At 39.0% G+C, this 72089-nt stretch overlaps 2 protein-coding genes across 2 annotated transcripts; both read left to right on the top strand.

Annotated features, from left to right (window-relative positions):
* The first annotated feature begins 30839 nt into the window (after positions 1-30839).
* On the top strand, positions 30840-41036 carry ptx3.S (pentraxin 3 S homeolog). Its single transcript, XM_018265737.2, has 3 exons — positions 30840-31173; positions 31458-31961; positions 39494-41036. Exons 1-3 carry the CDS (start codon positions 31035-31037, stop codon positions 40102-40104), a joined length of 1254 nt encoding a protein of 417 aa, XP_018121226.1. The 5' UTR covers positions 30840-31034; the 3' UTR covers positions 40105-41036.
* Positions 41037-55369: 14333 nt separating this feature from the next.
* slc66a1l.S (solute carrier family 66 member 1 like S homeolog) lies at positions 55370-68885 on the top strand. Its single transcript, XM_018265735.2, has 7 exons — positions 55370-55672; positions 56185-56314; positions 58727-58814; positions 60917-61041; positions 62848-62943; positions 64140-64325; positions 65896-68885. The coding sequence occupies exons 1-7, from the start codon at positions 55515-55517 to the stop codon at positions 65998-66000; spliced, it is 888 nt and encodes a 295-aa protein (XP_018121224.1). The 5' UTR covers positions 55370-55514; the 3' UTR covers positions 66001-68885.
* The last annotated feature ends 3204 nt before the right edge of the window (positions 68886-72089 follow it).

Below are 72089 nucleotides of genomic sequence, written 5' to 3'. Positions count from 1 at the left end.
CTTGAAAGCAGAAAGGTTGGGAGAAAGTCGGACAGACCGTGGGAGGGAGTTCCAGAGGAGGGGTGCAGCCCTTGCAAAGTCTTGAATGCGAGCATGTGAGGAGGTAATGAGAGAAGAGTTGTGTAGCAGGTCAGGAGTAGTGTAGTAAGCGGTTGGGTGAGTATATAGAGATGAGTTCAGAGATGTAGGGTGGGGCAGAGTTATGAAGTGCTTTGAAAGTGAGTGTCATTAATTTGAATTTGATTCTGAAAGGTAACGGAAGCCAGTGCAGGGATTGACAGAATGGCGAGGCAGAGGAGGAGTGGTTGCTGAGGTGTATGAGCCTCGCAGCAGTGTTCATTATGGACTGGAGAGGTGTCTCTGGAGGGGGAGGCCAATTAAAAGAGAGTTACAGTAGTCTAGACGCGATATGATGAGAGAGTGAATAAGAATTTTGGCAGCATCTTGGGTGATAAATGATCGTATTTTGGATATGTTCCTTAGGTGGAAGTGATATGATTTAATAAGTGACTGGATATGAGAAGTGAATGACAGGGCAGAATCTAGGATAACCCCAAGGCACCAGGCCTGGGGAGAGGGGGTGATAGTGGAATTGTTAACTGTGATGGATACTTCCGGGATGTTACTGGTGTTAGTTGGAGGAAAGAGAACCATTTCAGTTTTAGAGAGGTTTAATTTAAGGTAGCGTTGTGACATCCAGGTAGAGATAGCGGACAGGCAGGAGGAGATGCAAGTTAGGAGTTCTGGGTTGAGATCAGGAGATGAGAGATAGATCTGAGTATCGTCAGCATAGAGGTGGTAGTGGAAACCATATGATTTTATTAATTTGCCGAGGGAGGAAGGAGGTAGGGGAGAGGATGGTAATCCATTGTAGGAGACACTGAAGGAACGATTGGTAAGAAGAGAACCAGGACAGGGCTGTGTCACGAAGGCCAAGCGACTGGAGGGACTGGAGGAGGAGAGGGTGATCTACAGTGTCAAATGCGGCTGAGAGATCAAGCAGTATTAGTAGTGAGAAATGATTGTTGGCTTTAGCGGTTAAAAGGTCATTAGTTAGTCGAGTCAGGGCAGTTTCTGTGGAGTGTTGTGGCTTAAAACCAGATTGTAGGGGGTCCAGCAGGTTATTGTCAGAGAGGAATGAGGTTAGTCAGTTGTAGACTAGGCGCTCAAGTAGTTTAGAGATGAAAGGTAGCAGAGAGATAGGTCGGAGGTTGTCAAGATTGGAAGGATCAAGAGAGGGTTTTTTCAGAATGGGCGTGACCAGAGCATGTTTTAGTTGAGAAGGAAACAGTCCAGTTGAGAGCGAAAGATTAAATAGGTGAGTTAAGGCTTTGATTAGACAAGGATTGGTATTACGGAGAAGTTTTGAGGGAATTGGATCAAGCGGGCAGGTGGTAAGGTGAGAAGAGGCCAAAAGCTTTGAGACTTCCTCATCAGTGACAGGGGTGAAGGAGCACAGGAGAGATTGGGGAGTGTGGAGGGAGGGTGGTGGAGGTCTAGGGGGTTGAGTAGTGTAATGTCCTTTCTGAAAGTGTCGATTTTGTTTTTGAAGCACTCAGCAATATCTTGAGCAGAGACAGATGTGCATGGAGGGGGTGGAGAAGGAGAAAGGAGAGTGTTAAAGGTGGAGAAAAGTTGTGCTGGTTTTTTAGAAAGGGAGGTAATGAGTGAAGTAAAGTATGTTTGGTTGGCTTGGAAGAGGCTGGTGTTAAAGGAGCGCAGGGCAGATTTGTAGCTCCAAAAGTCTGATTCTGAACTGGATTTGCGCCAGCGATGCTCAAGTGCACGTGAATGTCTTTGGAGCGCTTTTGTATGAGCAGTATGCCAAGGTTGAAGTGGTTTGGGTCTAGAACGTTTAGTTTTTATAGGAGTAAGCTCATTTAGGGCAGTGGTGAGAGTACTATAGTAGACAGAGGTAGCCACATTAGGACATGAGATGGCTGAGATATTAGAGTGAAGAGAGTCAAAGGAAGAAGAGAGATGTGACACGTCTACAGCTTGCAAGTCACGGTAAGTACGTGTTTGGGGAATAGCAGGGGGTGAGGAGGGAGTTAGTGAGAGTTGAAACGTGAGCATATTGTGATCAGAGAGGGGAAATGGTGCGTTAGTAAAATTGGTGGTTGAACAGAGTCTGGTAAATATGAGATCCAGAGCATTACCATTGGAGTGAGAGGGGGAGTCTGAGCACAAAGATAAGCCTAGGGAGGAGGTTAGTGAAAGAAGTTTAGAGACAGAAGAGTTGTTAATGTTGTTAACGGGTATATTAAAGTCACCTAATATGATGGATGGGATGTTAGATGAAAGAAAGTAAGGAAGCCAGGCACCAAAGTTGTTCAGAAATTGTGCAGTTGGTCCTGGTGGCCGATATATAACTGCAATGCAGAGTGAAACAGGAGAAAAGAATCTAATGCAGTGAGCCTCATATGAGGAAAATGATAAAGAGGGAACAAGTGGAAGAACTTTAAAAGTACAGCGGGGAGAGAGAAGCAAGCCTACCCCACCTCCAGGTCTGTTACCAGGTCTGGGAGAATGAGTAAGATGTAGGCCCCCATAGGGCAGGGCAGCAGGTGAGGCAGTGTCGGTAGGAGAAAGCCAGGTTTCAGTAAGTGCGAGTAGGTTAAAGGAATTTGCAATGAAATGCTTGTGTATAGCGGTGAGTTTGTTGCAGACAGATCTGGCATTCCACAGAGCACAGGAAAGATTAACTGGGTTTTTGGGTATAGGAGTAAGTGTTCTGTACTGATTGAATTTGCTCCGGAGAGAAGGAGCTCGTGGTCGTGATATAACTGGGATGGGGTAAGGGCCAGGGTTTGGGGAAATGTCCCCAGCTGCCATTAATAGAAAGGAAAGAAAGACTAAGTGAGAGTGGGATTTATAAGTCCTTAGTTTGTATGAAAAAGAGGAGTTTTGTGGAATAGCTAAACAGAGTACTTTACAAACTTCATGCGTGGAGAGGGAAGGAGAGGAGAGTAGAGAGGCTGAGTTTGTATAGAACTGGGATTTGCCGGAGGAGGTAGTGAAAAATGTTTTATGAAGCATGAGAGTGAAAGGAGGAGAAATGCAGGATAAAGCATGTTTGGAGTAAGAAGTGACAACAAATCTGTTTTCTTCTTATCCCAGATGGTTCACCATTGATTGCAGGGGAATCCGGTTCCTTTTGCCTTGTCAATGTCTTGTCCAACTGCCTAGTTTAACTGTGTTTCTGAGCACTTGTGAAATATTAGCACTTAAAGGGATACTGTCATGGGAAAAAAATGTTTTTCAAAATGAATCAGTTAATAGTGCTGCTCCAGCAGAATTCTGCACTGAAATCCATTTCTCAAAAGAGCAAGCAGATTTTTTTATATTAAATTTTGAAATCTGACATGGGGCTAGACATATTGTCAATTTCCCAGCTGCCCCAAGTCATGTGACTTGTGCTCTGATAAACTTCAATCACTCTTTCCTGTTCCTTCGCATGGCAGTGGGCAACCAATGGGATTCATTCCCGTCACGTGACCTAAATTAGCAAGCAATCAATAAATTTGGCTCCCCACCCCAAGCATCCATCTCATTTCCTGTCACGCGAGCTCACCCGATGTGCCAGCAGGGTCTCTGGGCTCTACCTGCTGAAGCTCCAGGTCCAGGTACTTTTGTCTGTGTGAGGCCTGTGAGGGTCCAAGGAGGACCATGGCCATGCGTGCCTATCACCACAGTCAGTCACAAAACCTTTGGGTGTGTGCAATAAGTTGGTGTTTGCATCCAAACAGAAAGTGTGGGGCTCTCCTCACTGTGCACTCTGCCGGATAGCGTTCAGTGAAAAATGAGGACTGCAGGTGTATGATACAGAGATCTGAAGGACACGAGTTATCTGGCAGATGGGCCATTTCCTATGATGCCCAGAGTGAGTTGGTTCATTTGTCTCCCCGGAATTGAAAATGGGAGAAGAGGGTGAGTAGGAATAGCAATTCAGAACAGAGCACCTGTGGCTGGATCATCATGTTGATTAGGACTCATTCAAGTTGAGGACTGAAACAGGTAAGGTGTTCAACTACATATATATTTATTTACGTCATGTAAGTAAAACAATTCACCAACAAAGGATTGTGACAGCCTTATCACCGCTAGTGGATTGGATCCACATCCTTGTGGAAAGTTTTTTAACCTAGCCTCTGTGTTATAGGTTCACTGCTTGAAGCATAAGCTGTTTTAACTATGCTGCCCCTTTAAGGGAAAGGCAAAGGGCCTGGTGCACTAATTGCCTCTGGCATGCTAACGACCTTTCGAGAGTGCTGCAGGTGTATGAGCTGATGTAGCAAATTGTCTGTCGGCTATACCAGCAAAGGATCTTCATACAATTACAACTGTTGTGGGTAAGGTTATTCAACCAAATCCCTGGAATATACACAGTATTGTTGCTTTCTCAGCACAGTGTTTCACAAACACTATGGCTACTAAACCACTTACCTTGAAAAGGTTAGTAGGAAATTGTGGGTAAATTACCACCAGAATCTCCAAATGAAGCAGTGAGTATATCAGAAATCTTTATTTCAATCCTCCGGAATCAAGACGGTGGTACTTACCTGCAGTTTTTCCTTGTGTGTAAAATGGTTGTTTATTTCTGAATGGCAATTTAGCATATAAATTCTAACGGCATTTATGGTTATTATTACTATATGTCTACAGGTATCAGTGCTATCGTGATATAGCCATACTGTGTGTGTGTTATAATCACACCCTTGCACTTAACCAGGATTTTGTACCACAATATCCGCATTAAGCAGTATCATAATACAGCATATCATACTAAGTGCATGCCTAACTTTGTTTTGCTACCATACGACAGCATCTGCATTTAACCTGTGCTACCATTCAGCATATGGATAAAGTACACTTCTGCACAGGTGGGTATACTAAATGTTCAACTATAGCTCCCTATACCACCATGGTGTAATGACTGCATTCAAACGGTATTAGCAGAATAGCCACTCGGCATTGGATTAAATGCACTTCTGCAGCACCTTGTTATTATTATTATTATTATTATTATTATTATATTACAACTTGTGTAACAATATGCTATCAGTACTGAGCAAAGCTATCATTGTATAGCCATTCAGTGTGTTGTGTTGAGCATGTGGATATAGTTCTCTATACTACATATCGTAATGTTTGCATTTAACCAGTAATAGCAATATAGCCATTCAGCATATGGAGTATTCATTATTACCATTTTACAACGTATGTAATAATTGCTATCGGTATTGATCAAAGCTATCATTGTATAGCCTTTCAGAATGATGTACTAAGTGCTCACCTACAGTTCTCTATACTATCATATCAGAATGTCTGCATTTATCCAGTAATGGCAGGATTAGTCATTGGTATTTCGATTGGAGTAGACCCTCGCACACCCGTTATGCAGTATAGATTAGCTCGGTGCTCAATGGATGGAGGATACGGTAACCTCCCAGTAACTGGAACAAAAAAACACACCAGCACACGAGACTTGTATCTGCAGGGCAAGCCCTTGCAAAAGTTTTTACTGCGGTGGTGCTTAGTCATTGAGCATGCGGAGGCCATAGGCTGTCCTACAGGTGCAATTCTGCAGTTCATACAACTGTGTCTGCAAACATCAGTTTTATCATGATATAACCATTCAGTGGGGTTCTAATTACACCCTTGCATCATACTAAGGGTACCCTTGATTTCATTTGTTGCCTTACTACGACATCTGCATGTAACCTGCCCATCATAATGTAGCCATTCAATTAGGTGCCAAATTTTTTGTACTATGCAATTCAATATATTAACATATTGCAATCTTTACAGTTGACAGCATTTAAACATATGAATACAAAGGGCAATCCTGAAGTGCAACATGTTTACCACATTGCAATTTCTGCAGACATGAGCACTATTACAATAGATACGTAAATGTTTCTGCAGTCCATTGATATGGCCTTACAGCTGTGTAAGTACTATCATGATGGATATTCTACATTTTATGGTTCATGCACCATTTTAACATGGTGATTCAGGGCTTCATATTCCCTTCAAATACCTCTCCAGGTTAATCCAGCTATTGTCACATCACAACTTCTGAAGTCATTATGATATACCATTCATTACATTGCTGAAGCTCTTCATGGCGGTTCGATAAATTGTACTGGGATTGTGGCCTTTTTCCATGATTCTATCCTACAGTGTACTCTGTAGGTTATCTCAACTATGCTCAATAGCAAAGTATACCAACACTAATTGTACTGCACTCATGGGTGCAGGTCTCGGCAGGTTATATATATATTAATTCCAAAATATATGAATACTGGATAGATAATGCTGTGTCTTATTATAATGATACAATTAATTATACAACCCAGTTGTACATGGCTAGCCTAAAGTGACATATAGCTTCGTAACGTATAGATTACAGAGCACCTTTGCTGTACTTTTACTAATGTGTTTAGATATTGGGTTATTAATGTATTTATAATCCCTATAATATGACTTCTCGCCATGCAAGGTTTTGGGTGCATATTCGCAGCTAGTGGTATCTTGTCCATTACGCAGTATTATTTTATACAGCACTGCAGTTCACCACCATTATATCATGACCTTGTAAAGTACAAGGCTTATGCATTCAGGAAACTTTGAAATTATAGTCCATACTATGAACCAACCTTGTTGCACAGTTGGTAAAGCGCTGGTCGTTCCCCCGAGGAGTCCAGGGTTCAGATCCCAGTGTGGATACTTTCCCTGACTTTTTGAGTGTTGTCATTTTAGGTATAGGGTTTGCAAATATCCTATTACTCCTCTACAGTTATTAATTACTCCCATGATGCAGCTCATTATTATATTATAACGGTATTGCATCTGCAGTTAACCATTTCAAATGTGTACTTAGAAATCTGTTTGTAACGTGGTATTCAAATGATTGCAATTCTTCATTGGTGTTTCAATTCCTAGGCTATCCTACATTCTATTATCTTTACCAGCATTCAACTGGTACTGGCCAGGGAGTATCATTGATCCCACATGATAGCAATGCAGCTTTTAAATGCAGGCATGCAAAAAATGGTGAGTATGGGGAGTTTAAGCGATTAGCAGGAGACTCTGAGACGCAGACAGTTATTCATTTAGCAAAAATGTTCCTTCCCGTTAATATGTATAAAAATACACAATGCAGTAGGATACAATGATAGTGGGACATATGGTGTCAGGCTAATTAAATTGAGGGTGGTTCACCTAATAGTTAGATATGCATTCTGGAGCATTACAGCAGTATCTTTTCCACAAGTACCAGGTCCATGCTATGCTTGGTCTCCTTCCACGTGGAATGTCTACCATATATTCAGCACTTTATCTTAATTTTCTGTTATGGTATTTATCACCATACGGCCCTCCTAAAGTGGCTATAAGCTTTCTATGCTATTTTTGATACAATATGTATGGCTACAGCTTTCCTAAGTGAGACCGTTCAAATGTACATGATATACAACATGAAACAAGAAATCTTCATCAGCTATAGTCTGGCTTTCAGTAAGTTAATAATGAGGGTTTTGTCTCAAATTATTGCTGTTCCACAATATTCTCCATTATAATACTGTGTGTATTTTATTTTACAGCTCACCATCAGAGCGGCGAAGTCTTGATACTAATTGGCAAACTAATAATATAAACGATATATCCATTTGCGATGTCATTCTCTTGCAATAACTTTAAATAGTCGGTATGGTACTATTGCGGTATTTCTTGGTAATGCCTACTATTGAGACGTTTGTATATTAATACATTATTATACATTAGGGATAATGAATTACTATTATTAGATTAATTACGGTAATCAAAGGATCATACTACATAATCCTGCCATAGGTCTACCTGGATTTATCCGGTACATATTGGGCTTCTGCATGAACTTGTTAGTATATTGAACTAATAATCTATCTTTATAACAGGTTTAACCAGGGTTCACCTCTCAAAAACTAAGTATATAAATGTATTATCCATAAAACGGAGCCCTATAGTACTACAAATATAAGTGGAGTGGTGAGTATGCTACAAGATGGAGTAACATTCTAAGGTATCCTCATATCATGCAACTGTATTGCCATGTCCCTTTTCAATGTTTAATCTCTCAATGGGAAAACCTATTAATGCTTCTGCAACTGCATGGTGGTCTATTCTATTGAATATTGTTGAATGTGATTGCCTTCGGTCAATATATTATTGAGTTGCAGTCGCAGCTATCCACAGTACCAAAGTTGATCTTTGAAATAAATACTCTAGTTGGAGGGTGCAGTGGCCTGTATATCAGTTAGCTCTCTTGGTTATACCCTCCCTATATATGATGCTTTTGTACATCCCATTGGTTGCCCACTGCCATGCGAAGGAACAGGAAAAGTGAAAATCCTATCATACTTACCGAGATTTTCCTTTCCTGGACTGTAGCATGGCAGTGGGCATGGCTTCCCGACCCTAGTGGGGAGAGCTCTCTGTTTTAAGTCAATGAGATGGATGCTTGGGGGTGGGGAGCCAAATTTATTGATTGCTTGCTAATTTAGGTCACGTGACGGGAATGAATCCCATTGGTTGCCCACTGCCATGCTACAGTCCAGGAAAGGAAAATCTCGGTAAGTATGATAGGATTTTCACTTTTACTGCTGTACTGCAAGTTGGAGTGATGTTTCCCCCCCCAGCAGCCAAACAAAAGAACAGGTAACCAGATAACAGCTCCCTAACACAAGATAACAGCAGCCTGGTAGATCTAAGAACAACACTCAATAGTAAAAACCGATGTCTCACTGAGACACATTCAGTTACATTAAGAAGGAAAAACAGCAGCCTGCCAGAAGGCATGTCTCTCCTAAAGTGAAGGCACAAGTCACATGACCTGGGGCAGCTGGGAAATTGACAAAATGTCAAGCCCCATGTCAGATTTCAAAATTGAATATAAAAAAATCTGTTTGCTCTTTTGAGAAATGGATTTCAGTGCAAAATTCTGCTGGAGTAGCACTATTAACTGATGTGTTTTGAAAAAAAAAACATGTTTTCCCATGACAGGATCCCTTTAAGAAATGTTAGCACGAGTGCCATTCCCAATACTGGGTCTGAATTTATATGTAGCTGATTGGGAAAACCAGAGCCTAATTAATCAATTAATCAATTAAATAACTAGCAAAGGGCTGAGTTTTACAGACACCAGAACCAGGTTTGGGGCTATAAAAAATATATCTTGTTTATGGAGGAGTGGACACAGATGTGTTTGAGATATTTATCAAAGAAATAAAGTAGAATAGGCCTGACAGACAAAAGTTATTGGGGTTAACAAATACAAGTAGGGATATAGCAGAATTACAAGAATAAACAGTTGCAGAATTACCAGAATAAGCAGTTGCAGTATATGGATATAGCAGAATTACCAGAATAAGCAGTTGCAGTATATGGATATAGCAGAATTACCAGAATAAGCAGTTGCAGTATATGGATATAGCAGAATTACCAGAATAAGCAGTTGCAGTATATGGATATAGCAGAATTACCAGAATAAGCAGTTGCAGTATATGGATATAGCAGAATTACCAGAATAAGCAGTTGCAGTACATAGCAGAATTACCAGAATAAGCAGTTGCAGTATATGGATATAGCAGAATTACCTGTAGGAATGAGAAGAGATAGGAGTTACTGTAGTTCCATGGAACTGCCTTGTTTAACTGTCATTTCTGAGCACTTGTGAAATATTAGCACTCGTGCCATGCCCCAGACACAAGTGCCATCCCCAATACTGGGTCTGAATTTATATGTAGCTGATTGGGAAAACCAGAGCCTAATTAATCAATTAATCAATTAAATAGCTAGCAAAGGGCAGAGTTTTACAGACACCAGAACCAGGTTTGGGGCTATAAAAATATCTCTTGTTCACGGAGGAGTGGACACAGATGTGTGCTTGAGATATTTATCAAAGAACTAAAGTAGAATAGGCCTGACAGACAAAAGTTATTGGGGTTAACAAATACAAGTATGGATATAGCAGAATTACCAGAATAAACAGTTGCAGTATATGGATATAGCAGAATTACCAGAATAAGCAGTTGCAGTTTATGGATATAGCAGAATTAACAGAATAAGCAGTTGCAGTTTATGGATATAGCAGAATTAACAGAATAAGCAGTTGCAGTTTATGGATATAGCAGAATTACCAGAATAACAGTTGCAGTATATGGATATAGCAGAATTACCTGTAGGAATGAGAAGAGATAGGAGTTAGTTCCATGGAACTGCCGTGTTTAACTGTCATTTCTGAGCACTTGTGAAATATTAGCACTTAAGAAATGTTAGCACTCGTGCCATGCCCAGACACGAGATCTCATCTTCTTCTTATTATAATACAGATACAGTAGAACCCCATTTTACATTTTTCAGGGGACCAGGAAAAAATGATGTAAAATCCGGGAAATTGTAAAATCAGGGAAATGTGTTAAAGTAACTTTTTCTTCAAGTACTGAAAGGATATAAGCACAGAAGTCCGTTTTACTTTGAGATACAATATTTACTGTGTTCATAACAAGGGTTATGAGAGATCACTCTGATTTATGTTTTCTTTCACTAGGCAAAAGTTTATTGTGGGGTTTTGAAACTTTAAAGTAGACTAGGGCTGAAAAAAGTATACATACATTCCTGGAACCATGTCATGTAACATTGGCCCAGATTCAATTTTGTAAGAAAAATATATCTCCTAATTCAATTCAGGATTTTCTCATAAATTAAGAAGTTAAAAAGTTACTCTTGTTGAATGGAATCTGCCCAGTATTGTCTCATGTAGGCCTGTCTAAGGCATCAGCTCCATTGTATAAAATTTATTGGACAGGGTCTCACCATATCTTAAAAGTTCTATTACCTTAATAATAAAACCTCAACTCACTAACAACATTTATCAGAAATTCTAGCTTACAATGGAATAGGGTAGAAAGACTTAACTGCTTAATAGGCAGTGCCAGCAAAAATATATATTGTAGATGAAGTACCCTGTATACACAAAATACTGCAATCAATTAAGCTGTCATGTATGTTGTTTATGGAATGAATGCATGTTTTGTGTCCTAATATTTTCACCTATTATGCATTATTTGTCCAGTCTCAAGTTGTGTTTAACAAATCAAACAAAGAGAACCCTATGCTTGTTTGCATGTCTCCTGAACAAGGAATCAAAGTCTTTAACATCCTTTTACAGTACAGCAGTCTCCCTGGAATAAATTGTTTGTATATCAGTTAGATGGAGTGATAGTTTGCTTACTGCCCAGAAACATTGCCAGCAGTTTAGTGATGCAAGGAATTGAAACAGTTTGATGAATTAAAGGAAGGACCAGTATACTAAGTTCAGACCCAACAGACCAAAACAAGCCTTATTCAGCCTCTGAAGAAAAGGATTAAAAACGTGTGTGTTCCAACAACTGAAAGATGTTTTTACATTACAATTTAATATTTCCAGACATGGAAAATTATTTACCATCTATCATTTACTTAAGCTGGGTCTAAGGCTGTCCATAAAACATGACATTCTGTAGGTTATGGCAGTATACATTAAACAGGCACGTACAATATCGAATAGTGTAATCTCCCAGATCACTGTGTCTACATCTCATTCATTCAGTAGAAACACAAATGCTTATGGTCCGTATCTTACTCTAAACTTCACCTCTTTTCACTCATCTTATCTCTTTCACAGATACAATTTTAACACACTGTAAGGCACAGCGCAGAGCTGAATTACAGATCTATGGGGGAATGTAATATGTTTAGTTGGCGTAAAAAAGGTTCGCAAACCCCTTTGCTAATGTTAGTGACCATGTTTGCGTTATGACTTCCTTGCAAAATTTGCGACCAAATTGCTTTTGCAATCGTTCGAGGTGTATGTAATAAAATTTCCCAATCGCAAACCATTTTTTGTGACAAAATATTTAACGAAACTCCTGAGCAGGTGCTAAAGGTTCGCAATGGGCGATTAAGATTTGCAAGGCAATAAAAACCTAATGAAGACTATTACATTGTAACAGGCAAATTTTTATTCAGAAATGTTTTACATTTCCCCCATGTGTACTATAATCCATAGCATCCTATCAGACTTTTCCCCCATTTTTAATGTGCAGTAGACCTTTCAAAGCTAATTGTTGATTGGTTGCTAATGGTAACTGTATATATACAATTTAGCTCCTCTACTGTATATGCAAGTACTGCAATGTGGAACATAGTGGCACTTTATAAATATGTGTTAATAATACAAATCCCCTAAAGGTATAATATACAAAATGCATAATATATAACTCCAATAAAGAGGTTTGAAAATAAGTAGTTGGTTACTGTTTTATTTCAAAGAAATATTTCACAGTACAACATTAAATAGTGCAAATGCTACAGGGATGCTCGCAATTACTATATCCCCCTGGACGAAAAGGAAACATATGATGAGACCATAATGCGCTCAATGTCCCTTTGAGACATAGATATTAATATGTAGGATGATGTTTTTTGTTTTTAAGAATACACAAATACCTCTTTCTGATCTTGAAAGAATAAATCTTGGTAGCCATGGAAGGTAAACTAATATGCAATGCTTACTGGATACTTACCTGTGGTGGCCTTGAGACATCAGTGCCAGAAAGTAGGCAATAATGTAAAACAATGAGGTTTTCTTGTGGTAGAAGACAGACACAACCTGAGGACATTATTGAATGCCTGTAAGGAAAAGCAATTACATTTTCCTTTATGTACTTACTATGTGTTTAGAGGTGTTTGTAGTGAGAGATGTGCTTGTGCACCAGGGTGCATAACTGTGTGGAGCGCTTGTAAGTAAGGGTTAACCTATTATATTGTATTATATCACAAATCCATTTTTATTCATTTCATATATTTTATCTTGATATCAAAAGATGAGTTAAGTCTCTTTATGGGGTTCTGCCCCTCTCATATGGACATATTTTACAGTTTATTGGAAAAAAAGAGCACCTAGGACTGAAAAAACAAAAGTCATGCAAATGTTTTATTGGTTGCTAGACCTTCTGCTACTTTGTAGCCCCAATAGACTACTTCTTAACAAGGTTAACTTTAAAAGGTAATTTGTAATTAGGAAATGTTCCAAAGTCTTAAATAGAAGTGGCCAGAAATACACATAAAGATGGACAATAATTAATAGAGATATAACTGCCTTAGATTTTGCTTCTGAATTCTGCATTTTCAGAGGACAGACTGAGTGCAAACACAGTGTATTGATATTGACCTAATAATCAGTGCATTATATAGGCCAATTTTAGTCATCCCATAAATATAGCACGCACATGCTAATGTATAGCAAATAATCAGGTAATTGCTAAGGCTAACAAAGTGGAACTAAGAAGCAACACAAAGGTGTTGCTTAACTTAGATGATCTTGTCAGCTAAGTTTTGTAATGAGTAGAAGGCTGGCATTAGCCTTTCTGACTACACAGAGGGCTATTAACCTGGTCATATTTCAGGTGGCATTCGGGCAATAAACAAAGCAGACTTTGCAGAACAAAACATCTGCTTTGTTTATTGGCAGAATGTCACCAGTGTTCCTGTTATATGCCTTACATGTTTAATTTAACAAGTTTTGAAATTTAATTTCCTATGCTTATGGGAAAATAACAAGGTAACATGTCTGCATTCCAAAGAATCAAATAGCTGGCTAGTCGCCTTCACCCCCTTTTAGGTCTTTCCAGATTCTGAGAACCTCCATTCCCAGCTGTTCAACATCAGAATTTTTGTTTGCAATAAATACGACCAAGTTTGGAAATGATCCCAAGTGTCTGGTACTTTGTTTATTTGTTCAGATTATGCAACAGAACAAAAAATTTTCATAAGAATTTTTACAGTTCATTACTTTCACCTATCAGACCTCGCAGTGAGATGCTTCAAATCTTTTGACTCCTCGACAACATCCGTCCTAAGTACTTACTGTTATAGAATAAGCTACAGGCAGGCCTTATAAGTCCTGTTATACACTAAGGAAAAAATTCAATTCCAATGCTCCGCGCCAATTTTTCACAGCCCATTGCCAGCAAAGTTTTAAATCAGAGAAGTTGTAAAGCAAAAACTGCATAAAAAGGTTCTAAATTAAGTAGAAAGCTGTGTTCATATTAAAAACTGAATACACAATGGGGTAAATTTATCAAAGAGTGAAGTTCCGCCACTAGAGTGAAATTCCGCAGTTCTCCATTCATTTCTATGGGATTTTGAAAGGCGTATTTATCAATGGGTGAAAGTGAAATTTCACCCTTTGATAAATAAGCCTTTAAAAACCCCATAGAAATGAATGGAGAGCTGCGGAATTTCACTCTAATGGCGGAACTTCACTATTAACTTCACTCTTTGATAAATATACCCCAATGAGTATGTTATAATACTTACCTGTCTTTGCTCTCTCACTTCAATAGAGTTTGCGCTAAGCAAAACCTTTTCCTTGGGCCACAAAGCTTTTGAAATTTATCATTAGGGATACACTGAATTCAGGATTTAGCGAATCCAACAATTTTTAGGAAGATTTGAACTTGGCTGAATCCAAGAGACTGGCTGAATAAAGTCTGAACTCTACAAAGTGTGCCGTGATGGGTTTGGATTTGGTTCGGTCAGGCTCTTGGATATGGTCGAATTTATATCCTGCAGAAAAAGTCTAGGAGTCAAGACGCATTCCAAACAAATCCTGGATACAGTGCATCCCTAAGTACAAAAACCTGAAATCATAAAAATGTTGAATACACATACATCGCTAGATAAATACATTTTCAGGAAACTGCAATTATAAAATAATTAATAGTTGGCTTAAACAATGCAGAGTGTTCTTTCTTTTGCGATGCTCAAATCAGTTGCACTTCCATTACTTTTCAGTAAACAATACTAATACAGGATCATAGCAATACTGCCTCCCAGTGGTAGAGTTCTGCCTGTGTGATAATCACAGGAACATATTGCCTTCTTACTAAGGATTTTGTAGTATAAGGACAATTTTAGTTGTAAAGTACTATTTATTCCATTGCAGAGTTTCATAGCAACCAAATAGTGAGGTATGGGCAACCTGACACACTTCATATTTTGTTGAAATACAACTCCAAGCATATAACTACATATTTTAGCTGTAGAAGGGATTTTTAGATAAAATGCAATAAAACAGTGGCTGGTTTTAGTTAACTAGTGTTACTACATAGCCATTTAAGTTTTAAGGTTAGTTTAAGAAGCAGCATTATTACACTATATTGTACATGTATAGCTCTTTAATACACTAAGGGGAACATTTACTAAGCTCGAGTGAAGTATTAGAATGAAAAAAACTTTGAATTTCGAAGTTTTTTTTTGGCTACTTCGACCTTCGACTACGACTTCGAATCGAACGATTCGAACTAAAAATCGTTCAACTATTCGACTATTCGATAGTCGAAGTACTGTCTCTTTAAAAAAAACTTTGATTAACTTCTTCGCCACCTAAAACCTCATGAGCACCAATGTTAGTGTAAGGAAATCTGTTTTACCTGGGATTGGGGGTGCTGTAAATCGGCCGCGGGGACGCCCGCCACGCCGGCCGCGGGGACGCCCGCCTCGTGGTTCCACCATCTTGCCTCCTTAGGACGCGCGCGCCCGCGTCTCGTTTCCTTTATTGACGCGGACGCGCGCGCGTCGATCCTGACGCGTGTGTGCGCCGATTTTGGCGCGAAAACCTTGGCGTCCAAACAGGGTATAAATAGGCCACTTCCACTCCCAGCAAACTGCCCGTGATAGAACTTGTTTCTGGTGCTCTGTTCTGAAGCCTTGTGCTATTTTGTCTGTTTGAATCTGATTATCCGTGTTTGACCCAGCCTGTACCTTGACCATCCCGAATTCTGTATCCTGACCAGTGCCTGATATCCGACTACTCTTCTGCTTGTACCCTTCCTGCTTGATACCCGGTTTTGACCTTTGCCTGCCTGACGACCCTTGCTTTCTGCCTGCCACGACCCAGCCTGTCTGACGATCCTTCTGCCTTATCCTTGTCTGTTACCGTGATCCTCGGTCCCAAAGACTCTAGCTACCAGCCGTGCCCCATTGCCTGCCAGAACACTTGCTTGAACCTCTCGTAAGACCAGGTGGCACCCGATTAGGCTGAGGGCTCCTCCCGAAGCTCAAAGGTGGTCACACCACTGGTGAAGCTTAGCTCAGACCCAGGATTCGAGCACTTGTTCTGGTGTTGGGTGCCGGCCGTGACATTATCACGGGCCATGGAGGACGACGATCACACCGAAGCTGCTGCCGCTGCTCCACTTCCATCTTCTTCCGAGCTGTTGCTAACTACTCTGCTGCAACGCATGGAGGAGCAGGAGCAAAAGCAGAACTATTTGCTCCAGGGGTTTCATAACCTAACACGCCAGCTGGACCCCTCGCAGCAGCCAGCCAGTTCTGTTCCTACTCCTTCTGTGGGTTCCCTGTCCGATAGGGGTGCTGTATTCAGACCTCAGGAACCCAAGATTGCATTTCCTGCCAAGTTTGGTGGGGACAGAACCCAGTTTTTTGTTTTTCAAGAGGCCTGTAAGCTGTACCTCAGCTTTTTCCCCCACTCATTTCCCTCTGACGAGGAAAAGGTCAGGTTCGTAATGACCCTATTAGTGGGTGACCCCAAGTCTGGGCACTTAGATTGCCAGCCACTGACCCTGCCCGTTTCTCTTTAGATATTTTCTTCCGCTCTATGGCCATTATTTACGATGACCCGGATCGCGCCTCTTCGGCCGATTCCGCTATTCGCAAACTACGCCAGGGTAAACGGGAGGTGGAGATTTACTGCACAGAGTTTCGTAGGTGGGCGGTGGAGACTGGCTGGAACGATGCAGCTCTAAGGAGCCAGTTCCGCATCGGTCTAGCCAAATCTGTCAAAGACAGCCTGGTCAATTACCCCCTATCTACCAGTCTGGATGACCTAATGTCTCTGGTTATCCAGGTAGATAGGAGACAGAGGGAAAATCGGGAGGAACAGGGTACTTCTTCTTTGTATAAGCATAATTTTAGTGCTAAGTTGTCAAACCCCTCTGTGTCTCAACCTCAGGAGGAGCCTATGCAGCTGGGCATTTTTCACCTTACTCCTGAGGAAAAGGCACGGAGGCGGTCTCTTGGGTTGTGTTTGTATTGTGGGGAGAAGGGTCACTTCCTCAATCAGTGTTCCAAGAGGCCGGGAAACGCCCTAGCCTAAATGGAGAAGGGGAGCTCCATTTGGGTGCAGGCGTTTCCTCTCCCCAATCTGCCTCCAAGGTCCTATTATCTGTTAAATTAACCTGGCCTACGGGCACTGTTAAATTGTCAGCCTTCATTGATTCTGGGGCGGAGGGTAATTTCTTGGACGCAGCATTCGCTGCTAAAAATAAAATTCCTTTGGTTGCCCTCAATCCTCCTTTGAGAATTTTGGCTGTCGAAAAAAGACCCTTGGGATCAGGGGTGGTTTCCCAAAAGACCACAAATCTTTCTATGTGTGCTAATAATCTACACTGTGAGGAGATAGCTCTATACCTCATTGAGGGAGCTTCCTCTCCTCTTATTCTTGGTTTACCATGGCTCCAGAGGCATAACCCTCTGATAGACTGGGTTTCTAAGGGGGTGACTCAATGGGGTACAGGATGTAGTGGGGTTTGTTTACCCTCTGTAGTAGCCACTACTTCTCTTGAGGGGTTACCCCACAGCATATTCTGTTTTTTCTGATGTTTTCTCTAAAAAAGCAGCTGAGACCTTACCTCCGCATCGGCAGTATGACTGCCCTATTGATTTAGTTCCTGGGTCAATTCCTCCACGTGGTAGAACCTACCCTCTTTCATTGCCCGAAGCCCAGGCAATGAAAGAGTATATACAAGAAAATATTGACAGGGGCTTCATTAGGCCCTCTTGTTCCCCTGCGGGGGCAGGGTTCTTTTTGTGGGTAAGAAAGACGGAGGTTTACGCCCCTGTATTGATTATAGGGGGCTTAATAAAATCACTGTAAAAAATCGCTACCCCTTACCATTAATCTCCGAACTATTTGACCAGGTCAAGGATGCTAAGATCTACTCCAAGCTTGATTTGAGGGGTGCCTATAACCTCATTCGGATCAGGGAGGGGGATGAGTGGAAAACGGCTTTTAATACTAGGGATGGCCACTACGAGTACCTTGTTATGCCGTTTGGTCTATGTAACACCCCAGCAGTGTTTCAGGAGTTTGTCAATGACATCTTTCGGGACCTGCTGGGGATATACGTAGTGGTCTACCTAGATGACATCCTCATCTTCTCTGCCAATCTGTCTGATCATCGTCTTCATGTTTGTGAGGTATTGCGTAGGCTTAGAGCTAATAACCTGTATGCCAAATTGGAGAAGTGTACTTTTGAGGTTGCTTCCGTACAGTTCTTGGGATTTAATATTTCTTCCAAGGGTCTCGAAATGGATCCAGACAAGGTAAGGGCTGTCCTGGAGTGGACCCAACCTTATTCTTTACGTGCAACCCAAAAGGTTCCTAGGTTTTGCCAACTATTATAGGCAATTCATTAAAGATTTTTCACTTATTGTGGCTCCTATCACAAATCTTACTAAGAAAGGTGCTGACCCCAGTATGTGGCCTCCGGAAGCTATCCAAGCTTTCGAGTTCCTCAAAAGGGAGTTTAGTTCTGCCCCAATCCTCCGCCATCCTGATACAACACTACCTTTTATAGTCGAGGTAGATGCTTCTGAGGTGGGAGCAGGGGCAATTCTCTCTCAAAGGCACCCGATAACTAATAAGTTACACCCCTGTGCATTTTTCTCTAGAAAATTTCTTCCTGCAGAGGCAAATTATGACATAGGGAATAGAGAACTGTTAGCTGTCAAGTGGGCCTTTGAAGAATGGCGGCATCTACTAGAAGGTGCTAAACACCAGGTTACGGTCTACACTGACCATAAAAATCTGTTGTATATTGAGTCAGCAAAGCGTCTAAATCCCAGACAGGCAAGGTGGGCTTTATTCTTTTCTAGATTTAACTTTACCTTGACGTTTAGGCCTGGTACAAAGAACGTCAAGGCAGATGCTCTTTCCAGAAGCTTTGACTCAATATATTCTGAAACTGATGACTGTTGTACAATTATTCCGGGTGAAGTCATTGTGGCTACTTTGGAATCTGACCTCTCTTCTTTGTTATCCCCTGTTCAGACAGACGCTCCCTCTAACACTCCTGTTGGGAGATTTTTTGTTCCTGAAGACCTTAGAGAACAGGTTCTAAGAGAGGTTCATGATTCCAAGATGGCAGGACATCCTGGTGTAAGTAAAACTATTTCATTACTTACTCGAAGTGCTTGGTGGCCGACCTGTAAACAAGATGTTAAATCTTTTGTGGATTCTTGTCCCTGTCTGCCAACGCTCCAAGACTTCTAGAAATTTGTCCCAAGGGTTACTGATTCCCCTCCCTATTCCTGAAAGACCATGGACCCATCTTTCTATGGATTTTATTGTGGAGTTGCCTGTGTCCCAGGGGAAGACAGTAATTTGGGTGGTGGTGGATAGATTCAGTAAGATGGGTCATTTTATTGCTATTCCTCACCTCCCATCTGCCAAAACTTTGTCCGAACTTTTTATTCAACATATATTTAAGTTGCATGGTTTTCCCAGTAATATTGTTTCAGACAGAGGTGTTCAATTTATCTCTAAGTTCTGGCGCGCATTTTGCTCGTTAGTGGGGATCGATCTTTCTTTTTCAACCGCCTATCACCCACAAACCAATGGGCAAACCGAAAGAGTGAACCAGTCTTTAGAGCAATTTTTAAGATGTTTTGTGTCCGAAAATCAATCTTCCTGGGCAGAACTATTACCCTGGGCAGAATTTGCCTACAATAACGCTACCCACTCCTCCACTGGGGAGTCTCCGTTTTTTATTGTTAATGGGTTACACCCAAAAGCCTTTTCCTTCTCTAATTCTGTTCTTCTGTCCCTTCCGCTAATTCCTCTGTCGAACAATTTTCCATGATTTGGTCACAGGTACATGATTCTTTGTCTACTGCTACTTCTGCTCAGAAAAGGGCTGCTGATAAAAGTCGTAGAGAAGCACCCCAGTATAAAGTGGGAGACTTGGTGTGGCTCTCTACCAAAAACATCAAGTTAAAGGTTCCTTCCCTTAAACTGGGTCCCCGTTTCATTGGTCCTTACCCCATCACTACTGTTATCAACCCTTCGTCTGTTCGCCTTAAGTTGCCTGTTAATTTCAAGATTTCTGATTCTTTTCATGTTTCTTTGCTTAAACCTGCCGCTAATACTCGCCTTACTTCTGTTCCCCCTCCAGTGCAAGTTGACGGTCAGCCTGAATTTGAGATCCAGGAGTTCCTTGATTCCCGAATGGTACGTAACAAACTCCAGTACCTCACTAGGTGGAAGGGATTCGGTCCTGAGGAGAACTCCTGGGTCTCAGTTGATGACATCAAGGCTGATCGTCTTAGGAAGCAGTTCCATTTAAAGTTTCCTGGGAAGCCTGGGGGTCCGGTGTCCCCCCCTAGAGAGGGGGGTAATGTAAGGAAATCTGTTTTACCTGGGATTGGGGGTGCTGTAAATCGGCCGCGGGGACGCCCGCCACTCCGGCCGCGGGGACGCCCGCCTCGTGGTTCCACCATCTTGCCTCCTTAGGACGCGCGCGCCCGCGTCTCGTTTCCTTTATTGACGCGGACGCGCGCGCGTCGATCCTGACGCGTGTGTGCGCCGATTTTGTCGCGAAAACCTTGGCGTCCAAATAGGGTATAAATAGGCCACTTCCACTCCCAGCAAACTGCCCGTGATAGAACTTGTTTCTGGTGCTCTGTTCTGAAGCCTTGTGCTATTTTGTCTGTTTGAATCTGATTATCCGTGTTTGACCCAGCCTGTACCTTGACCATCCCGAATTCTGTATCCTGACCAGTGCCTGATATCCGACTACTCTTCTGCTTGTACCCTTCCTGCTTGATACCCGGTTTTGACCTTTGCCTGCCTGACGACCCTTGCTTTCTGCCTGCCACGACCCAGCCTGTCTGACGATCCTTCTGCCTTATCCTTGTCTGTTACCGTGATCCTCGGTCCCAAAGACTCTAGCTACCAGCCGTGCCCCATTGCCTGCCAGAACACTTGCTTGAACCTCTCGTAAGACCAGGTGGCACCCGATTAGGCTGAGGGCTCCTCCCGAAGCTCAAAGGTGGTCACACCACTGGTGAAGCTTAGCTCAGACCCAGGATTCGAGCACTTGTTCTGGTGTTGGGTGCCGGCCGTGACAGTTAGCCTATGGGGACCTTCCCCATAAGCTTTCTAAGCAATTTCTGATCAAAGGAAAATCGTTCGATCAATGAATTAAAATCCTTCAAATCGTTCAATTTGAAGGATTTAATTTAAACGATTTTTCCTTTGATCGTTCGATTGAAGTAAATGCGGTAAATCCTTCAACTCCGATATTCGAAGTTGAAGGATTTTACTTTGATTGTCGAATATCGAGGGTTAATTAATCCTCGATATTCGACCCTTATTAAATGTGCCCCTAATACTGTCCAAAATGATAAAACAAAAATACTATAAAACACTGAAAAAAATTGTGATTTTAGTATATATAGTGGCACATAAAGATTGCTATAACCATTAAAAGGTTTTCATCCCATAAAGCTGTTTATTGGCTACAAAATGAGTCAAGGCAGATCAAACCAGTGTCCTGTATCTTCCTGTGTATAGAGACAAAAAATAGTTCAATAACATATCTGTCTGTGGCAAAAGTAAGTGAGTCAGTATTCACCTACTTTCGATCAGACTTTTACCGCATTCAACATCAATTTTTACCTCATTCACCGGCAAATTTTACCCCATTCCTCCATGGCTTCAGCTCATGGATGTTGGTGGGTTTCCTCACGTGAACCACTCGCTTTAGGTCTTCCCACAACATTTCAATTGGATTAAGGTCAGGACTTTGACTTGGCCATTCCAAAACATTCACCTTATTCTTCTTTAAACACTCTTTGGTAGAATGTGTGTTTAGGATAGTTCTCTGCATGAACCACTGTCGCTTGAGATTTAGTTCACCAACAGATTCTTGATATTTTCTTTTAGAACTTTCTGGTATAGTTCAGAATTAATTTTTCCCTCAATGATGGCAAGCTGTCTAGGCTCAGATGCAGCAAAACAGTACCAAACCAGAACACTCCCACCACCATATTTCACTGATGGAATAAGGTGCTTATGCTGGAACGCAGTGTTTTTCTTTCTCCAAATGTAAAACTTCTCATGTAAGCCAAAAAGTTCTAATTTGGCTTCATCCATCCACAAAACATTCTTCCAGTATCCTCCTGGTTTGCCCACATGATCTTTAGCAAACTGTAGATGGGCAGCAATATTTTTTGGGAGAAAGCAGTGGCTTTTCTCCTTGCTACCCTGCCATATACACCATTGCTGTTCAGTGTTCACCTAATGGTGGACTCAAGAACATCAACATTTGCCAATGTGAGACAGGCCTTCAGTTGTTTAGACGTTACCCTGGGTTCCTTTGTTCCTTTTTGCCGCCCCTGTATACTTATCTGCCGCTGCCGCCTGAGGCGAGCGCCTCAGGTCGCCTCATTGGTGGAGCGCACCTGACACCACCATTATGCTAGCTCTCAATTTATATTTAGATAAATGCCAAAATACCACACATTTAGCAAATTGTATTTTCAAAAAGAAAACATGTTAAATGATCCATGAATAGTACAAAAAAACGAGATTTTAAATTGGGCGTGGCATTGAAAAAAGTGAGTGTGATCAAGATCTGCTGCACCACATTTAGCATGGGGACTGGACCTGGAGTTAATTTAATCTACTCCTGGCCCCCGATTAACTATGTGACACAACTAGGCATTTACACTGATTAAAGGGACTGGGCAGAAAAGAAGCATAAGAAAATCTGTTGCAGGGTTATTGTTGGTAAACCTTCTTGTGTATCATCCTAATCAGTGATCAATGCAAAAATGTTAGAGGCACTTTAATCTATAACAGGTATTACAGTTCATGTGTACAACAGGACATTTTTTTTGCCAATGATCTTTGGCTTCATCAATTTTGGTTTTCATAGAACATTATTATATCCCAACTCAGCCTTGCTTTCTTTGGGTTACACAACTACTGTCATGACATGCACAAGCAATTATTGACTAAAAAATGCAGATCTCCTGAAGTTTAATGTCTATTTTAGGGGTAAGATGGAAAATAGACACTATGGGGCAGATTTATCAAGGGTCGAATTTCGAGGGTTAAAAAACCTTCGAATTCGAATATCGAATTCAAAGGATTTACCGCAAATACTTTGATCGAACAATTCGAACGATTTAAGCGATCAATCAAAGGATTTTTATTCAACCACAAAAATGTTAGAAAAGTGCTGGGGAAGGTCCCCATAGGCTAACATTGAACCTCGGTAGGTTTAAAGTGGTGAAGTATGAAGTTGAAGTATTTTTTAAAGAGACAGTACTTCGACTATCGAATGGTCGAATAGTCGAACGATTTTTACTTCGAATTATTCGAATCATTAGATTTGATCGAATTCGATGGTCAAAGTACCCAAAAAAATTATTTTTCGAAATTCTAATTTTTTCAATTCTAATTATTCCCTCGAGTTTAGTAAATCTGCCCCTAAGTATTAATACTGTGCAGCTTCTCTTCAAAGGAAAGCACATAAGGGAAAGTATGTTAAAGACCACATATGTTAATATATATTGAATTGTGCATGTCTTGTATAATAAAACGACCTTCAGAATGTGAATAAAATTATTTTTTACATTGAGATGTGTTAGACAAAGTGGCCATTTTCTCAGAAGTTTAGTTAAACACATGGTTCTATTTTGTAAATGAAATATGAAGCATCTTGAAAATGAACTGTACAGCTATGAGTGAATGACAGACATGCATCCCTGCAATATTACAAAGAATGACACATAACCTTTCTGTGACTACAGCTTCCTTTGTTTATATTAAAATACGGGGATTTAAGCTCCAGATATGCATTTCAGTATGACTTTGTGCAACCATCTGGATATCTGTTAGGTGATAAAAGAAGGATACATCAGGGAGAGTAAATAACTATAGCTATAGCTTTTGGGGGTCATCAACAAAATAAATCTAGAATGCAACCACTGCAACCATTAAATGACAGGCTTGACCCTCCATGCTCGCTCTCGCTCTCTCTCTCTCTCTCTCTCTCTCTCTCTCTCTCTCTCTCTCTCTCTCTCTCTCTCTCTCTCTCTCTCTCTCTCTCTCTCTCTCTCTCTCTCTCTCTCTCTCTCTCTCTCTCTCTCTCTCTCTCTCTCTCTCTCTCTCTCTCTCTCTCTCTCTCTATATATATTTTTTAATTTGTTTTTTTTGAGTACACTCAAAATAAAAGCACTCTGTAAAATTTGACAAACCTACAGAAATGACAAATCATGAATATCCAAAAATAATTAGAACCTATAAATGACACAATTCTGTTATACTAATGTAGTGAATGAAAATTATGCATCAAGAGCAGAGCATCTAATCTATATGGAAGCCATATGCAAAGCTGCTGTGTCAGTTGGTTCCACTGTCTGCTACAATACACCACAAAATATTCAAATCAAGAATTCAAACACCCTCCTTACAGATAAACTACAAATAATGTTAAAAGGTACAGTTTTGGACTGATAGCCTGAATGGCTACATACATTGGAATTACAAAACTCTCTAGTAAAGGCAGCTGGCAATGTTTTTTTGGGGAAGACCAATCATACAATTATAAAAATTACTTATATATATTTTTTTTAAAAAAAACAGTTTAACTAAAACTATAATCTGTATAAACGATGTTGGGCCATTTCTAAAATGACTTAATCCTGATGAGTTTATTGGACAAATATAGACAACATGAAGACAACATTTTATTGTGCCTTTTATTGTCTGTAGTCATCTGTATTAAAATGTTTGTAAATGATAAATAATAAATTAATCATCTGGATCTAAAAATGCATATTATAATATAATAGTGAATTGCTTTTTGTTACGGTAAATACATTTAACAATGGATGACAGAGAGGGAAATACGCTGAACTGAAATGCAAACTGAAATGATGAAGCATTAACAAATTTTTTCATCAAACAGAAAACAGACAAAGCAGGTCATCAAGTTAGGCAGTGCTTTACAATTATTTATATCTGAGTTTTTACAATGATTTAACTATGGTTACAGAATTAAAATAGATTTGGTGAAGGGATCTCCATTTCCTGTGTGCTCCCTAGTCAATTTCTTCAGAGAGCATGTGTTGCACCTATTCTTAATGTAAATCTGGTGTTGCAGACACTATGAGGAAGAGTCTTTTTTACCGCAGATATTTTTATTTATTTTTATTGTAAAGCACCAGTATATTTAACAAAAACAGTATAGCGGTGGCTTGAAACAAAAAAGTTGCAAATTGCCTTGTTCCATTCATTTTCAATAGGCTGCAATTCTTAGTTACTTGAAAATAAATTAACATAGTAAGTTAGGTTGAAAAAAAAGACACATGTCCATCAAGTTCAACCTTTTAACCTGCCTAACTGCTAGTTGATCCAGAGGAACACAAAAAACCCCATTTGAAGCCTCTACAATTTGCCTCTGAAGGGGAAAAATCCCTTCCTGACTCCAAAATCGGACTAGTCCCTGGATCAACTTGTAGTATGAGCTATCTTCCATAATCCTGTATTCTCTCTCTCGCTAAAAAACCAACCAACCACTTCTTAAATCTATCTAATGTATCAGCCTGCATGACTAATTCCACATCTTCACAACTCTCACTGTAAAAAACCCCTTCCGAATATTTAGGCGGAACCTCCTTTCTTATAATCATAATGGGTGACCTTGCCTCAGATGGAAAGACCTACTGGTAAATAAAGCATTAGAGAGATTACTATATGAAATGTATACATAGTTATCACATCACCCCTTAAGCGCCTCTTCTCCAGCATGAACATCCCCAATTTGGCCAGTCTTTCCTCATAGTTAAGATTTTCCATACCTTTTACCAGCTTAGTTGCCCTTCTCTGTACCATCTATAATTCAGTTATGTCCTGTTAGAGTACCGGAGAAAACTGTACGGCATATTCTAGATGGGGCCTTACCAATGCTCTATACAGTGGAAAAATGACCCTTTCCTGCCGTGAATGTCCCTTTTAATACAGCTCAAGACTTTATTTGCCTTTGAAGCTGCTGACTGAAATTGATTGCTGCAGCCAAGTTTATTATCTACAAGGACTACAAGGTCCTTTTCCATTATGGTTTTGCCTAGTCCAGTCCCATTAAGGGTATAAGTGGCTTGGATAGTTTTGCATCCCAGAAAAGATCCTTCCGCCAAGTAGAAAATGTACCATTAACAACCAACCTCTGTACATGTGCAAAATCTTAAGCCCAACAAACATTCATTTAGAAAGCAGTCATTTGTGGGGCACGGTATTAAATGCTTTGGCAAAATCCAAATAAATCACATCTATTGCTCCCCCACTGTCCAGCATCTTACTTACCTCATCATAAAAAGCAATTAGATTTGTCTGACATGACCTATCCTTCATAAAGCCATGCTGATTGCTGCTCATAATGCCATTCTAGGACAAAATTTTGAATGTGATCCCTTAACAAGCCTTCAAATAATTTGCCCACCACAGATGTCAAACTTACTGGCCTATAATTGCCAGGATGAGATCGTAATCCCTTTTTAAATATTGGAATGACATCAGCTTTTCTCCAGTCCATAGGTACCATACCAGATGAAAGCAATCTGAGAAAATCAGAAATAGGGGCTGGTCTAAAACTGAACTAAGCTCTCTTAGAACCCGGGGGTGTATGCCATCAGGCCCTGGAGCCTTGTTTATCTTAATCTTGTTTATCTTAATCTTTATGGATCATATCCTGAGTCAGACACTGACTAGATTGTGCTGAGCCATCAGTGCAGCTATGAAGTGAGCCTGGTAACTCAGACTTCTCTATTGTATACACCGAAGAAAAAAACTGATTTAGCACATTTGCCTTTTCTGTATCTGTTACAACCATACTGGTACCAATATTTAATGGAGCAACACTCTCAACCTGCATCTTTTTACTATTAATATATTTAAAAAACTTTTTAGGGTTAGTCTTAGCCTCTGCCGCAATGCACTCTTCATTTCTTTTCTTTGCGTTCCGGATTGCTTTTACTGCCTTTACCCATGTGTACCAAGACTGCCGGGTCTTGCCCAAACCCTCCGAATAATCTGTCCACTCATTCCACCACATGCCGAACCCTAGCACCAGACAGACTGTTCTGCATGAAGGGTGCTTTTGGCAGATTACCCTATTCGCCTTTGTAATAATTGAATCCCTTATAACTAAAACCTGCCTTTACTTCCTTGCACTCTCCCCACCACCCATATTACAGACACTGCCTCCCAGGGTGCTCTGAGGGTCAGCCTGCTCAATACATGCCAGTTCAGAGCTGTCCTCCCCAGCAAATGGTGACTCTATTGCTTTAGACAAGCTGTGGAACAGCCCCCATATACTTCTGTTCCATACTTCCCCTCTTGACTGTAACAAACAAAATCTGATATCTGATATCTTCAGAGAAAATTCCTATTGAATTCTATGGAAACTCAGCTTTTATTTGCCAGGTTTTGTCAAACAAATTTTCACATTTAACTATTCAAGTTTTTAAAAAAATTGATGAGAATATATTCACAATAATGTTTGTTCACAGTGTTTCTCTTAAAGTGTGGAAAATTACAATCTTGATAAATTGAACCCTATGATTGGAAAAAGGTGAGCTTGAAGTTCAGAGTTCTGGCACATAGTTTGCATTGATATGGTAAACAGCTGGGGACCATAGACAGGAATGTCCAGGCTACATGTTTAGAAAGAGGTGTTTAGTGCCCAGGGACCTTGTGATTTGCTTTGATGGAAAGGGGCTTTGATTAAAGCAAGATGTGCCACAGTCCACTGCAAGAAAGTGTAATTCTTAATAAGTCAGATTACTGGTACATATCAGCTCGAAAACCAGTACAATTAGCATCAGAATTTTACAATCAGCCGTCCTGCAACATCAGCTTATATGACAGACAGACAAACTCCATTTTCTGCTTGATTATTTGCAATGACCTCTAAGCTTAGCTTCTCAACAGCTGCTGAAAACATTATGAGCATGTGTGTGTCACAGGCACTCCTAGAGATGCTGAACCTTTAGGCTAGTTGAATAAATTCAGTATATAAAATATGGCATTTCTAGCCATATTAATTTTTAGGACTTAGTCCTTCTTTAAGAATGATGGCATATGTAGAGCTTGCCTTCAGAAGCTGAAATGTAAGTAATGTGTTTTCAGTTCTGCATCGCTCATGCAATATTGTTTTTCAGTTTTGTAACTGGCCAATATAATAGCTCTCTAATACAAAGTTATGAATAGAAATGTGTAAATTGTTATGTATTCATTCTTTTTAACAACATATTTGTCAAAATATTGGTCGATTTTGCTTGCTATACAGAGCCAAATGCCTTTTGTGGCTCTGTATAAAGCTATAGGATGAGAAGCTTCCTTTCCCAGGATTAAACCTTAATTTAGCCTATTTCATTCTAGAGCCATGTCAATTCCTGAAGGCTAGAAAATTACTTGTTTAATTTCATTTGCCTGTTTACTTTATAAACCATATAGTTTTACCCTCCAGGTGCTCCACGGCTGACCTCTGACATACAGGGCAATTGGTATACTAGAGGTACAACAAAAAGCAATGAACAACCTTATACTTTACATATGTTTGTAACCAACAAGGACACTTAAAATAGCTAACCAATAGCAGGTATCCGCCCTTTGCTAACCCCTTTTGTTCTACCCTTAGGCCATGCTTTGCAAACAGTAGTAAATAACAAGTGGTTTGTAATTTTAATTGAAATGTGTCATTCATAAATCATAAATTTTCAGTAATGCTATTTTCCTTAGAAAGGCAGATTTTAATCCTAACTTTTTGTCATAAATCTGCCAGATGTAGCAGCAGAAAAGTATGGTGGAAAAATAAAAAAACAAACAGGAAAAATGAAATATGTTGTGAATGATCTCCAATGCTCTGATTGAGATGTTGCAAAGTCAATAGTTTACTAATACAGGTACATTATTGAACAGGTATGCTTGCTACTGAATAATATTCACCACTCATCAATACATAAAGTACTATAGATAGGTTGATAAAAACATAAATAGATAGATGATTGATAGGTACTAACACATCAACAAAGTACCCAGCAACTATAATAAAAGCTCATCATTAAAGCTCAAATGCATATTTCCGTTAAAATTTAGCATTTTTCTGTTTTGGGCAAATTAAATGGCTCATTAATGAATAACCACTGGGGATAATGGAGTAAAACATTTAATCCATTCATAATTTAAAATATGCTGAATGTGAATTCACAACATTGACCCTCCAAAGAAGCTAGATTTGCACAACATGGTGAAGGCCGTATTGTCTGCCATTTATCAACGTTTCGGGGGGGTTTTCACCCACCCTTCATCCTGATGAAGGGTGGGTGAAAACCCCCCGAAACGTTGATTTTTTGGTGGTGAAAAATAAATGGGGAAGCTCCCCACCTGCAACAAATTGGTGTTGTGCTGCTCTCTTCCATTCAACTGTGATTACTATGATTGACGTGTGCCGACCGTCTAGAGAGTTTTTTGCACCATCTAGCAGGAATTGTCATAGGAAAAGCGAGGGAAGTGCGGAAATTTACACATTTGGATATTGTATTGTCTGCAGACCATTGTTTTTGCACTGGGGTACCCAACAAAAATGCTTATAAGAGGTCCAAGTGTACATGTGCCATCCAGTACACAGTTTATCAAGCACTTGGGCTTAGGAGTAATGCATTTAATGGCACATCTACAGCAAGGCACAGAGTGCAGCAATGCAAGGAATCCCTTGCATGCCCCCTGAAGAAGTTAACAGGGCTTTGGAGAAACTTGATAATCCTTCCTTGTGAGAAAGGTACAACTCTTTGTTCTGTTAGAGTGACATTGGTTACACCTCCCTGTGGCAAGGTGCATTCTGTGAAAAAAACAAAGTGTTTTAATTAATAATTTTTCTGTTTGGAGCTTTTCATCCGTCCCATGTGGTCAATGCACAGGGAAGGCCTTCTGCCTCTGACCTGGACCTGGATCAGGTGAGAAAGCTAGTGCCTATAAGTAGATAGATGTACTGGTGTGATCATAAGCCAAATGGATTTTTTAAAATGTTTGATTTAAATTGGGCTTTACTTGTCCATGATTATCTAGTAATTAAATAACAAACTCAAGGTCAAATGGTCCAGGCGAAAGAATCTAAACAAGGCTTTGGAGAGTTATCAATAAAGTGACTCACGGGAGAATGATCATTTTGGTTGCATGCTAGACATATGATATACAGTATAGACATTACATACAACAAAGTTGTGACTAATTATTAAAATCTGGCAATTGGCTAAACTCTTTCTTCTCTGTGCCTTTGAAAAGTAATGATAGAAAGTGAATGTTCAAACAACTTCATTAAAATAAATGTAAAATAAATTACACGCCATTCCTGTCCATTCCTTAAATCATTGTGAACCAAATGATGGCATTTCCTTAACAACTAATGAAGAAAAAACACAAACAAGTACACATTGAGTAACAAACTCTGAGCAGAAGCTGTTTCTGGTAAAGGAAGCAGTTAAGCACATATGGGATGGAGAGAGTTCTGATTTTTTGTGTTCACAATTCCCCTGTGATTTATAGTACCCCATGCAAACTTCCCTATGCTTCCCCCTGCTTGGAAGCATCCACCCACCACACGCCATGTTGTGTAACTGCAATACCTCCACCCCTACCACCCCTTAACATGACTCCTATTACATTACATCATATGGCTGCTTACAATGCTGCTACTGAGTAATACTGATATGGCTCACTCATAGCATTTATTAAGGGCTTTCACAAGCTGCCTTCTCAGTGTTGCTAAAGCTAAGCTCTGGCATGTTGTGAGAAGCCTTTATAGAACAAAAGACAACAGCAAGAGGATTACAATACAGCACTGCCAAATAGCAAAATCATGATTTCTCATTTCATGACCCCACTAAACATTTTAGTCTGTGCTGTCTGCTGTTTCTCCACAGCCCTAACGATTGACGAAATCATCCATGTTAAATTAAATAACGACATAGAGAATGGAATCCTAGAGAATGAAGAAGGCAAGTATATATTTACCCATATAATTTTTGCTTTATTTCAGTTTTCTTTTACTATTTAATGAAACAAGGTTTACCGATACAATTTAATTGTAATTTTTGATGTAAGAATACTTTATATGCTTATACATTTGCAGTTTACTCTAGCTCACATGTAATTCCCATTGCTATATTCAGCATGTCATTCAACAGAAACATACCACACAATGTGCATATGTTGCATAAGTGCAACAAGTAAATACCTTTCTGGACAATAGGTGAGTGTAACTTGTATTTTTGTGTTCTAGTGTTTTCTGACTGCCAAATGAAAGATCTGACAAAGTGGGACAAACTTTTTACGATGTTAGAGAACTCCCAGATGAGAGAGAATATGCTGCTGCAGACTGCGAATGAAGTTGTTAGTGTGGAACTGCAGAGCTTGAGAGCAGAAATGCTGCAGTTTGTCAGTAACTTTGCTGGAGCATGTGCAAGCAACATAGAGAGAGCCAATGCTAAAATTACAACTGAGTTGAACAGATCATTAGCATCCAAGTGTGAGCAAGCTCAGCGACAGGAAAATAGTCTGGACACCAAGAAGAAAACTGACCTGGAAAATGCCATTTTATTGAACTTTAACATATCAGAAAGGATTAGCCATATTGAAGATGCTTTGCTTTTAAGGACAGAGGAAGACAGCTCCAATTGTGCAGATACACGCTCCACTCTTGATGCTGTGCTGCAAGTATTGGAGCAAGCTACTGCCAAACTGCAGACAACACAAAGCTGGATCAGTCAGCAATATCTCCCAGGAGGTAAGCTTATGTGAATTTCTGCTTTTGTGAACTAAACATCCCAGCATTCCCTTTTAACTTTAGGTGGTGGTGGAATAGTATTTCCCCCATGGCTGGCAGATAGATGGTGCATTTGTTTTTATGCAGGTTTAGATCTATAGAGTTATGTCGATGAGCTTTACAATTTGTGTGCACATTTAATTAATAATTAAATAAGGGCACTCTTTAGCCTTTAACGGAGTATATGTTTAGCCCTAGAGTTTCCTTACATGAATACTGCTACTAACAATTGTTCAAATAACAATATTGTCAAATGCATATCGATAATATACTGTGCTAGCAGCTATCTGGTTAACTTTTTAACATCATTTCCTCCAAAATGCTTGCAGACACTCCAATAAGTGAGCCAGATGTGCTGAGTCACTACATTTTTCCTTGCAGGGTATATATATATATATATATATATATATATATATATATATATATATATATATATATATATATATATATATATATATATATATATATATATATATATGTATATATGTATATGTAGTAGAAGTATTAATTGCTGAACTTTCATCATATGAGGTTTCTTACAAGCAAGTCTCTTGCTTCTGGAATACCAGTAAACCCCCGATTCTCTAAAGAATCGTTAATGAAAGAATGGTAACAACAGTGAGGCAGCAAAATGCGATGGGTGCTGATTCACTCGGCATCCCCAGGCAGCAACTGGCGACGCTAATTTGTGGGGATGTAGAGTGAATCTGTGCCTATTGCTTGTTATTACCTATCTGCTATTAGAATTCTTAAATTTTGAGTTTATTGGTAGTAAAGTGTTACTGAAAAATTTCTTTATAAACAACATTTTTTGTGAAAATGTTCTCCTGTCCTTGAATGAGTTCTCCCTGGTGAGCTGTACTTAAAATCTTGACTTTAACATCAGATGAACGCTGCACTCTTGAAAATGCAACATAAAGTTGACCATGACCAAACACAGGCTCAGATAGGTAAATGCCGACTTTATCCAATGTTTGTCCTTGTGATTTGTTGATTGTCATGGCAAATGCAGCCTTAATGGGGAATTGTCGTCGTTTAAGTTTAAAAGGTAATTCCTGGTCAGAACTGGTAAGGTCAATTCTGGGAATCAAAACAGTATCACCGCTATGGGATCCTGTAAGCACTTCTGCCTTGATAACATTTTGTCTCATGCTCTTCACAACCAACCGTGTACCGTTACATAACCTTGCTTAGTGTTAGGGTAGGGGCACACGGCGCGATTTCGCCGCGATTCTGCGCTGGGCGAGTTGTCGCTGCGTTTTTTAAGCCGAAATAGCTTTGCTAACTTTGGCGCTGGCGTCAATGCAAATCGCGGCGAAATCGCTGCGCTAATTCACACGCGGCGATTCTTTTTCTACTGTCGCCCGGAAACGCTCAGCGAGGCAACTTCGGACGACAATAGAAAACGAATCGCCGCGTGTGAATTAGCGCAGCGATTTTGCCGCGATTTGCATTGACGCCAGCGCCAAAGTTAGCAAAGCTATTTCGGCTTAAAAAACGCAGCGACAACTCGCTTAGCGCAGAATCGCGGCGAAATCGCGCCGTGTGCCCCTACCCTTAAGGTTTCTTAACAGCATGACTATTGTTCCTACTTTGAGTATAAGATTGTGTTGTGGTAATCCAGCATTGTTGATAGTGTTTAAATATTCTAATGGGAAGTTAAGTTTCTCACTTTCGTCTTCAGAATCAATACAGTCAGTACTCAGAAAGACACAGCTTTGTCCAGGAAGTAATGCAATCACTTGGTTGTTTATCATGTCAACATCAATATTTTTTGGAGATAATATAGCCCGTTTTGCTAAAAAATGGCCACCCACGCAGGTACGCAACCGGTTCCCCTCCTAGAGTGACGCTAGCGCCGCCATTAGACAAACTTGCAAAGGAGTAGCAAGATGGCCGACGCTTATACAGACTTTAGTGGGCGGATGACAAACTCGCAGAGGAGTAGCAAGATGGCCGACGCTTATACAGACTTTAGTGGGCGGATTTGGCAGTGGGCGGATGACAAAGTCGCAGAGGAGTAGCAAGATGGCCGACGCTTATACAGACTTTCGTGCAGGTACGCAACCGGTTCCCCTCCTAGAGTGACGCTAGCGCCGCCATTAGACAAACTTGCAAAGGAGTAGCAAGATGGCCGATGCTTATACAGACTTTAGTGGGCGGATGACAAACGCGCAGAGGAGTAGCAAGATGGCCGACGCTTATACAGACTTTAGTGGGCGGATTTGGCAGTGGGCGGATGACAAAGTCGCAGAGGAGTAGCAAGATGGCCGACGCTTATACAGACTTTCGTGCAGGTACGCAACCGGTTCCCCTAGTGTGACGGTGAGCGCATCTGCCTCCCTAGATCCTAACCTTCCAGCGGTCGCCGCCTGAGTGAGCAGGAAAGAAGAGGCGGCGGGAGGCAGAAGGAGACGGTGAGCGCATCTGCCTCCCTAGATCCTAACCTTCCAGCGCATCTGCCTCCCCGATCCTAACCTGTTCTGATCCTAACCTTCCAGCACATCTGCTAATCGAAGGCCGCATCTATGTCTTTCGGCTGAAGTTGCGCGCGCATCTCATAGATCCTAACCGAAGTTGCGTGCGCATCTGCCTCCCCTCCACTCGGGACATAGATAGGCCTTCGGTTAGTATATAGGATGACAAATTACATTTAGAATTAATATTACATTTTGAGGGGTGGGGTGGGGGGTTCCTAAAGCCAACAATTCCATCCATCAACAGTTAACAGAATGCCAGTTGGGATCTGAAAACAACTATATACCCCTTCCAAACAAATATAAACAATGCAGGCATAAATTATTATCCTGCAAAAGCAGCATGATTTGTTGTGATATATTACTACTAGAGGGTTATCTTTATTAATATAGTGTGTGTGATTTAGAGTAGGAAACTCACTCAACAGGTGTATATTAACAGAAACAGCTGACCAAATTCCTGGGGGTACTAGGTACACAATATAGGTGTAGTTTCACTAAATGCATACAAATCAGATCTTCCTCCCAAGATTTGGTGATCGGTAGACCTAAGAAGATTTTTTCTTCATAAAACCTCAACCCCAGCATTGCCTATTACAATGTATCCCTGCAGTTTCTCTTAGGAACCAAAACGGCATTGTCCAAATGATTTTCGATATAAACTGGAAGCATTTGGTGAAGAAAGATATTTCTCTCCACGTATTACACAATGATCTCTAGCAACTGCTACAAAAAAATCTTTATAAGGATTTACTGATGCAGAAAATGAGGTGTCTCATATCGTGATCCTACCCAGCCTTGAATAAAATAGCTTAAATTTGGCATACTTGTTGTTCATTATCATATACTGGCTGTTCTTACATTTGGTAGCAGTTGGTCACTGAGTGGTGTTGTACCTATAAATGCTACATATGGGAGACAGGTTATACATCATAAGGCAGATCATTGCAGTTTAGAGTAAAACAATTGTGGGTGGTGCAATTTACACAAGCACAGCCAATGATTCAGTCATTATCAGTGGCAGCAAATGTGTGACATTCTTTCATTCCTTCCGCGAATGGACCCAGGAAGTAACTGAAGGCTCCTGTTTTAAAAAAGGCGCCCCCACATGTTACAAGCGATACTTCTTCTATATGTCTGGAGCACCCATAGGTGTATTTTTTAAGAAATGTCATTACCCATGTTGAGCTTCTCATGCTGTATGTCAAAGGATTTTAATACAACTTGAAATATATAGCCATGAGATCCTCTCCATTAGACAGCTACATATTTATATTAAGTACATTGCTGTACGCTCTGCAGCCATCCAAGTATTTGGCTAGCTCAACAAGACGATGGCACCAACTGAAGGACCATCATTTGGACTTTTCCATTCTTGCACCCAAAAATTGTCATCCAGCAAAAATGATATATCAGTCCTACCATGCATATAATAAGTATCATAAAGCTGCTGGTTTTGGATGGGGGGGGGGGAATTAGTCCTATGCCATAATAAAAGTTTAAAAGTAGCATATTTTAAGAGCATTTAATTAGGATAATGTGTTTACAAACTACTGCCAATAATGCTGGAACGTAATCAGTAATGATGTCTTAGAGACCTATCAGCCAGTTCTCCCACTGGATGCCTCAATATGTCTCTTTATATTTGGACTTCACAATATACAAGATATTAGGCTACATGGTTCTGCAGTTCAGTTTTTATAGATGCTGATGGTTGTAGTTCACTGCATTTCATTCACATCCCTGGATCAGGTTTTGAAGTGTGACCACATGAGTTCAAAACAATTGCATCAGTAATAATTATAAACAAATTATATCTTAACTGATGTTTTACCTTTTTGTTCTCGCTCCATTAATTCTATGTGTGCTGTGTGGCACACACATACACACACACACACACACACACACACACACACACACACACACACACACACACACACATACATTAATCTCCTAATCTATCACCGTATGCTTTTAAATTTTACACAGATGCCCCAAAATTGAAGTTTCAAAGGCACGGCTGCAACTGGTTTTAATTTCTCCAAAAGCTGGAGCAAAGCCAGTGAAGCTCTTAAGGGAATTTCTAATTACACTATTGGTCTTTTACAGAACTGTTTTTCATTTTAGAAAGCCCATAATAATCAACTCAAAGACCCACTAATTAAATTGACTATTTCAGATGGTGTTCCTGACATTTTAGAGCATTATCCGAACAAGGTGACCGAAAATGTAATGGGTATACCCAGCAAGATTACGTTTAAACAAGCAAATAAAAAAGGTCATGTCTTTCCTAAACTGGTTAAAGGTGTGCCATTTGTCCAGTCTGAGAATCCTGATTAATTTTAACTTGCACAAGCTTCTTTATAGTGGAAGTGAAACAGTCTTAAGGCCTGTAGCACAGAACCTCTGCATGTCCATTAATGGAATGCTTCTTTTTTCTCAACAACAAAGAAAATCTCTAAGATCCTTATCATCTCCCAGTTATTTAAGGATAACTGACTGAATCTACGTGTCACAAAATGTTTAGTCTTTGAACGTTAACTTTATTATGTAAAACATCAAAAAGTAAAAATATAATAAGTTTGAAAAATTAGAAACAAGTATAGGTTCTGTTATACAGAATGTGAGGTCTGGATATATGATCTTTATGTACTGGAACGCTGGTGTAAATTCGCTAGTGTTACTTCTCATCCTTACGCCTGGCGAATTTGCGCAACGGACGTAACTACGCAAATTCACTAACGCGCGCATTGTACTGAACCCTACCTTTTACGCTAGACTTCCTTCGCCACCTCAGACCAGGCGAAGCGCAATAGAGTAGATAGGGATTGCTTCAAAAAAAGTTCAAATTTTTTCTAAGTCCCAAAAAACGCTGGCGTTTTTTCTATATTATGGGTGATAGGCTGAAAAAGATCGAAAAATTTTCGGGGCTCCCCTCCTTCCCCCCTACATTTCCTGACTCATGGCAACTTAACTATACAGTGGGCACATGTGTAGGGCAAAAAAAAATTTTTATTTGATGTTTTGAAGGTTTCCCAGGGATTTGTAGTGATTGTACGTATTCCTCCATTGAAATTTGAATTTGGCGCAGTATGCAAATTAACCATCGCTAGCGTAACTTCGCTTCACTTAGCGAATCAACGCTAGCGCAACTTCGCAACCTTACGCTACCCCTGAGCGCAACTTTGGATTTTAGTGAATTTGCGGAGTGCTGGCGAAACTACGCCTGGCGAAGTGTGGCGAAATGCGGCAAAGTTACGCCTGGCGCAACTACGACTCTTAGTGAATTTGCCCCTATGGGAGAAGGCCTTCCCATAATTTATGGAAAATTAGTTTCCAGATTAGGGGTTCTATACCTGTATTATGTGAAAAACAGCTCTCAGCTGTCTATCTGTTCATAAAGTTGGCATTTTGCAGTAGTATGAGTGAACATGTTATTTTCTTCCTGTGTGCCAGGGAGCAGCTGGCAAGTTGACATTTTGACACTAGCATGGGCACTAATCCAGTAGCATTAGTTTAATGTGGGCTTCAGGCACTCTGTGAAAAACCTAAGGGCCTCAAAAATACAGTAAAAATCTTACTTTTATTTGTTGATAAATAAAAAGCGAACATTTCCCACAGGCCCTATATGTTTCCTGTCATTACGGCATTTATTCATGGGCTTAAATATCTGCCACAGGAAACAGTCTTTTATACAAGAAACAACCAGTAGAGAGACAGACATGGATACCATAACTTTTTTCTAAAACAAACAGTACCCCATTTCCATCTACACACAAATGCCACAATAAAAACATTTCAAAAGTCACAATCATCATCATCATTTATTTATATAGCGCTGTCAAGATACGCAGTGCTTTACAAAAACATGCCTAATGAGAACTGATATATACATATGTTACATGGGCGCTAATCCAGTAGGCAGTATTTAAGAGATTATTGAAAGGCTTTAGCTGGGTAGAATGTCTACCAATAAAGGAGTCATAGGTCAAAATGAACAGGCAACTGATTCATGGCTTACAGAAAGTAACTAAACTGCAGTCAATCTATATTATCTGTTATCATTATCAGTTCTAGAAAAACAGTAGTTGCTTCATTTTAGACATTTAAAGGGGTAAATTGTGTCATAAACAAGTATTTGCTATTGCAATACCCTACTTGCAATACCCAGCCATTCCACTTCCAATTGGCTGCTCCTATTGGTTGCTTATCTAGACTGTTTAAGTCTGTGGCTCTCTTGCACAGTAGAATGGCAGTCAATAGGAAGTTAGATGGACTTTTCAGGTAACTACAGGCAGAAAAGTAAAGGCAGAACTTTACTTTAGATTGGCTTCCATTCTGTGCTTTAGGGCACAGACACGTAGGACATGTATCAGACAATGTACCATAAAGAATCTATGAGGAGCTCAATTAAAAGTGTAATTTTTAAAGTTAACAGCATTTTATTTAAGGATAATACCCAGTTGTTGACTTAAATCTGATGCTCTGGTGAAGAATCAGCTGGTGCTTAGGCAGAGCTTACACCCTATAATGTATGAGCAATATTGTTACCATGACTAGTAAATGTAATGACCCTATGAAGGATTATTGCTAAATCCTTTTGGTATTAACTAAAGTTTATTAGCATAATCCAATATAATCACTCATTCTAGATTCTAGATTAAATTAATGACTATTAATTCCAAACTGTAATAAAAAATGTATGTAGAAAAATAAGTACTGAATCTCTTGGGGCAAGATAATATGTTTCTGCAATATAATTTGGTCTGAAGAGGCCTCACAACTAGAAAAGCAGATTTTGAATTTGTGTAGAGTAACATAAGGTGAAGCGTACCTGAAAGTATTAATTATTAAACTGCACAGTGCAGATAGGAGGTACAATTAAACATTGTGTTTTGTATGTTTTCAAGTATGTGACTTACTACATCTCTGCCAATAAATACTAAGTATTTTTCTTCAATGTGACAAAATTGTATATTTGTCTTTATACTTCATTATGTTTTTTCCTTTTTTTAGGCTGTGAAATGGCAATATTATTCCCAATGAGATCACCAAAAATATATGCGAGTGTGCATCCTGCAGACATGACTCTCCAGGCCTTCTCGTTCTGTGTGTGGGTTAAAGTAACAGAAGCCTTGGACAAAACTATTGTCTTTTCCTACGGCACCAAAAGAAACCCTTATGAAATCCAGTTGTATCTGAATCACCAGTCGTCTGTCCTGGTTATAGGGGGTGACCAGAATAAGGTAACAGCAGACAATGTGATTGAACCCAGTAACTGGACACATGTGTGTGGTACATGGAGCTCTGAAAATGGCAAGGCAACACTATGGGTAAATGGAAACAACAGAGTTACATCTTATGACATTGCAAAAGGTCATGAAATCCCCAACCGTGGCATTTTCCAGCTTGGCCAAGAAAAAAATGGTTGTTGTGTGGGAGGAGGATTTGATGAATCATTATCCTTTTCTGGAAAGATTGCAGGTTTCAATTTGTGGGACAAAGAACTCAGTGATGAGGAGGTTACATTGACTGGAACAGAGCAAGGTTGCAGCGTTCGAGGAAATATTGTTGGGTGGGGAACAACAGAAATCCTACTTTATGGGGGTGCTCAGTACATTCATTAGTTTGGTTGTTTTTTAATATAACCGTAACTTATACTGAATGCATTGAGCTATGTCTTATTTAAACCTTACATTTTTGTAACTTAATAAAGATGATAATTTGATTTATCTGTTCAACAAGAACCAATAAGCACCATAACACTGAGCTCACCTCTTCTTCCTTAACCCAAATTCCTTTAAAAAAATGTTAAAATAAATATGAACGGTACTAAATTCTGGCAAAGCCAACCTAGATATTTAGATCATACTGTCCTTGGTATTTCTCTTTAATGTGAATGCAGATATAAAGCTAAAAATACATTTTATAAACCTTAAACCTAACAATAACCACTTGTTTTAATCCACCTTTATATGTGTAAGTATATGCTACTGTATTATATTGTAAATTAAATGTGCTAGAATTGCAATAAAACTACTGTATTTTTGTAAAGTTGTACATTAGAATTTTAGCAGACTCTATCACAAACAAATCATCATAGGTGTTCCGGAATCTCATACAAAAATAATATTGGAGATTTTTCACAGTTTTTATTTAAAAAAATGCTTAACTAAGAGCAAGGAAATGTAATGGTCTGCAGCAAATGTAAAACTACAGTTTCCTGCAAGTTGGACCTCCATAGTCTAGAACCCTTAGCTCTCCAGCTGTTGAGAAAACTAATTCCTAGCATCCTTGGCCAATGTGAGACAAAGGGTACAGCTCATAGCTCATAACTGTTGGACGATGACATATTTGACTTCCCTAATTACAACTTACAGTAATTTCAATATTAATAACAGGAACACAAGATTTACTGTAATAATGAAACAAATATATACAGTATATGGATGACTATTTCACAGTGTAATCAGTTTCCTTATATTAAGAGTTTTTGTGATTACAAATGTTTTTTTTAAGCAAGAAGAAAAATAAATTTAAATGGCTTTTTTTACTTTGATGAGAGTTGTGGTTATTTGATAACTAGAAATAGAAACTGTACGTGGTCTCGCCAAAAGTGACATTATTACATTGATCCAATAAGCCTTATACTACAAACTTAAACCTGTCATGTATTCCACAGAAAATGGCTTCTCCTACAAACCAGTTGGAGGTTGTTAAAACAGATACCCACAGATGGTACACAATCTTAAATTTAAATTACTTGACCCTCAATATGTCAAAGATTTTTACTGTTAAAACTGGTGTAAACTCTAAAGACTAAACTTTTGTTTTAATTTAGACTAGATCCCATGAAGTAAAAGACTAACCCAGGCTAATAAGTCACTAAAACTTGTGTTTAGGAATGTGCTGGTGATTATACAATTCTTGGTGCACTCAAACTGAATGCTGTTGCAACTGTAAATCACAACAAATAAATGATAAATGAGTGATACCTTATGCCACTGGATGCCATTCTTAGATGAAAACCCAACCCAGGAATAAACTTTTGGTCATATCTCATGCAACTGCTCTCAGGGTAGTTCCAGGCCAGTGCAACTACAGCAGAATGGGGATGCAAAGCTCATTGTGAAGCTCATTGTGACCAGATGCCCTGTTGCAATTTCACAAACCTCTCGTGACACTTTTAGTTGAAATACCAAATATGTATGAAAGCATGTGTTAAAATTAATTGGGTACAACTAAATGCAGCTAGTGATCGATTTACAGTCAAAACATTACTGCTTACAAAAGCGAAAAACCTAAAGTACACTGATGGCAGCTCAAATGGGAGTGTTAGGCTTAAATATGAAGAGAGCCCAGATATGTTCCTGTTTTCTTGGCCTGCCCTATGGTAGCTTGATTTTGGGGGACAGTGGTTAATTTTTAGTAAAAACTTTAGACAGGCCAAATGTCCAATACCCAGAAGAATGCCTCCTGGTTTAGTTAAGAACTATAGGTAAGGCAGGTTATATACAGACTTAAAAGGTTGAACTAGATAGACGTTTCTTTTTTCAAGATGACTCACTATGTTATTCTGTAGAAGATAGTTTCGAGCAGGTGACAAAATATCCTACTGAGGTTTTAATACTTTTATGCTAGGAAAGTAGATAATCCTATTCTGGAAGTGGCCTATTGTGCCTACTTTGTAAATCTCTAATAAAAGAGGCCCTCCGCCTCTATATGTTGACCTATTTGAGCAAAGAGTGCTCAGATAAATTTGAGAAAAATCTGGGGCCCATTAACTAACAAAATGACTACTGATTATCTGGCAAACCTGAGACTGTTTACACTGGCACATTTTCTTCCTTATTAACCAATTGATCTATTGAGAGGATACAGGGTTATATCTTGGAATAAAAGGAACAGCAACACCAAAAAATGAAAGTGTTTTAAAGTAATGGAAATATCATATGTTTCCCTGCACTGGTAAAACATCTGTTTGCATCAGAAACACTACTATAGTTCATATAAACAAGCTGCTGTGTAGCAATGGCGGCAATTGAAAAAAGGCTATATGGCACAGGTTAAATAGATAACACCAGTATGTTCTACAGAGCTTATCTGCTATCTACTGTGTAACCTGAGCTTTTTTTTCCTTTGAATGGCTGCCCCCATTGCTACACAGCTGCTTATTTAAATAAGCAATATTAGTGTTTCTGAAGCAAACACAGCAGTTTTACCAGTGCAGGGCAACACTACATTATATTTTTGTTACTTTAAAATGCTTTCATTATTTTTTGATATTACTGTTCCTTTAAAAGAAAGACTCTAGGGCACATTCACTTAACCTAATACTGTAAACAAAGTGCAATTTTGGACGCAGCCAAACAAGCACAAATGAAGTTGCATCTATTTTTTTCTCCCACAATGCTGATTTTTTATATGACATTGAGCACACAATGTGGGCATTGAATCAGACTCAATTACCCTGCACCTGAACTGTCAAAATACACAAAATTGATCTTGAACTTCATTATAAATTTGGTAAAGTTGTGCCAAGTATTTTAGAAGTCTGTCTGGCATAATTTCTGGTGTTAGGAGTACAAGTGACATCTGTTTCCGATACTTATAACACAACTGTGCTGACGGCGCCCTGGACTACCGCCTGGTCAAGAGGTGATGGCAACTCCAGGGTTCCCACAGCACCATGGATCAAATGGTGAAGTGGCACTCAATTTGGACAGAAGGGAGAAAGGACTGATCACCTCTGAGTGCAACTACAGTATACGGAAATGCAAAGAGTGCAAAGAACCTTTAATGAAAGTGGTTTTAGATGCAACTCCCTGCAGGGAAAAAGTACTAGTGCTGAAGCATGTTGAAAAGTGTGTTCCAAACTTTCACTGGAAGGAAGCAACATCAACTCAAGAACTAAAAATAAATATACTAAGAAGCAAATAGAACTAAAGATAGTATAGACTGTGGAACTGCAGTGGACACTTCTGTTTATGCTGAGATGCTGGACCTCTGATATATATCAACAAAGAAAAATAACCTCCAAACCATAATATCCATACCATGGAAGGGTGGGTATTTACTAGAAATCATATTGGAACTTCAAAGCAAAAATACTCTGGGGTCAGGCATTCACCAGGCTGCATCCCATCAGTCAATTTAGGTAGATATGAACCCCCAAACAACCTGCAAGTTAAAGTGACATGTGCGATATTTAGGTGTAAGGCCAATGTGGAAAGATTAAAGCAACCACCACCGTCTTCAATGGTGCCAAAGTTCCAGGGGTCCCTTGCGGCAAAATTTGTAACAGAAGGCAGGGAGACACAAGGAATGGCTTTGGACCTTGAATGGATGTTTTTTGCACATTAACCCCCATATGTAATAAAAGGCACTAAGTTTGCTCAGTAGCAGTAACCCATAGCAACCAATAAGATGTTTGCTTTTAAACAGGTGACCAGTAAATGCTACCTGCTGATTGGTTGCTATGGGTTACTGCTCCTGGGCAAACTTAGGGCCTTTTATTACATAACCCCCTAATTGTGTTAATTTTACTCAGCCACACTTTTGGGGGCAGATTCACTAAAGGGTGAAGTGCCTAACACTAGCAACTTTTCGCTAGCGTTGCCACCCGCAGGGACATCGCCAATTCTCTAACAGGCGCAGGTGCCAATTTGCTATTGAACAGGACCATCGATAACGTTCATTCGCACTCTATCGCTAGGCAACGATCATTTCTCCGCAAATTCACTAAAGTGCGGATTTTACTGAATGTTACCTCTTTCTCCAGAGTTGACTTTGCCACCTCAGACCAGACGAAGTGCTAAAAAGAAGCTAGATCTTCCTCAATCTTCTGTCATTTACATCATATCCTGTGTTCGGAAAATGCATTAAAGTTCAAAAAAAGCTGGCGAGTTTTCCTTTTTTTGAGCGGGATTGGCTGCAAAAGTCCTAACTTGAACTTTTTTGGGTAACCGGTCACTGTAACTGCACATTCTGATTGGATAAACAAAGCTGCTATATAGGTGAACAATCCCTAAAACTTTGGCCTGTTTTTTACAGTCGCTCCCCTCTTAAAATATGGAGCGTATCAAATCCTATACTTTAAGACAATGCCAAACCAGATATTTGCCACATTTCTGGTAGTGGATAAACACCTGTAACCACTTGGGCTGCCTGCCATGCACTTAAATGACAACTGCTTGTTAGCGGCTTGTTTTCATACTGGAATCTGTTGTCAACAGAGGTTGCCTTCACTTCAATGGCAGACAGCCCAAGCAGTGGCATACTCATATTTAGCAAATAACTGACTTCATTTACACCGTCAATGATTATCAGCATCTCAGCAAAATAACTTTTCTTAAAAATCTGTACCTTGAAGAATGCTGCTAACATTTGCTTCCATGTGATCTGCTTCTTCAGTCAACTTTGGCTGCCAGTGATATCTAACTTAACATATTTCTACACAGCTCCTTCTTGCCTCTTTGGAGGAATTTCACAGCTACTGGGATGGCAAATAACATAACTGTTGGTCTGTTATAATTCTGTGAATAGATGTTGCAGAACACAGTTATACCCACACAGCAAAGATGACATCAGTATTTCAGTGACATTATAATTATAAATGTTTATATGTAGGAAATAAGCAAATAGAATGTCAACATTTCTTAGCGTTTGGCTTCTTTAAACAGAATAACATTCATTTCTATGCATGGCACTACAGAGCCATTTAATAAACAAACTGTGCTGTTTACGAGCAGAAAGACTGACTATAGTTCTTTGTGTAGGGATTTTTGCTGATTATCTGGAGCTAATGAAGTGCAACATAGTCTGCAGTAATGAACTTAGAACTGAACATTCCATCCAACAGCCTTTATGTGGTTGAACTCTAAATCAGTGAAATTCCTATATTTCTGCCCCTGCTTTCTACATGGTTTAACAGGCATGCTTGGGGTCAGCAGGACAGAATTTGATAAGCAAAATCTAAACATGGCATTGTACACTGATATAATATCAGCAGGCTGTTGAGCATAAGGGTGTGGCTCAATCATCCCCTGGCAGAACACCTTGCAGACCTAGCCGTTAACTTGCTCCTGAAACAAAAGGCAAGAGCTGCACCCACTCTTACCTCCAACCTCACAGGGAACCCTGGAAATTCCATATAAGAAACTTAGTGGAGAAAGTCAGAAAGCACCACAAAAGTGGCTGTCAAGGCACTGGAGTCACAGGGGGTTATTTATTAAAGTCTGAATGCCAAAAACTCAAAAAAAAATTTTGTTTTTTTTTACTATAAAATCTGCATTTTTCCTGTAAAAATCTAATTTTTGGGGATTTATTAAACCGAGAGGCAAACGTGGTGGTTTGGAGAGAATCAATCCAAAATTTGAATCATGCTGTAATATTGGCCAGTAATTTTTAATAACATTATCAATAATTTTACTGCATCTGTCATATTTACTGATAAAGGTTAATATATCAGTGTCTCTTGTGCTATTCCTAAGGGCCAGTATATGAGAGCTTGAAAGATTGCATCTACTGATGCTGCCTATAACCAAGCAGTCAAAGAATTAACTAAGAGTTTCCAAGATAGAGGATACCCTAAAGGTAAACTTTCTAAAGTAGAAAAATAAGTCCAAAAAATAGCCCATCAAGATTTATTAAGGAAAAAGCAGGAGACACTCATAAAAGGGGTAGGTCTTTGTGAGATATACTTTGCCCCACCTCTGGCCCAAAAATGAAGGGAGCATATTTAAGGGTAAGGACAGATTCGGGGAGATTAGATTGCCTCTTCTTCGGGGTGACAATCTCCCCGAACTGCCTTCCCCTACCTTCCCGCCGGTTATAATGAAAAATTGCCAGTGGGAAGGCACTCGCGGCTCTTCATTTTCCGAAGTGAGGCAACTAATCTCCCCTAATCTGCCTGTGTCTCCTTACCCTTTAAAGTACACCAAAGGTAGGCATCTTTCCTTGCATGAGCTGTAATTACTGCAATTCAATTATGAACTGAGCCTACATAAATCATCCAACAGGAAAAGAAATAAAACTGATGCCTTACGCTACTTGCGCAACTATAAGACCGTTAAACACTAGAATTAAAGAGCATAAGAATGCAATTTGCAATTTCCAGGCAAACACTTATACGGATAACTCTGTATCTAGACACTTCGCCAATGCCAAACATAACGTCTAAAATGGAAAGTCTTAGAAGTTGTAACCAAATCACCTAAAGGGGGTGATAGGAACACTCAGTTGCTCCAAAGAGAAGCACGGTGGATCAGACGTTTAGATATTACTTACCCTAAGGGGATGAACGAACAGCTTAACCTGTCATGCTTCCTCTAGTTGGTGAAAATTTGCTAACTTTAAATTTCTTTTACAGAAGATTCAGACAGACAGCTAGTCTTGATTAATGGATCTCCTGCCGTACCAAGTAATGGTGAGTCATTTGTTACAGGAGACTAGATTCAAAAACTGGCTTATTTCTGTTACGATAATGCTGTACTTAAATTTTGGTACTTGATAATGGTAAGTGGACAGAGTAACAGTGGTTTCAAATTGCTTGAATAATGACACTAAAAGCAACAATGAAATTGTAAATTATGTAAAGTAACAATGTTGCAATAAGATTTTGTAATGTTGCAATAATAAAACTGTAGTTTAGGGTCTGCAAATAGAAGTAGATAACTCACCACACAAGGGGGTAAATTTATGAAAGAGTGAAATTCCGCAGCTCTCAATTCATTTCTATGGGATTTTGAAAGGCGTATTTATCAATGGGTGAAAGTTCACCCTTTGATAAATACGCCTATAAAAATCCCATAGAAATTAATGGAGTGGCGGAACTTCACTATTAACTTCACTCTTTGATAAATATACCCCAAGGGAAGAGGCCCAGGTTCATCGCTCTGAGCCCTCAGCATGGAGAGCGGACAAACCGGAAAAAACATTTGGAGCAGGCACTCAAATGAAGGCAATCTTCCACCAGGCAGATAAATTCAAAGTGAAGAGTTTATTGTGTCCACAGCCTTACGCGTTTCATTATAAACACACAATCATAGGCTCATTATGATAAAGTGTTTATCACGAAACGTGTACGGCTGTGGACACAATAAACTCTTCACTTTGAATTTATCTGCCTGGTGGAAGATTGCCTTCATTTGAGTGCCTGCTCCAAATGTTTTTTTCAAAGTAAATGTACTGTAGATTTGTGCCGTGCTGTTTTACCATCATGTTGTCAGCCACCTAATACAGTGGAGAATATCTTACCATGGAAACACACCAACAGCTTTTTGACTAGTAGGTGGAAACAAGATGTTTAAATGTGTGAACAGGGAACTTACATCCCATCTGCGGGAACCAAGAGTGAAGTACATAAGGGCCCATCTGTTCACCATATGAACGATGATAACAAATAATGACTTAAGATATCTACCAGCTGACTGTATCTTTCCAGACAGAAAAAAAGCTCAAAGCCATCACAACTAACAGGCATTGTCACAGGAGCCTTAAAGGAACCGTTCAGTGTAAAAATAAAAACTGGGTAAACAGAAAGGCTGTGCAAAATTAATTTTTTTTTTATCTGATATAGTTTGTTAGCCAAAAATAAACTTCCTGCTTTTCAGCTATATAACTCTTAGTTAGTCAGTGGGTCTCATTTAAAAACTAAGCAAATTTGCACCTGGGCAGTAACCCATAGCAACCAATCAGTAATTAGATTTTATTCTACCAGCTGCAGGTGGAACACTGAATGTAAACATTTGATTGGTTACCATGGGTTACTACCCACAGGCTAATTTCCCAGTGTTTAAAAATGACCCCCCAGTGACTTTAAGGGGACTTTAAGTGGCTGCTCTCTCTTTTTAATGGTATTTCACAAAAAAAATGCTCTTAGTAAATTGGAGAATTTTCAAGGGAATTTCCACCACTGCAAAGTTAGTTCTCCAATATTTGGGGGCCGATTCACTAAGCTCGAGTGAAGGATTCGAATGAAAAATACTTCGAATTTCGAAGTATTTTTTGGGTACTTCGACCATCGAATGGGCTACTTCGACCTTCGACTACGACCTTCGACTTCGAATCGAACGATTCGAACGAAAAATCGTTCGACTATTCGACCATTCGATAGTCGAAGTTCTTTCCCTTTAAAAAAAACTTCGACCCCCTACTTCGGCAGATAAAACCTACCGAAGTCAATGTTAGCCTATGGGGAAGGTCCCCATAGGCTTGCTAAACTTTTTTTGATCGAAGGATTTTCCTTCGATCGTTGGATTAAAATCCTTCGAATCGTTCGATTCGAAGGATTTAATCGTTCAATCGAACGAAAAATCCTTCGATCGATCGAACAAACGTTTAGCGCTAAATCCTTCGACTTTGATATTCGAAGTCGAAGGATTTCAATTCGAGGGTCGAATTTCGAAGTATTTTTTACTTCGAAATTCGACCCTTAGTGAATCTGCCCCTTGGTGTAGTCTCCTTTTAGTATATTGGCGATGTTGAGGGAAATCTTCATTTTTGGTGAAACTTCAAATTTTCATATTCACCTTTCAGTAAATATGCCCCCAAGAGAGCTGCCTGATATCAGATTAAGTTCCATGCAGGATTCCCAAAGTGACACTAAGGGGCAGATTTATCAAAGGTCGAAGTTTGAAGTTAAAAAAAACTTCGAACTTCGAATTCAAAAAGACAAACTGAATGGTGGTCGAAGTGGGTCTACTTCTATTCATATGATTCAAAGTAGCGCTACCTCGATTCGAAGTTTTTTAACTTCGACCTTCGATCTCCCAAACTCCCCCAATTGCCTCCAAGCAGGTTCTAGGAGGTCCCCCATAGGCTAAAACAGCATTTTGGCAGCTTTTAGGTGGCGAATGATCGAAGTCGAAGTTTTAAAGAGACAGTACATGATAAATTTTGATATTCGAATTTCAAAGTTTTTTTCACCTTCGAATCGAAGTTGGACTATTCGATGGTCGAAGTACCCAAAAATTACTTTGAAATTCAAAGTTTTTAACTTTGAACTTTCACTTCGACCTTTGATAAATCTGCCCCTAACACTTCACTGTGCTTTTCAAGTGCTTCTGTTTCTCAGTCGTAATTCGTGTAATACAAATTTCTGCAACTGCTTGATCGTTGTCATTAACCTGGTAATCCTGAGGCAAATATAAAATTTAAATTATAGTAATTAATGTGAGAAATAAATCGAAATAACTCAGAACCACAACTGCAACACTTTTCGATTAGCTCAGTAAATTTGTGGTTTTGCCTCTTTATGCAGTCAGATTAAAAGAATAATTGAAAGTGAAATACATAACAGCAAACTAATGCATCTTTTGTCCATCTTAAAACTTTGCATTCTAGCAACATATGTGATGAGAAGCTTCTCGGGTCTTTAAAATTAAGATCATACTTTACCTCCCATCTCCTACAAAGATTTACTGAGAAATATGCTTTCAAGTTTAAGGGAGATCCATAGGCTTTTAAGAAATGCTGCATGCATTCCATTTATTGAGAATGCATTTTGGGATATGGCACACACAAACTGGCTACAGCCATTCGCTGAGAAGAGTTCAGTTAATATGTGGTAACATCTGTGTCGATAGCATACCATGTCAATTCCTGCAAACATCAGGGCACTTTTATACTATTGTGTTGTGCTATTGAACTTATAGCTGCCATAGGCCAGAGTAGGAAATGCAAGGGTTTCGGAACGAGCTTAATGTCGGGTGGTAATTAGTAATGATTTAATATTCATGAATGGTGCTAAAAATTCTTTAAATAGTCTTAACTAGCACTGTGTTTTTAAACATATTTAAAACACAAAATGAAAATAAAAAAAGAAAACTCTTTCTCCCAGATAGTCACTATCTCTCTCCCAGAAGCATTAGTGAAGTCATGCTGCCCTCCAGTGGTAACACTCCAAGATTACTGCAACTTGGGGGATGTATGTACCAATAATTTCTAGATATTTTTTATTTAAAAAATATGTGGCTTTTTTTGTGGGTTTCTCTGTTTGTTTTCTGTTTTTTTAAACCTTCCAGAATAATTTATAATAGCAAAGAAATTCTTGCAAAACAAGAAATCGCCAACGCACATATATGTAATAATTTTCAGTGATCATTTTATTTGCCATACTATTTAGTTCATACAGATAAAAAAAAGTCATATTTAAAGTAGAAGACTTGGGGGTTTTACAGGGTGTTTGCTGTCAGCTCCATTCAATCTTTTCTGTTTATTTTATCATTAGACATTGCATTCATGCGTGCCCCAAAAACCCTGGCAGAAAATCTACTGATATTTTTAAACAAAATATCATGCTTTCAGAAATGGTGTAAAATTTCAAAAAAGTTTTTTTTTTTTTCAGTTAAAATCTTTAAAGTTTCTTGAAGATTTTAGAAAATTTGTAGTCACTTTGAAACGATGCGTTGAATGTGATTTCACAGCATTCAATGGTGTTTTTTTCATGTTTTTAATTAATTTAAATTTTGAGATATGTTTTTTAATAATTTGGCAAACATTCCAGCTTGGTAAATTTTTGAGTTTTTTAACTGATAACATTTCCATTGAAAAATAATTTATATATAATATAATAATTTATATTATTATTATTATATCATACAATTTATTAATATATCAATTTATATTATTATTATATTATGCAATTTATTAATATATAATTTATAATATTATGCTGGGTACAAAATGGACACTGTCATTTGTGATTTTATAACAATATTTTATTTATTTTATTACAATAAGTTTGCCACTGGAGAAGTGCAAATGAAGGCCTCCTGCAAAACATTCTCTCCCTGCCCCTAGGCGCCTGGCAAATACGTGCCCAGTTAGCTTATTTCCGGCGCATCCGCTCCTGGCGAATATGTGCCCAGCGCGTTCACGTTCTTTCACATTATTCAATATAGTAAATGGGGCCTGCGTCTGTTTTGACGCTAATTGTGCATCTTCTCTGCTTATTGGTCCCCTTCCTTGCCTATCAAGGTTACTCTTCTCTCATTGGTCCTGTGCCTTTAAATAGCTACTTCCCCTCCGTGCCCAAGATTGCTTCTGTGAATTCAGTTCCTGCCTAAGCCTTGTTCGTGTTGTTGTTGCTCTGGTTTTTGACTCCTGCCTGCTTTCTGACTCCGATTCTGCCTAAGCCTTGTTCGTATTCACTATTCTGGTTTTGACTCCTGCCTGGTTACCGGCCTGTCCAGAACCATGCCTTGGCCTTGACTTCGATTCTGATTTCTCAGAATACTGCAAGTATCTAGACATATTCAGGTTCCCTGTTGATTCTGCAGCAGAAAGTCTGGGGCCCCAAAAGGACGTCGGTGAAGACCAGGATCGTAAATTAGTTAAATTAAATGCAAATTAGGGGTGGGAAGGAGAAAACATTTTTTACTTCCTTGTTTTGTGCAATTTAGGATTCGGATTCCGTTCTGTATTTGGCTGAATCTTTCGTGAAGGATTCGGAGGTTCGGTCGAATCCAAAATAGTGGATTCGGTGCATCCCTAGAAAGAACCATACTTATAATCAAAGGATTTATTAAGTTTGTTTGTATATCCAAAGGATCCATGGGTTGTTTTATAATCCCAGAAAGAGATTTAAAAAAGACTCTGCTAAAGTAAATATGGAAAGCCAAAAAAGCCAGATGTCCAAAGAGTTGGTATTAAAGCTGAAATGCAAGTATTTGAAGTTTACACAGATTTGGAGTCCAGGATCATGTACTTTTTTTTTTTTTTTAGTTATGCAATCCTTTCAAAATAGACTGTATTTGTTTAGCATAAATCAATGTCACAAATTTTCACTCAGCAAAACTAAAATTCCAAGTTATTTATTCAGAATAAACACTGATAAGAGGTGGAAATACATTTTTAAAACTGCAAACATTGTAATGCAGTGGATCAATAAACTGGATATAATTTGACCCCAATGTTTTTAGATTAACCCCTAGCCCTTTTCATACATGATTATGTGGGTCAGTTCTGTATATAAGTTGAAGGGTCAGTAGGGACAAAACGTTGCCTTACTATTATGTTTTTAAGCCAAGACATTCCTTATATGGTGTGATGCAATAACATGTCTAATGTGTATTTGATTTTAATGGCACTCGGGTTGCCACCTGTTCGTTTCTTACCTGAACAGTTCGGCTTTTCTAAGGCTGAACTTTCTGTTCGGTTTTCAGCCTTATGAAACCCGAACAATAAGCTGGCCAATACATGAAAAACATTTAAATACTAAGATACTCGCCTCAGCATGGCTTAGTTACTATCAAGTGCAGTTAATTTCTTATTATTACAGATACAAAAAAAAGCAAAGCAATCAAAAATAAGATTTTTTCTTTTTCTTAATTTTCTTTAAAGGAAAACTATAGCCCCAAAATGAATACTTAAGCAACAGATAGTTTATATCAAATTGAATGACATATTAAAGAATCTTACCCAACTGGAATATATATTTACATAAATATTGCCCTTTTACATCTCTTGCCTTGAACCACCATTTCGTGACTCTATCTGTGCTGCCTCAGAGATCACCTGACCAGAAATACTACAACACTAACTGTAACAGTAAGAAGTGAGGAAGCAAAAGGCAGAACTCTGTCTGTTAATTGGCTCATGTGACCTTACATGTGGTTTGTATGTGAGTACAGTGAATCTTACGATCTCAGTGGGCGGCCTTTATTTTTTAAAATGGCAATTTTCTATTTATGATTACCCAATGGCACATACTACTAAAAAAGTGTATTATTATGATAAAGGTTCATTTACATGAAGCAGGGTTTTACACATGAGCTGTTTTACTCAATACCTTTTAATAGAGACCTACATTGTTTGGGGGGTATAGTTTTCCTTTAACGTTTCTGTATTTCAGAGCTTTCTGGATAACTGAATTCTGTTTAAAAGAACTCATACCTGTAATTAAAGGATTGGGCACTCATCACGTAGAATATAGTTAGAGATAGGGATGCCACCTGTGTGGTTTTCAACTGAGCATCAACACTTTAAAACAATGCAAAATCTGGATAGAAATCCAACCAGTTGCATCTGATGCAATAGCCTCGCCCTGGTGTCATAACTCCACTAACATCATTGTGCCCACCTCTGATGTCATCATGCCTGTTTCTACATCACTGCCCCACCCCCAATGCTATCTGCCCCCCCCCCCCCCTGTGGCAATCCTAAATGGCATGTCTATGCTGAGATGTAACTGGATCCACTCTGACAGGGTATAAAGTTACAAACAAAAAAATTATACGAGAGGCTTAAGGTTATTTCTAGTATAGGGACATACCTTCAGCTACCTTGCAAACCAGTTCAAGTGAATAGCAAAATCGCTTTGGAGTAACGAATAGGTTAAAACTTAGCCTTTAATAAATATTGATGAAACCAAATTACAAGAATATACAGGGCCATGCCCTCAGCACACCAAAGAAAAAAGTTTCCAGACCCACTGCCTTTGTTCAGTGTAAGCAGTGCAGGACAATTGCCTTAAAAACAAATAAATAAAAACTGCATAGAGTGGTAAGCGGTGGAGTGAAAAAGCCACAGAAAGTTTAAGGCAGCCGACAGTGTTAGCCTTCTACCCTCCCCTCAATTTTCCAATTCCCCTGAGGACAATTCTGCCTACCTACGTTGGGAACGGATAGGAGCTTCTCCCCCACCGTCCACCTACGCTGCCCAACGCGTTTCGCCGTGAAAACGGCTTCTTCAGGGGCATAGGTGCTGATCTTGTCTCTAAAACCAGTTTAAATACCTATCCGGTAATTTTTCAGTGGTGGCGCTTCTCATTTACGTCACTTCCGGTCTCGGCTCACTGAATTGGAGTCTCTAGCCAGAAATGGTCACATGCGTCTGCCCACAAGTGCGTATCCAGTAAACATGTGTCATTGATTCTTTGCCAGTACATCGTTTTTGTTTAACAATACCCATCATGCAATGAGACTGACTTTTGTAGAAGTCGGGAGTTGCCAGATTTTGGGCTCTGTACCCCAGTCTCCCGTCAAATTCTCGCATTTTCCGGTGACTTTCTTCAATTTCAGACAATTTTGTGGCAAAAATCTGCTGGCCACCAAAATGTCTACAGGTTGACCTGTTTTACCAATATTTATTTAAATTGTATGTGTATTAGGGACTTGTGGGGCCCCTATACCTTCTGGGGCCTCCTCTGTAGTTACACCCCTGCTGACAGGTGAATCTGGCACATTTTGCTTTGTGGAAAAATATAGAAACAGTGGAAATTTGAAAAAGGCGTATTTTCTAGGGATGCACAGAATCCACTATTTTGGATTCGGCCGAACTACCCGAATCCTCCATGAAAGATTAGGCCGAATACCGAATCCTAATCTGCATATGCAAATTAGTGGTGGAAAGGGGAAAAATGTTTTACTTCCTTGTTTTGTGCCAAAAAATCACACGATTTCCCTCCCTGCCCCTAATTTGCATATGCAAACTAGGATTCCGATTCGGTTCGACTGAAAAAGGCCAAATCCCGAACCGAATCCTGGATTTGGTGCATCCCAAATATTTTCACATACAGTCATTTGTTTTTTAGACTTTTTTCACTGCACATATTGTGCTATTTTTGGGCTACTTTTGAAGTGTCTGTTGGCTAGTTTAGTAGCCATCATTGACTGGTTTGGACCATTAGACCTGGCAACCCTGGTGGTAATCGTTTCCCTCTGCCTAAATTGCATTAAAGTGCCCCCAAGTAAAAATCCACTGACAATGTTCATTACATTTATTAACTAGCGTCGTCATCAACTGAATAATTGCATTTGTTACTAACAACAATCTCTGCAAATGAGCTGCGCTCAAACACATCCGGGAACCGACGTCCTCAAGACACGTTTCTGATTAAGGCGGAGACAAATTGTGAGGCGGGTCCCTGGCAGGGTTTTGCCAATCAGAATTCAGTACAGCCAGAACGCTCCGCCTATGATGTTACTTGTGTATTGATGTTAGTTTGGAGGAGTCGGGAGCCGCGGTGCCACAGTGCGACAAGTTGCTTTGTTCTCCCTTAAGGGGAGACGGGCTACTTCCTACTAGTAGTATCATGGGTGACACGGGGCCCCGTCACAGCGGTGGGGTTTGTATTGAGGGAAGCCCGTGGATTTGGCAGCTTTTACAACAATGCGTGGGAAATGCTTGGGAGTACTGGAGCGTCATTGTGGGGCTGCTGTCCATCACTTGCTTCTTGTTTGCTGCTTTGCCGTAAGTCATGAAGCTTCTGCTGCGAGAATATGGTTTTTTTTTAGGGTCATTGTAAATGATTTCCGGGGGGTGTGCCTATGTTGTTATTCATTTGTCGGTGGAGTACAGAACACTCTCTTGGCATCAAGTTGCCCCTCAGTGGAAAAGGAATGGCCCTTGTCTGTTGTCAGCCTGGGACTCTGTGTGGGGAACTGGCACCTCTCTGAAATCGAATAAACTGAAGCTGATGCAGCTACTGCTGTAAATATCCTGACATATGAGCATCTCTAGTGTCTGCTCCTCCCTGGAGTCTACACACTGTGTAGCTCCCCCAAAATATTTCAAATAAATGTGACCCCCCAAGCTATTGTACCAGGATGTCCGTAGTCCTAAAAAATATTAAAGCACAAACCGCACATTTCCATCTTCTCACTGAGCAAACGCCATTTTCCACGTTGCATGGTAGTAGTTACACTTAACTTGGTCATAAATAAATGTTTTAAAGTTAATCTTGTTATTCCTTTAACCCTTAGTCAGTTGTATGTGGCCCATACGAATGGAAGAGTGGACCAGGCACTTTCCCTTGGGTTTTTGTTGTGTTGGTTTGGAGGTGACTTCACGAATTTCGTTGGCTGCTACCTGACCAATCAACTGCCACTTCAGGTATTTTTCATATTATAATGATGTTTATTTTTTTGCAAATAAAAAATGATGTTTTTAGTCAAACCTTTTCAATAGGCTGTATACAGAAATATGCACGTACAGATTTTATGGCTTGCTTAGCTTACAATGAAAGTCCATGCCTAAAGTACGGAGTGATTGATTTATTCTTGCTACTTTAAAATAAAAAAAAATCACTGTAAGGAGTAAACCACATAGCTCTGTGACTCCACATGCCTAACTCCTGATCTGTCCCATCTCCACATTCTCATATGCTTTGTCACCCTTCCATCTCATTCCATTTTCTGGCTTCTATTTTCTACTGACTTTGGGGTTATATGATACAGCTAGGGGATCTATTATCTGGAATCAGGCCAGGACTGGCAATCTGTGGGTTCTGGCTAATGCCAGAGGGTCTGCTGTATGGTTCCATAGAAGGTTACCATATAGTGGGCTGGTAGGGGGCTGTTTGGGCCTCTGTGTACTTGGAATGGCAGGGCCTATTTTGACTCCCAGTCCAGGACTGTCTGGAATGGTATGATGTTTCCAGATGAGGGGTCTTTATGTAATTTGAATCTCCATAGTTGACATTTTTTCAAAATGAATCAGTTAATAGTGCTGCTCCAGCAGAATTCTGCACTGAAATCCATTTCTCAAAAGAGCAAACAGTTTTTTTTATATTCAATTTTGAAATCTCACATGGGGCTAGACATTTTGTCAATTTCCCAGCTGCCCCTGGTCATGTGACTTGTGCCTGCACTTTAGGAGAGAAATGCTTTCTGGCAGGCTGCTGTTTTTCCTTCTCAATGTAACTGAATGTGTCTCAGTGGGACATGGGTTTTTACTATTGAGTGTTCTTAGATCTACCAGGCAGCTGTTATCTTGTGTTAGGGCGCTGCTATCTGGTTACCTTCCCATTGTTCTTTTGTTTGGCTGCCGGGGGGGGGGGAGAGGGAGGGGGTGATATCACTCCAACTTGCAGTACAGCAGTAAAGAGTGATTGAAGTTTATCAGAGCACAAGTCACATGAATTGGGGCAGCTGGGAAATTGACAATATGTCTAGCCCCATGTCAGATTTCAAAATTAAATATAAAAAAATCTGTTTGCTCTTTTGAGAAATGGATTTCAGTGCAGAATTCTGCTGGAGCAGCACTATTAACTGATTCATTTTGAAAAAAAAATTTTTTCCCATGACAGTATCCCTTTAAGTGCTACATATATTTCAAACGTTAATGAACCCATTTGGAATATGACCAATTTGGCTTTGTGCACCTTAGTTAGGATCAAGTACAAGGCACTGTTTTATTATTATAGTAAAAAATGTATATTTTTTAAATTATTTGCTGAAAAATGTGGGAGATGTCGATCCCATCAGTATATCAGTCATTATCCTATATTGACCACCTGGCTAAAAGCAAACATCTTATTGGCAAACGTTATGTTTTTCATTACATATGTTCAGGCTGTGGTTTGTCTTATGGTGTCAGTACAATTTTAAGCATCAGCAGTATTTCCAGGTGTTTTGATCATGCAGACTTCTCTGAGAATATTTGTTGTTTGAGACGTTTATTTCAGTGGAAAGCAATCCCTGAATATTTCAAGCAGTTTCATTGCTGCTGCAAGTGTTAGAGCATTGAGCATATGATGTTTTTTTTACCGATATGTGTTAATTTTTTTTAGGGATGCACCGAATCCAGGATTCGATTCGGCCTTTTTCAGCAGAATTCGGATTCGGCTGAATCCTTCTGCCCAGCCGAACTGAATCCGAATCCTAATTTGCATATGCAAATTAGGGGAGGGAAATAGTGTGACTTTTTGTCAGAAAACACGGTTGTAAAAATGGTTTTCCCTTTCCACCCCTAATTTGCATATGCAAATTAGGTTTCGGATTCAGTTCGGTATTCGGTCGAATCTTTAGCAAAGGATTCGGGGGTTAGGCCGAATCAAAAATAGTGGATTCGGTGCATCCCTAATTTTTTTCAATAGTTGGTTTAAGAAAATATCCATGTGGTAAACACTGGTTTATGATTTCTCTCTGTACAGGCATAGGCAAATGTCTCTGCTTTTCCCATGTTGCTGACTGCCTTTACCATTCCTTTGCATCTTTGCCCAGGTAGATTTATTGTGACAGGATTATTGTACATAACAAAGTGCCAGTCTGGGTGTTGGAGAAGATTAGGATGAAAATAAGACCAGGCCATGCAAGCTTGATAACAGACTTTGACTTCACACACTATTACTAATGACCACTAATACACCTGGCACAAATGCTGAAGTAGAGTCTCCTGTCTCCTTGTGCCAGGTTCACTAGTCTTCATGTTAAACATTATAGGTTGGACTGTATCTCTAACATGTGTCACTTGTTTATTACTAGTTTCATTTTTGAGTGCAACAGTGTTTCTTTTTCCCCCCAGATTATTACAGCTATTTTGTATGTGAACATGGACATAATTATGATCTCACAATTCTCCTACTACAAACTGAAAAATAACAGGTTGAAAGGTATTTTTTTTTATTTGTATGTATAACAGCATATTAGATTTTAATGCATTGGGGCAAATTCAATAAAGGGCAAATTTTCGCCAGTGAAGGATCTGCCACACTTCACACCACTTCACTAGGAGTAAATTCGTTACAGCTACACTAATTGACTTAATTGTGAAGTTGGGTGTCTGTAGCCAAACGCTGGCGAAGTTTCCCTAGCATTGATTCGTCAGTGCGAGCATTTCATAGCAAACTTTCGCTAGCATTTATTTCTGACTAGCGAAACTTTGTTAGTACTTTTAATCTTAGGTCAATTTAAATAGGGTGGGTACATATAGGTCATATATAGGTCTTTATTAGAGATGTTGGTGCAAATGCTTGAAGTGGCCATTTATTACAAGAAAGCAAAATAAAGACAAATGTCCTAGACAGGAGCCGACCCTAAAACAAAAACAAATGTGGCATGCCCCTCAAATGGTTGTAAAAATGATGTTAACACATAAATCTTTAATAGTTCGGACTTGTGAAGGCAATCCCGCTTTAAAAAATGAAAAAACCTCCGCGTTTTTAAGAACTTTTTGACTTTCCAGCATACAGGATATGATGTCACTGACAATAAGACTGAGAAGGATGCAGCTTCATCTTATCAGTTCGCCAGGTTTAAGGCGGTGAAAGAAACTCTGGCAAAAGAGGTAACGTTCTGTAAAATTCGCACTGTAGTGATAGTGCACGAAACTGAATTAGCGACGGTCTCTTTCGCTAGTGAATTGTCCTCTATGCCTGTTAGGAAATTGGCAATATCCCTGCGGATGGGATTTCGGGCAAATTTTTGCTAGCAACGGCCACTTCGCCCTTTAGTAAATCTGCCCCATTATCTTTTATGGAATCCTTAGTCATAGTTAGAATATATTTAATGCCTGTTTTTTAGGATGAGACTTTGCCTTTATATACATTATTGGGGTAATTTACTTACTGCACCGCAATGCGCTAAATGCAGTCTTCACCACAATTACCATAGCTCCTCTCCTAAAGATGTGTTTTTTTTTTATTACAGCATAATTGCAGTCATTGAGAAGAGATGTGCCAGATACAATTGTGTAAAATGTTTTAAATATATTTGAAATATATATGAAACAATTTGTGAAATTTTGCTATGCCTTTTGTGTTTCCATAAGTCATCTGCCTGCTTTAGATCATGTTAAGGAGTGTGTGTTTCTATTTAATTACAAAACTTATTTGCGAATCCTTCAAGATAAGCCCCTACATTTTTTTGTTTATAATATACAATTGTTTTGGGGAGAATATCTTTAAGACAAAAAAATTCATATGACAATTGGTCCAATAGCCTGTTTGAAAGCTTTACATGGATGCAGGCAGGATTTTGAGCCCTTTAATACTATCCCCGCCACAGCAAACTTGTGCAAGTAAAAATAGTTTTAGCAATCCATCTTATTTTGAGCTTCAGCTCTCCATGTCTCCCAACTCTCCCATACACCAATACGGCTGTGAGTTGAGGTTCATTCATGGAGCTCCCATTATGTTCTTTGATTTCTGGTATCTTGGTAAATAAAAGTATGTTCATGTATGTGGCCAAACAGATGGCCTGAACCACAAGTGTATGGCAAAAATCTGCTCTTTTTGCAGTCTGCCAAACAAGCTGGACATACAGATTTGCTCATGCCTTGCTTACCTCATTCATTTTTTTAGCTGCTGCCGCCCAATCTCAGGTATATATATAGTAGCTGCTGCCGCCCAATCTCAGGTATATATATAGTCAGGTCACACCCTGCACAGGAGATTGAAACAGAAATGCTTTGTCCTCAGTGTCAACAACCTTTACGTCTGTTCTGCTTCACCAGCGTCAGACATTTTTACCCCTGACTATCTTTAGCTGACAGCTTCTTTTGTATATTGCACTGCAAGCTGCAGTTTTCACACAGTTCACCTGCAAATATGTATTTAGATAGTGCCACTGTGTATACATATCTGTACATTTTTACATACCAATAATAGTAAAAACATTGTGATAACTAAAACCTTATAGAACCTTTATTTGTGCTGCAGACTATGTTGGCAATTTATAATTAAATGATTCTAATTGTGCCCCTTTTATATCTTAGGGAATGGAAGCCTAAAGGGAATTTGCATATTGTGGGTAGTCCTTTCCATTACCTTGTCTATCATACTGCCTAGCCAATTGCTTCTGAAAAAACATGACAAGAACACTGATGTGGAAGTAAACCAGGTATGTGCAGCATTGTTTAACTAATTGTGATGTCCATGGAATTGTTGGCATAACTGTACTACAAACACAGTATCTTAAGTGGAACCATAAACATTTGCACACAGTTTATTTGCTTTCTGGTTCTGTACAATAAAAAAAACAAATACGTTTAGCAGTCACTCGTATCCCTGTAAAGGTAATGTCACATCTAGAGATCCGGGGAGATTTAGTCGCCCGGTCGACTAATCGCCTCTTCTATGGGGTGACTAATCTACTCGAACTGCTTCCCCATGTCTTTCGCCTGCTACAATTAAATAAAAAAAAAAACGCCTGCAGCATGACACTCGTGTGCTTCATTTTCCAAAGTCATGTGTCCTTACCCTAAGGCAAAGGCTAATAATTGTTGTGTGATTTTTTCGTTGTTATGAAAAACTGAATCCCACCAGTAAAATTGTCCATAAACGCACCAGTAATATCATAGAAAACTAATTTTTGTACGATATTTGGTGCGTGTTTGGTGGGAGAGGAGCCGACCGATATCAGCAGAAGGCTTGGATATCAGCTCGTTGATCTGGCTGGCCAGAAAATTTCAATTGGGCGCCTTTGAAGGCACCCGAACATCGGCCATCGTTAGTGCTAAATCGTCAGATACAGGTAGATTTCTATTTTTTTCTACCTGTATATCTGACAATTCAGTTCTACATGTGTGTATTGAAATGAACAATTTTTCTTGGAAAGATCTTTTCCAGGAAAGATCGTAATTGTAACAACTATGGCCACCTTAAGTTTTCCAAACCTTGCTTCAAATTTGTTATGTATGTTATAAGGATTAAACCAGGGTTGGGCTAGCTGCAGCGAGTCTTGATTACCACTCCACATCTTAAAAAATTGAAGGAGTGGACAATCATGAAACAGTAGTCCCATATTTGAGTATCCATGATGGGCACAGGCCTGAACCAGAAAAGTGTTGGGCTATAAAAGCCCCAATGCATACTTGGCCAGAAGCTTGATTAGATATTTTACAAGAAAAGTGCCATGCCTCTTATTAAGTAATCCTTTCAGAGCGAATATAATTGATAGGAACTGTGTTACTATCACTTTTATTTATGTATCAGTATGACAGTGCTGGGGCCTATTTTTGTGGTGTTTTTTTTTTTGTTTTATTGCTGTAAGAGTTTGTATTTAAAATCAGTTTTATGTTGATAGTAATAATACATCTCAGATATGAATATAGCAATTCAGTAAACAACAGATAAAATTTAAAGAAAAATTGTATCCTTTGTATTTTACATGTTTACCCCCATATGTAATAAAAGGCACTAAGTTTGCCCAGAAGCGGTAACCAAATCGCTTTGTTGGAACTACCATAAGAAACTTGCCTCATCACATTGCATCAGAAGCCAGGTGGTTGCTTATCATGCCCTATGGGAGCATCCCAACTTTGTTTTCTGTATTGAGTTCTGTATTGTTCAGCAGCTGATGCTATATAAATACAATGTTTTTGACCAATCAAAGTGCTCTCTGTTGGGATTATGGTCTTGGGGAATGGCATTTTAGTAGTAGCTATAAATTTGATACTGCAATGTCACGGCTTTAAATTAAAAATCGAATTCGGTTAAATTGGGTTCTCCTCCTCTCCCATTGAGAAGTCATTCATTAATTGTATATTTAGCTTGTTTTGGAAACTTGCTATCTTTGGAAAATAATTTATTTGACTTCTTTTTTTTTTTGTTTTGCTGGGTTTTTCATTTAAAAAGTGTGTCCTGAATACTAAATTATTCCTGTTCTGTAAGATATTTTTTAGATAAAATTTTTTTCTTGTTTCAGAAAACTATTGGCATTACTGAAATGTCTGGTTTCATTTGTGGGTATGTTTCGTCTGTTTTTTATTTGGGCTCCCGCTTTCCCCAGCTTCATAAAAATGTAAGTGTTTTTACCATTATAATCCATAAAGTAATGTTAAAATGATGTAGTATCACCACCCTTGGCCTTCTCTATCATGGATTTAATCCATTTTAGGACTAAAGCCCAGGATATAACCTATATTTATCCGCATTATATCCCAATTTTCCTTTTTGTATCATCACCAAACAATGATCCAATACAGATGCTTCTTGCCCATGTTGCAACATTTAGAACCCTAGTCCAGTCAGAAAAGGTAACAATTTCAGCCAGTTCTCTAAATGCCACAACTAGGTCATAAAAAGCCAGTACACTTCCTTGTCATGATCTTTACTTCCTAAAACAAATGTGAATTACCTATTATCTTGTCATTCTCCAGGATATATTCTCTGTCTCTGAACAGACATTTTAAACTATTTTCTCCATTACAGATGCCAGACTTGGCCTGTAAATGCCCATTTAAGTATTGTTTATTGCTTTTTAACCATTTAAATTATATTATTTTTCCTTAAAGGAACCGTAACACCAAAAAATGAAAGTGTTTTAAAGTAATGAAAATATCATGTAATGTTGCCCTGCACTGGTAAAACTGATCTGTTTGCTTCAGAAACACTACTATAGTTCATATAAACAAGCTGTTGTGTAGCAATGGCAGAAATTGAAAAAAAGGCTACATGGCACAGTTTAAATAGTGGATAACAGATAACATTATGTTCTTCAGAGCTTATCTGATGTGTATCCTGAGCCTTTTCTTCTTTGAATGGCTGCACCCATTGCTACACAGCAGCTTATTTATATAAACTATAGTAGTGTTTCTGAAGCAAACAGATCAGTTTTACCAGTGCAGGGCAACATTGCATTATATTCTTATTACTTTAAAACACTTTAATTTTTTGATGTTACAGTTCCTTTAAGTTCAGAGAGAATCTCAGAGGAAGTCTGAAATAATCAGAAATAACGGCCTAGCTAGCCTGAAATAAGATCTCTGTAACTGTGAGTGTGTTCCATCTGGTGATGAAGCTCAATTACCATTGACTTAAATGTCTAAGTAAAATTGTCCTGTGTCAGCCATTGACTTTTTTTTATGTAAGTCATCTGTATTACTGTAGTTTTATAGCAATGGCTCCTATATACACAGATTTTAATTTTAAAAAAATATGGGTATCATTTTTGTCAATGGTTTACAGTATATTTATTCCTGTTGTTTTGTTCCCCAGTTCCACAGAAAATCCACAGAGGGCACTTCCTACTTGTTATTTGCGTTGGCCATGCTTGGAAACTGTACCTACGGGATGAGTCTGCTTTTAAAGCTACCTGCTGTTAGACACCATAAGAGCCAATATATTATACACCATCTGCCCTGGTTAATTGGGAGCTTTGGTGTCCTTATACTTGACTTTTTTGTATCCTTTTAAAAACTTTATCATGCTTTTCTTAATAATTTTACTGATTTATGCAATCATGTCCTACCTATTTTTAACTACCAACTTATTTTTAATCTTTGTCCTTCAAAATGTTCTCAACTACACTAGGTACATATATATTAAAGGGATACTGTCATGGGAATTTTTTTTTTCCAAAATGAATCAGTTAATAGTGCTGCGCCAGCAGAATTCTGCACTGAAATCCATTATATTCAATTTTGAAATCTGACATGGGGTTAGACATATTGTCAATTTCTCAGCTGCCCCAAGTCATGTGACTTGTGCTCTGATAAACTTCAATCACTCTTTACTGCTGTACTGCAAGTTGGAGTGATATCACCCCCCCCCAGCAGCCAAACAAAAGAACAATGGGAAGGTAACCAGATAACAGCTCCCTAACACAAGATGCCTAACAACCTAACTAACCTACCTAACAGCTGCCTGGTAGATCTAAGAACAACACTCATTAGTAAAAACCCATGTCTCACTGAGACGCATTCAGTTACATTGAGAAGGAAAAACAGCAGCCTGCCAGAAAGCATTTCCCTCCTAAAGTGCAGGCAGAAGTCACATGACCAGGGGCAGCTGAGAAATTGACAAAATGTCTAGCCCCATGTCAGATTTTAAAATTGAATATAAAAAAATCTTGCTCTTTTGAGAAATGGATTTCAGTGCAGGAATTCTGCTGGAGTAGCACTATTAACTGATGCATTTTGAAAAAAACATGTTTTCCGATGACAGTATCCCTTTAACATTAGAAGACAAACATCATTGGTGATGTTGCCCATGGAAACCAGTCGGCCGTTAAATTTGAACAGTCATCTACAAGTTAGAAAATCAAATGGAAATCAATCAACCAACCAAGATCTGATTCTCGCAACATCACCAGAGAGGTTTGTCGCCAACATTAATAAATGTGCCCCTTAGAGCAACTGATTACTGTACAAGTAAACTGTCATTTTATTTATTAGAAATTTGGTTTTGGCAAGTCGTTCCCCAAGCAAACAATGGTGGGTTAAAAAGCATAATTTTACTGCTTAATTACTAGGCCAGCAATTGAGAAATAATGAGAAATAACTAGTATGTCAGGGCTGGAAGACAAGAAATTTGCAAAAATATTGCGATTTCACAACAGTCATTAATGTTTCCAATTAAAGGGATTCATCACCTTTAAAATAACTTTTAGTATGACATAGAAAGTGATTTTCTGAACCGATTTGCAATTGGTTTTCATTTGTGGTTTTTGAGTTATTTAGCTTTTTATTCAGCAGCTCTCCAGTTCAGAATTTCAGCAATCTGGTTGCTAGCATCCATATTACCCTAGCAACCATGCAAGAATTTGGCTGGAATATTTGTAGGAGAGGGCCTGAATATAAAGATGAGTAATAAAAAGTGCAATAACAATACGTTGGTAGCCTTACAGAAATGACTTCTCTTACTGCAGTGTAAAGTTAAGATTAGACAGAGAACCATTGTATTTTTATTTGTACTGTGTCACTTGAACAAATGCAATTTTTTAATGATAATTTCCATAACTCAAAAACGTCAGATGACGGCACAGTTCATAATTTATCAGAAAAACAAGACGAATAAGACTAAAGATTTATTTGCAATTGAAGTGGAACCTTTACTTGTAGATGAAAAAGAAATCTAAAGTTTAAGGGCAGGTGTACATACCCTTGCTGTCAACTGTAAACAAAAGTGAACTGCTGGCTGGAATTTTAGGAATTATGCCCTTTAATATTTAAAGTTCATTAATCTGTTTACATTCCATATGGACTTTCTTCCAAGATGTTATCATCCATAGCATCTTCAACTGAAGGTGTTATATAAGAAGCTAACACAAGTTGAGAATGTAAGCTGACCATAGACGCAAAGATCCGATCGTTCGAATCCTTGAACAATCCGACTTCCCCATCTCCAGACCTGCCACTAACCTTCCAGATCAAATAAAGTAGTAAAAGAACAGATCAGCCGAGGATTCGTACGACTGGATCTATGGCCAGCTGAAAGCCTAAAACAGAATATAGCTAGAAATGCTGTTTCATGTTTTAAACTTTCTGTACAAGCCCCAAACTCAACTCTCAGTCTTTTGACAGTCACGATCCATGTCTTCAATTCAGTCTAAAAAAATCCAAGATGAGATCTGCAGTTGACAAAGATACAAGATAACTCGAAAGTTCAGGGACATCTCCAGTGTTCCCTTGTACACATTTTGAGGACAGTGCACACAATAAATCATTTTACAAATAATTTTGTACTTACTCTTAACTGTTCACTGTTTTTTAAAAGTGCGGCCACAATAATTTATTTTACGTTCTCAACCAGGGAATACTGGGCGCATCTAATAAATGCATGTTGCAGTGCTACACTGATTGCAGTTAAATTTAAATTAGTCTAGTTGGATTTTCTAGACAAATCTCATGCCTCCCAACTGTCCTATTTTTCGCAGGACAGTCCCTATTGTGATAGCTCAACCCCCAGTCCCAGATTATAACTGAAATGTCCTGACTTTCTCTTTGATCTCCTGCATTGAACTGCCAGAAAAAGATACAATGTTTCTAACTTAATTGGCTTTTGGCAGAGAGCACATAATACATGGCAGGTGCACTTAGATACATTTGTTACAATTTTAGATGAGCAAAGAAACAATTGTAATGAAGATAAGCAGGTGTCTGTGACTGACTTGCAGCTTAAAGGGCAATTCACCTTCATTAGCAAAACTGTAATAACGCATAAAAATCACAAATATCTTCAAACTTTCATAACCTGCCAAATTGTGTAAAATGATCATGGTAATTAGGGGGTGTGGTCAAGAATGTGCCCCTCCCTTTGTCCCTCTTTCTACTTCCAAAATGTTGGGAGGTATGGAATCTCTGAATTATCAAGTGATCTGATAATACTATGTTAGACCATTGTCATGTGCTGTGAATCAGTAATAAAATAAGATGGTGAGTTACTAGGGACAGAGACAGATCTTCACTGCTAAGGTCAATGACACAACACTGAGCACGTTAAGAGAAGTGTTTTCTATTAACCTAAAAACGCTGTGCCCAAAGCAGCCATAGTTTGTAAAGTAAATCCGCTGACAAGCCCTCGCATCAGTGTTTTTAAAGCTAAAGTAGTAAAAACATGTGTTTCAGAGCTAACATCCTCAGTGCTGTGGAGGACTGCTTGGGGCATCATATTTTCAGCACGTGAAATCCAGTTGAAATGTTTTAAATAAAACTATAGCTTGGGCATATCTAGCACTTTGTAGAGAATCATCTATTCTGTGTGCGTAATACAGTATGGGATCTGTTATCCAGAATGCTTATGACCTGGGATTTTCTGAATAAGGGGTCTTTCCATAATTTGGATCATATTTTAAGTCTTCTAGAAAACATGTAAACCTTAAATTAACCCAATGGGATTGTTTTGCTAAAAATAACGATTTTATTTAACTACAGGGAAAAAGTAAATACAAAAGATATGCTTAAATGGAGTTTATTATGGCCTTTCTGTAGTTTTGAGATCTGGAGAGAACTGGTGTCTGATAAGGGATCCCATACGTGTATTTTCTGTAGCACAATATCTGTTGTTGTTTTTTATTTACTGTGCTTTAGACTTCAGGTAAAGCCACCAGGCATCAGTGAGAGCTGCTTATCACAGATAACAGAACTTTGAAATGTTTACATTTTTTCTGACTTCTGAATGTGACACATACTGTTTTTACAGGTGGACTTTATAAAAACCTGCCAGTGCCGTTCCTTTAGTACAAATGGCAGTGCTTAGCCTCCATTTCTATTCTCCACAAGATACTTGTGCTAGACAATAGCGCGCCCTTCTCCGGCTGCTACTCTCAGTATGCTCCATCACTACAATATTTCCAGCCTCTTGCATTTTGTTACCAGCCAAGTGATAGCAGCATACTAAGTGATCAGTCAAAGAATAATGGCTGCTATTATCTGAACCAGGTTAGTATCTGTAGGAAGGAAGGGTAAGAGCTTTTAATATGCTCTAGCTGATCTCCTATACTAAGCAACTTTTACATTTGTTCTTCATTATTTATTTGGTTTATATTATAAAGTATTGTCAATTCTCCAGCATAAGCTGTCCTCATGCTGCAACATTTCATTACTCACCTTTGACAAACTCCCTCCGCTGGATGCTTGTTGTTATTACGCAAGGCCACTTCCTGAATTTGTTCTGCACCTCCATATGGCTTATGGCAGAACTGCATTTGGACTTATCTGGCTACTGTAATTCTACCATGTGACCCAGCATAGTGCCTTGTGGGAGCTAAGACTCCATTTTATAGTCCATAGTAAATCTGTTTTAACCCACCTCTACAGCTGTCCGCACCTCAAAGACACTGCTGCAGATAACATTTGGGCCAGCCAATGTGCTTGATGCTGCAGTTAATGTTCATGTTACATGTTTGTATGTTGTACCTTTCATTGCAAACATACTTATTGTATTTTCTGTTATTCGTTACAGTTTCACCTCTCTACTCTACTCTATTCCACTTGCCTATCCAGTAAAATCTACAGACTCCAAGCTCAGTTTCTTTATTGGATTGTGGGGAGGTTTAGCTGCATGTCGAACTACACACTGCCCCAGGGTAATACGTAGGGAGGACAGAACAACTGGCATTCCTATTCTGTCTATATTCAGTCTGCAACTGAAATGTGTTCTTAACTATGCTCTGGGATAGAGAGATGACATCATTAACATAAATACAACTGGTTGTCTGGAAATATCAGTGCTACATCTGTATATGATTACCTATACCATGTGGCACATACGGTCATATGAAAAAGTTTGGTAACCCCTCTTAATTCTTTGGAGTTTTATTTATCATTGGCTGAGCTTACAAAGTAGCAACTTCCTTCTAATATATATTAACATGCCTTATACAAACAATAGTTCTCATCACCCTGCCATACAGATGTTCTTTGTGCAAATTGCTCTGAATTGTAGAACAATGTACAGATACACCATCTGCAGCAAGATGTACTTGCAGATCTTTGGAGGTGATATTTGGGTTGTCTGTAACCATTTCACATACATATATGCTGCTCCTTTATTTTTCTTGGCCTGCCAGACCTGGGTTTTACAGCAACTGTGCCTGTGGCCTTCCGTTTCCTGATTACATTTCTTACAGTTGAAACTAATAGTTTAAACCTCTGAGATAGCTTTTTGTAGCCTTCTCCTAAACCCTGATACTAAACTATCTTTGTTTTTAGATCTTTTGAGAGTTGCTTTGAGGATCCCATGCTCTTCAGAAGAGAGTCAAACAGAAGCACAACTTGCAATTGGCCACCTTAAATACCTTTTCTCATGATTGTACACACCTGCCTATGAAGTTCAAGGCTTAACAAGTTAATCCAACCAATGCTGGTGTTGCCAGTAATCGGTATTGAGCAGTTACATGCTTTCAAATTAGCAAAATTACAAAGGGTAGCCAAAGTTTTGTACAGCCAGTTTTTCACATCTAATTTAATTTCATACTGAATACTGCTTCACTAAAAATCTTTGTTCAGAAAACACCCCAGTACTCACTGATATCTTTTTTGTTGAAAGTGGATTAAATTATTATGCAGGCTGAGAGGGGTTCCCAAACTTTTTCATATGACTGTAGAAACCTCAAAATGTTCATACCCTTTTCAAGGAACCAAACCGGCAAGATAGCCCACTGATAATGAATGGGTAATTCTGTATAGCACTAGCCAGCAATCATTTGCTTGTTGTAATGAGTTTTATGAACCTGGCAGTTGCCAAATACAACTTCATTTTAATCTGCCAACTCTTTAGTCATTTACAAACCCAAATAAATGTGTCAAGTTATTGGAACACAATACTATCTAATATGTCTGTGTGCCTGTGTAATATGTCTGTGATTTATGAACCCTTGTTTTTTTTTTATTGTTTGTGGCAAAAAACAGCTTGTGGGGCAAGGGAAACACAGGTTTTTTGTTTTTTTTTTTATTATCCAGTTCGACAGCAAGCCAAAACAATTGATTGCAAAAAGCACAGTGAGTTCAGGATCTCTCATGCAGATTCTGCAAATGATTACGCTGGATCCTGGATGCTCATGGGTTCATAAATCATGACTTTAAAAAAATTACACTAGCTAAAAAGCAGACTGGGGTAATTTAATTTCTTTAATTTAGTTGTGCAAAATGTATGAGGTTTTGCACATAGCTCACAGTCAAGGCACCATAAACACTTTTCAAGAAAAATATATCATTGTGGTTTTTTTTATGCTGTAAGCAGTTGCTTATCAACAAAATTTGTGTTAGGGGAGAAAAAGCACAATCGTTTGGTCAGCAGTGGTGGCTAAGTCTCGTATTTACCATCGTAATTTGAGATTTTCCAACACATAACAGCAACACAATCCTAAAAATAAACATGACCACTCAATGTAATGGGATAAAATAATTAGATGTTAGTGCTTTGTACCTATAATTTAGCCATTTGTACTAATATAATAAAATATCCACAAAATAGTCTTGGAAGGAACAGTAAGGTTATTGCTGGATGGGTATCAAATATGAGGTATGTAGTGTGGGCAGTGGGCACCAAAGCAGCCGTGTCTTCATGGGATCTATGCATTTCATGCAATTGCCATTGTCAAATTGTATGAGCGTGTTTGCAAGGTTTATTAATCTTTTCAAATATCCCACTGTAATATCTCTCCTGACTGTCATGTATTGCACATTATTTGGAGTAAATAAGGGATTCACCTTGCTTATCTTCAAAAGTTTCTGTTTGCATACAACTGTATTCTTAAATACTTGTATTAATATATACAGAGATCATAATATACTCACTATCACTAGTGTAATAACTGTACAATGTATTGGTGCCATATACAGTAAGTAACCATTGACAGTTGAAGGTGTAATAACCTATGACAAAATGTTTTGTAATATGTATAATAAGTTTTCATTGGACGTTCAGTGTATGTAGAAAATATCTTGGCCAAAAAGCCTTAATATTGTTTAATAAAGTATTTTCCATTGAAGTTCTTGTCTATCCCTGTCTATTAACAATCCCTGTCTATTAACAACTTCACACTGAAATTGTGTTGGTAAACAGAAGACAAATTTTAATAAAACTAAGTTATTTTACATTTTTTTTATGGCTTGTACAGTGATAGTCCTTAAAGCTATATGACCATGGGTATTCCTTGTACTGAGCATCTTCTATAACCTAGAAGAGATCCATATGTCACTGTGTTTAGCTGAAAGTGGCTATAAAATCCTGATTTATTGCTAAAGCCAGGCAGATCTGAAGGCAGGTTTAATGTAGACAAACTTTAGCAACTAAAACAGTTCAATCTTGGTGGTACAAATAATCCAGCATAGGGGATGGAAAAAAAAAACAAGTGTTTGTTGGTAGAACTCAAAATGTACAATAAATAATTGTAAAACATTTTTGCTGAATAAATGTAGCCATTCGTCTACCTTTAAAGCTTGTCCAGTGTCTCTAGTCAAGGAGGCACTTGTAAGTAATAAATATCAATAAAAGTATGACAATAGCTACACTGAGAATGAATGTTTATTACCTCATATTAGAAAAAATGATGTGCCTAAAATTGCACACAATCCGCACAGGATATTGTTGTAGATGATTATAAAGCCCATAACAAAAACAGTATTCCAAAAGACCCAAAACCATTGGACAAACTTTAATGGTTATCCTAGACACACTATGCTTAATGAAGGGGTTGCAATGGGCATTTAGGTTTTTATGCAA

Source organism: Xenopus laevis, chromosome 5S (genome assembly GCF_017654675.1).
Source record: "Xenopus laevis strain J_2021 chromosome 5S, Xenopus_laevis_v10.1, whole genome shotgun sequence".
Classification (NCBI taxonomy): domain Eukaryota; kingdom Metazoa; phylum Chordata; class Amphibia; order Anura; family Pipidae; genus Xenopus; species Xenopus laevis.
The sequence above is the reverse complement of the archived record's forward strand: the minus strand, read 5'-3'. Positions and strand labels throughout refer to the sequence as shown.

Coding starts and splice junctions, on each gene's coding strand:
- ptx3.S (XM_018265737.2), top strand. CDS start 31,035: ATGATTTCTCATTTCATGACCCCACTAAACATTTTAGTCTGTGCTGTC. Junction 31,174..31,457: donor AATCCTAGAGAATGAAGAAG/GCAAGTATATAT, acceptor TTTGTGTTCTAG/TGTTTTCTGACTGCCAAATG. Junction 31,962..39,493: donor TCAGCAATATCTCCCAGGAG/GTAAGCTTATGT, acceptor TCCTTTTTTTAG/GCTGTGAAATGGCAATATTA.
- slc66a1l.S (XM_018265735.2), top strand. CDS start 55,515: ATGGGTGACACGGGGCCCCGTCACAGCGGTGGGGTTTGTATTGAGGGA. Junction 55,673..56,184: donor TTCTTGTTTGCTGCTTTGCC/GTAAGTCATGAA, acceptor TTTAACCCTTAG/TCAGTTGTATGTGGCCCATA. Junction 58,815..60,916: donor GAAAAATAACAGGTTGAAAG/GTATTTTTTTTT, acceptor TTTATATCTTAG/GGAATGGAAGCCTAAAGGGA.